The sequence below is a fragment of the Balaenoptera ricei genome, chromosome 4 (assembly GCF_028023285.1).
Source record: "Balaenoptera ricei isolate mBalRic1 chromosome 4, mBalRic1.hap2, whole genome shotgun sequence".
Classification (NCBI taxonomy): Eukaryota; Metazoa; Chordata; class Mammalia; order Artiodactyla; family Balaenopteridae; genus Balaenoptera; species Balaenoptera ricei.
Window position 1 is genome coordinate 95,222,799 of NC_082642.1, and position 72,089 is coordinate 95,294,887.

The following is a 72,089-nucleotide window of genomic DNA, read 5'->3' on the forward strand; positions in this document are numbered from 1 at the left end:
TCTGGGGTCAGTGGGACAAGTGGAAAGATTCTTTGCCAAAAGTATATACTCTGACTAGGAATATGACTGTGATTGACAACAACTACTGATTTAGAGAATATCTCTCTGTGGTATATGTAGGAAAAAATTTTAAAGACATATCTAAAATAATAAAAAATATGAAAGGTAATATGCCAGATAGCAGCTACTAGAGCTACAGATAGTCAATAGATAGAGACTGTAGTCAAATGTCATAGAGATAAAAAGTTGTAGGAATATAAAATGCCTTTTCAACTCAATGAAATTTCATTATCTATTTCCAAGATTGAAAGTTTTGCATCATTATTAAAGACATAAATCCTAAAGCCTTCCCAATTCCCCCACCCCAGTGAGATATAATCTTCGCTCCTCCATAATTCCACCGTATTTTGTACTTTTATGCAGTACTCTCACACATTTAATAGAGCGTATTTTTTAATGATTCTAATAGTAACGCATATTGATTGTTTTAAAATGTTAGAAAAATGGAAAAGAATAAAGAAGAATATTACAACCACTTTTAAGTCCATCCAGACAACCACTGCTGCCATTTTGGTAGTATGTACACATACTCAGTATGTGTACTTTTTAAGAGAACTAAATTTGTATACAGTTTAGTGTCCAGTTTAATTTTCCTCTTGACAGTGTTTTGTGAGCATTTCTTCATCATTAAAAATATCCCTATAACGTGGTCTACTCTGTTTTATAGTTATGTGTGTGCATATCTTATCATGCCTACTAGACTGTAAGTTCCCTAAGGGCCTGCCTAGGTCCTCTTTGTCTTTCGTATGTCCATCATTGTGTTCCATATGTCATAGAGGTCCAATACGTGTTTATTGCATTAACTAAATTAAATTTAATTTGGTGTAACATTCTTACAAATTTTCACTCTATAACAGAAAAATGAAAAAAATAGAAGAAAGAAATTCATACGCTACTAAAGATGAGCATCAACTCTGCCAAAGCAGACAATTCCAGCAATTCCAGCAGTGCACCCCGGTATTGTCTCCAGGGCTTGTACCCTTTTCACCTCTCGTCTACAGAAAAACTATGAGAAGACTATGAACTAGTTTGATATAGAGGCATATGTGTAAAGGGACCACATACAGTTGGAGTAGATACCTAAATACTTGAGTCACATTATCCATCATTTGACTCTCCAGTTCACAATCAAGGCCAACACTTTCTCCCAAATAAATAGTCTATTTATTGAAAGAGCTTACCTGTATCACAGCTGGTCCCTCTGATCAGCCAGGTGAGAAGCAAGTGAGGTGGAGTCAGCATGTCTTTCAGAGGGATGGTTGTGTGGCAGTCCCCAGAGAGAAGGCTTGGTGATTCTGTTATTACCAAGCTGTTGCAGCAAAAGCTCAGCAAAGAACTTTGTGGGATTTAATATTTCTAATGGCTATATTTGTTGGCAAAAAAAGTGCTTGCAAGGCATTATGGCTGAAGAGTGGAACTAGTAGAACACCATAATGTCCAATATTGGAGAATCATGCTACATGCAGTTTTTAAAAATCACATTTTTGAAGAATAATAACACGGAAAATGCTCACTATACAATTTTTAGTGAAAAAAATCAAAATACAAAACTTAATATATGTTTATACACATGCATAATTTCAACTTTGTGGGGAAAAATATGTGCATATAGAAAAGGAAAGAAATACACCAAAATGTCAGCAGTGGCTACTTCTGAATGGTCAGATTATGTGTGATTTTAGTTGTTTTCATTACACACCTCTGAATCTTCTGTAATGACCTTTTACATTTACATTACAATAAATACTTTATAACTGGAAAAATAATGAAATGGACAGACAGAACTTACACACATAATGTGGTTCAGAGAGTGAGGGTACAGGAAGGAGAGCAAATGAGATTTATTCTCTATTCTCTTCCTCTTAGGGATGAGTACGGCTTGTGTCTCCTGTTTAAAGCCTTTCTGATTAACCTTTAAACTCAAGTTCAGTGGTGGCCAGCTCTTTATTAGGGTGCCTTTCCCTCTCCCATCACCACAGCAAATGAATTACTGGGTCTGGGTCTGAACTGGATTGCCCTAGTTCTTACACTCAGCATGCAACCCAGGTGAACTACAGACAAGGGTTTGAGGGAACACTTGGCAAGTAAGATAAAGACATAAACAGGAGGTCTCCTGCTGGGGATCAGTGCCAGAGGCATCTTTACCCCGGATCCCTGGCCTCTCCTGACTGCTAATGAAGCAGAAGCAGTTAGTTCCTCCCTTTGCATCTCCAGAACCTCTCAGTTCTAATCATCTTTAGTGGTTGAGTGAAGGCAACACCCATGAAATGTCAAAGCTACACCCACAAACATGAACTGTTGAAGAATGTCGTTTTTTTTTTTTTTTTTTGAAAGCTCCTACAACATCTAACATAGATTTTTTATGCAGTTGCTCAATAAAATAACTGTGGAATGGAACATAATGGAATGAAATAATTGTGATCAGTTCATATCACTTCTCTAATTCCTGTTATGGGGCTTGAGGCTTGGTCTATTGTGTTGGCCAAAAAGTGCCTTCGGTTTTTAAGTAAAAATAAAAGACACATTTTTCATTTTCACCAAGAACTTTATTGAACAACATATCCACCCTTTTGTTTCACTACCTTCTGCCATTTTTCAGGCAACTTCATAATTCCATCTTCCCAAAACTTTTTAGCTTTTTGAGCAAAGAACTGTCCCAGGTGCCTTTTACAGTCTTCCAGGGAATTGAAAATTTTCCGTTAACAAAATTTTGTAAAGACTGCAATAAATGGAAATCCGAAGGTGCAATGTCTGGTGAATACGGCGGATGAATCAGAACTTCCCAGCCAAGCTGTAACAGTTTTTGCCTGATCATCAAAGAAACATGCGGTCTTGTGTTATGCTGATGGAAGATCATGTGTTTTCTGTTGACTAATTCTGGATGCTTTTCGTTGAGTGCTGCTTTCAGTTGGTCTAATTGGGAGCAGTACTTGTTGGAATTAATCATTTGGTTTTCTGGAAGGAGCTCATAATAGAGGACTCCCTTCTAACCCCACCATTTACACAACATCACCTTCTTTGGATGAAGACTGGCCTTTGGTGTGGTTGGTAGTGGTTCATTTCGCTTGCCCCACGATCTCTTCCATTCCACATTACTGTACAGTATCCACGTTTCATTGCCCATCACACATTTGTTTTAAAAGTGGAACGTTTTCTTTACATTTCAGTAGAGAATCGCCCTAGGAAGTACAGTCAAGAAGGTTTTTTTCACTTAACGTATGTGGAACCCAAACATCAAAACGATTAACATAACCAAGCTGGTGCAAATGATTTTCAGCGCTTGATTTGGATAGGATATTTTGAGTATGTCAGCTATCTCCCACATGGTATAACATTGATTGTTCTCAATTAATGTCTTGATTTGATCACTATCAACTTCAACTGGTCTACCCTAAATCTCCAGCATGAAACTTCAAAAACCACTTTTGACACATTCGATCAGTCACAGCACCTTCTCCATACACTGCACAAATCTTTTTTTGCATTTTGGTTTCATTTTTACCTTTGTTGAAATAATAAAGCATAATACGCTGAAATTGTTGCTTTTTATCTTCCATTTTCAAAATGAAAATGGCTACACAAAAATTCACCAATTTTGATGTCTTTTTTTAAATGCACGCTGATATGACAGCTGTCACATACATCTAACAAAATTGTTTTGAATGAAGTTAAAGACAACTAAGTGCTACTAGAGTCATCGTACGGAAAAAAACGAACGAACTTTTCGGCCAACCCAATACATTTGATTTCCCCTCTGAGGCAGAGGAGAAACATCCTGATGTTACCACAGTCTTGAGAAATGGGGAAGAATACTTTGTCTTCATATATAAAGCTCTTTCTACAGGTGCCACACTCCATAGACTCCCCCAAGCCTGGGAGTTTTTCATGTATGTCTACACAAGCTAATAAGGAAATGGGATTTCGAGCTTCCAGTAAGGAAAGAATTAGAGATGCTCTCCTCACCTGGTATTCATACCTCTCCCACCATGATCTAGACCAGCTTATCATTTCAAGCGTTACCCTTCCTTTATACAAAATAATAACAGTACACCTTAGATTTGGGGGGCAAAGTTACAATTTAAAATATTTTCTCCCATTATTCTCCAAAAGTGCACCAATACCAGGCAATTGTAACCACCAGCACCAAGCACATCAGCTATCAGACCCTTCACCGTTTCCCAGACATAAGCTTTCCTTCTTGTTTTTGCCATTCTTTCTCAAGAAATACCTCCTTCGTTTCTTTCTCTCCAATCTCGTATGCCTCATCCCATCTCTACCAAAACCCCACCACCCAATGAAGACTTTCCTAACTGCAGGAGCCTGAAGTGGTCTCTTTCCTCTGAATTTTCATAGTATTTGTTTATGCCTCTATTCGACAGTTACCAAATGCTACTTAACATTTTAATTGCTTTGGGTTTATAACAGCTTTATTGAGATAAAATCCACATATCATACAATTCATCTAGTTAAAGTGTATAATTCAATGGTTTTGGTATATTTAGAGTTGTACGACCACCATCACAATCAACTTTAGAACATTTTTATCACCCCAGAAAGAAACTCTGTACCAGTCACTCCCCATTCCCCCCTCTCTCCAGCCCCTGACAACCATTAATCTATTTTTTGTTTCTATAGATTTGCCTATTTTGGACGTTTCATTTAAATGGAATCACATCATGTGGTCTTTTGTGACTGGTTTCTTCCAGTTATGTGTTCTCTCATAATGTTTTCAAGATTTACCCACGTTGTAATACATATCAGTACTTCATGTTTATTGCTAAATAATATTCTATTTTATGGATAAACACGTTTTTTAATCCATTCATCAGTTGATAGAAATTTGGGTTGTTTCCACTTTTTGGCTATGATGAATAATGCTGCTATGAACATTTGTGCACAAGTTTTTGTTGGATATATTTTTTCAGTTCTCTTGGATACATCCCTAAGAGTGGGATCGCTGGGTCATACAGTAATTCTATTTTTTTAACCTTTTGAGGAACTATCAGACTGTTTTCCAAAGTGGCTGCACCATTTTACATCCCCACCAGCAGTGTATGAGGGTTCCAATTTCTCCACATCCTCGTGAGCACTCATTATCTACCTTTTGGTTTTAGCCATCCTAATAGCTGTAAGTGGTATCTCTTTGTGGTTTTGAAACCATGCACCTCAGATTGGGACTTGAACCCATGTGCTGGGACTCAAACCCAGCCTAAACCCAGATTGGGACTTGAACCCATGCGGCCGGGACTTGAACCCGGCCAAAACCCACAGTCTTCCAACTGAGATCACACACCTGGTTTCAGGACTTAATGAAGCTCAGGTTCTTGATGTCCCATCGCAGAAAGAATTCGGTGAGAGACAAAGCGATAGGTAAGAAGTGGATTTATTTAGAGAGAAACACACTCCACAGAGTGTGGGCCACCTCAGAAGGTGAGAAAGGCACCGGGGTATGGGGTTGTCAGTTTTCATAGGGGTGGGTAATCTCATAGGCTAATGAGTGGGAAGAGTATTCCGGCTATTTTGGGAAGAGGCGGGCATTTCCAGGAATTGGGCCACCGCCCACTCTTTGATCAAGGTTGGTCTTGGAACTGTCATGGTGCCTGTGGGCGTGTCATTTAGTGTGCTGATGTGTTACAGTGAGGTATACTGAGGCTCAAGGTCTAGTGGAAGTTGATTTGTCTGCCATCTTGGACCCATTTGGTTCTAATCAGTTTATGTCATGTCCTTGGGCTATGTCATTCTTTCAATGCCCTGCCCCCTTACCTCCTGTTTCAGTTTTGATTTACATTTGCTAAAGATATTGAGCATCTTTTCATATATTTATTGACTATCCACAGATCTTCTTTGGAGAAATGTCTATAGAATTTTTGCCCAATTTTAAATTGGACTATTTGGGATTTTATGGGTTCATGTTTACTCTGTTACTATATTATAAATCCCTTGAAGGCAGTGATTGTATTTCAACAAAATCATAAACTTTGGAGTCATATTCTACTATGCTGGTATCCAGCCCCTTCATAACTGTGACGTGGCATGTTACTTAATTTTTCCACACTTCAGTTTTCTTGTCTGTAAAATGGGGATAATACCTTACAGAATGAGTACGAGAATTAAATAAAATAATGACTACAAAGCCCCTAGGATAGTGCCTGGCACTGAGAAAACACTCAAAAATGTTAGCCATTATTTTTGGTTATACATCTCAAATGTATAGTTCAGCTTCTTACACACGAGGTGCTCAATAAGTATTTACAGATGAATAAATTGGGGACTAGAAGTATTTTAGCTTGTTTATAGTTGTTGTTATGACTAGCTATCTATGAAAAGGTAAAACAACCCAATTATGGAATGTAGGCTGAACAAGTGGATAAAATTTAAAAGATGTATATACACTACCAAATGTAAAATAGCTAGCTAGTGGGAAGCAGCTGCATAGCACAGGGAGATCAGCTCGGTGCTTTCTGACCACCTAGAGGGGTGGGATAGGGAGGATGGGAGGGACACACAAGTGGGAGGAGATATGGCGATATATGTATATGTATAGCTGATTCACTTTGTTATATAGCAGAAACTAACACACCATTGTAAAGCAATTATACTCCAATAAAGATGTTAAAAATAAATAAATAAATAAAAGATGCATAGCCACTCAAATTCCCAAAACAATCACCAAGGAAAACACCTCAACTGGTGTGAGAAAACCCCTACATGAAGTGAATTCAATGGAAGTAGTCATGAGGATGCTTTTATATCTCTCACTGAAAGACACCCAGATCCAAAAATGTCATGTCATTATTTGAATCTTCAAAATAAAGAGAGCCCATACTTCAGTAAAGACTCATTTGGGGAAAGGTATTGAGGAAAGCTTAATCTACCAATTAATATTGATCTATCAATTCTACAGCAAGAATACACTGAGGCAGAGGAAAGAACCTGCTAATAACCAAATTGTAGACCTTAAATTACAAAACTGTCTGCAGATTCACTCTAGGCTCCTGTAAACACAGAGGCGGACTCCTCCTCATGATGGACTGAAAGACTACAGCTCCCTCTGCCTTCAATGCTGCCTGGAACAGAGAGTAACTGTTGTTTGATATTTGGACTACAGCTGGTAGGAAGATGGCAGAACTTTAAACCATCCCAGGCCGGACTGGATAAGCCACTCTGACAGTGACTCAGCAATGGAAATAATCCAAAACCCTGCATGCCAGGCTAAGCAATTGACCTTCACCTGATAATGAAGAGACATGGGGTTAGGAGAGGAAGGAGAGAGATAGCTTGAAATAATAAAAGCAGTGCTTCATCAGAGGTAGCTGGAATGGAGGTAGGAGTCCAGTTTAGGAGGGATGAGGTCTTGATATAACTTGGAGAAAGACAGGGTAATAGGCATAAATCTTGGGTGTCAAGACCAAGGGCAAGGAGAGTTCACACCAACCTCTCAAATTCTAATCCCCCAAACATTACGTGGCCCAGAACAGAAAACCACGGTTTATGCAGTAAATTGTGCCATCATAGTAAAGATTGTTCTCAACTTTGTTAATCTCTACCTTGATCATGATCTAAAAAGGGGGAGAGGGTAATAGTTATAACAATAACTGCTATTACTATTATTGCTAATAACAATAATTGTCACTACTTACGGATTATTTACTTCATGCTACATACATACTAAGCTAAACTCTTTAGATTTAACCCGTATAATGACCCCACAAAACAGACAATAATCAGATAATGAGATCAAGGCTTAAAGAGATTAAGTAACAAAATCAAGATTAAATAAGAGAAATTTGATTTCCAGAGGTGGGATTTGAAACCTATATCTGATAAAAGCCAAAGCCCACACTTTATATAATTAGTACATTGCCTTCTGGCTAGTATGGTTTATGAAAGGATTCTTCACTCAGCTTATTCTTGTTTCTTCTGCAGTCAATTGGGCAATAGTGGCCATCCTAGTCAGGTATACCAAAACCTATTCATGCATTTATTTCCTTCACTTACTATTTACTGAGTGCCTACTATGCCTCAGGGGTGGTGCCAAGGTAAATAGACACAGTTCCTGCCCTCAGGAAACCTGGACAGGGGGGCTGAAGGAGGACCTGCTCTTCATTTGGTCTCCCTTTTTTTCAGTAACATTCTAGTCAGGAGACTTATCCTGAAACAGTCAATTTGCCGCAAAAGTAACTCAATGGTGAAGTTTTGATAAGTGGGCAAGTATGCCATGTTTTTTCCCAACTCCCTGTCATCCATCTCCCTTTCCCTAGATAACTCATCATGTCTCCTTTTCCCTTCACACTTTCTGGTGCCCCAACTGCATCCATCACTGTGAAGGTTCACAAGCCACCAAAGCTCCTTCACCTCCAAAGGAGTTTTCAAAACTCTCCAAGCTCACTGGACAGTTTCAAGGCCCACTGTAGTGTTGAGGGATGCTGCTTTATTTAGACCCACCTGGCTTCAACAAAGAGATGCACCCATGGTAGCTGAGATAGAGAGGGTTCTTATAATGAGCAATGGGGTGGGGGGGGCGAGGGAATCCTCCCATTACTCTCAACATATTTTCAAAACTTTCTACCAGGTAGCTTCATTCTCTAATATTGAGACTATTTCTATCTCTTCCCCCTTAATTTCACCGATTTGTGACCTTAACTCTATTTCTGAATCATATTTGAATTATGTTTTCTCATTTTACATTACATTCCCGTCAGTTTATTTTTATCACAGACACATACACATTTTTAAAAGCATAAAACTGTATTACTTTACACATTTGCAATTTTCACATATTAGGTTCCTGCCAGAATGTAATCTTGATCCAAAATAAGGAAGGTCTCATTTTTAAAAGGGCCCTTTCAAAACAGGCTTCAAATTCAGGACACTCCAGCGGTTTTAAAAAGATTCCATCCCTGGTTTAAACTCACAATGTGTAACCTCCCACAGCTATAACTCAATCAGAAATTAAGGTGAAGTTTGGCGAGGGGGTAAGAAGCATAAAGTTTCTCACACTAATAACTGGCAAGAAAAAAGTTATTTATCCTCCTTTTTAGGAAGAAAGCAATTTAATGGCATCGGTTATACACAATCTTTTAACGTTTTTGTGCATGACTTTGTAAAAAATACGCTGAATATTTTCATTTCTAGTAATGACTTTTCAAAATTATAAAAAGTAATTTCAGAAAAGACTGAATTTAGGGCAAGGAAGAAAATGTTAATTAGAAGTACTGAGTTAAAGCCAGAGTGTGGATTTTCCCAGTTAAATTGTAGTTTTAACCTGAACTAAAATCTCAATGCTTTCTGCGTTTTTAAACTGATCAATTAATCTGAGCTATCTCAAATTAACGAAAACTTCTCCATGGCTCCCAAATTCATTTCTAGCCACTAAAACTTAAACCAAAAAACCACAGAAGTGCTTCTACAGCGAAAATGGCGAAACGTCCTTATTTGACACACTCCTTTTAAAACGCTTCTTTTAAAAAAAATGCTGTAGGGCAAGCAGGGCAAGGATTATCCATATTTTATGGATGGAGAAACTGAAATCAAATCCCACGTCCGAGGAAACAAGGCTATTTAACAGCTGAACCCGAGGTAAGATCCAAGAGTTCTGATTTCTAGTCCAGCTGCCTTCGCACTTCAAAGTCGGCTTGGTTAATCCCGGGACTTGAAATTCCTGGGTCTTGCTGTCATGGAGCTGAATCACCACTAAATTCCTGTGTTCTTGCTTAATCCCGCAGACCAAGGGCCCCACTCCTAAACTGGAAACCAAGAGGGCGGGGCACCGTGACACGCGAACCCTCAAAGCCAAATAACAAAACTGTCCTCGGGCTGTTTACCGAGGCGGTCCTGGACTCCGGGGACAGGTCACCAGACTCCAGGGACCATAAACCACGGCTACCCAAACCCAGCCGCGTTCAGAGAATAACTAAGGGCCGCCGGGTCTCCGCCCCCACCGGCACGCCCGGTCCGAGCAGCGGGCCGCGTGAGGCGGAGCCCGGCCCCCGAGCGGCGCAGCCCGGCCCCCGAGCGGCGCGCGCACCCCGCCGTCTCGCGTCGCGTGACTCGGCGGGGGCGCGCGGGGTTAGCGCGCGCGCGCCCGCCCGCCCACCCACGCCACTTCCGACGCAGCGCTTGGTTCAGGTTCCGGGGCGCCGCGGAGCTCCCGGCCTGTGGGTCGCGCGCGGCGCTCTGCGGCGGCCGGGATGGAGGAGGCCGGAGCGGTGGTGGTCACGGCCGGGGAGGCCGAACTGAACTTGTCCCGCCTCAGCGTGTCCCCCGAGACCCTGGAGTCGGAGCTGGAGGCGCGGGGCGAGGAGCGGCGCGGCGCGCGGGAGGCGCTGCTGCGGCTGCTGCTGCCGCACAACCGTCTGGTGTCGCTGCCGCGGGCGCTGGGCAGCGGCTTTCCGCACCTCCAGCTGTTGGACGTGAGCGGCAACGCGTTGACCGCGTTGGGGCCGGAGCTGCTGGCGCTGCGCGGCCTGCGCACGCTGCTGGCCAAGAACAACCGGCTCGGCGGGCCCGGCGCGCTGCCCAAGGGCCTGGCCCAGTCGCCGCTCTGCCGCAGCCTCCAGGTGCTCAACCTTAGCGGGAACTGCTTCCAAGAGGTTCCAGCCTCGCTGCTGGATCTGCGCGCGCTGCAGACCCTCAGCCTCGGCGGCAACCAGCTTCAGAACATCCCAGCCGAGATCGAGAACTTGAGGAGGTGAGCGGGTGCCTGCCTGAGAGTAGGGAGGCCCGGGGCGGTGTCCGGGAGCCCCGGGGCCCCGCCTCTGGTCTTGGGGCGCCGTTCGGTCGTCACGTACTTCTCTTAGTCTAGGCTCTTCTTCAACTCTTTGGCTGTGAGTATTGCCCTGCCAACTCAACGAGTTGTAGTGAAGATCTAATAAGATCGTGGTCGTGACAGCATTTGGTTTGTTGTGTTTGCTCTGTGCAGATCTTCGAGGCAGTTTTTCTGTCGTCTTTTGGGGTCTGATGGAGTGATCCGAACTGAATACATACTCAAACAAATGTAAATATGAGGTTGCTCCTTGCAACCTTGCTCCGACGGTTCCTTCCTTGCTCCGAAGTCTTGGGTGGTTTTCCATGCCTGTAGATCAAATTTATGTCTTGTAGCGTGACAGACAAGGTACTCCGATCTGATCCTTGCTTTCCACTACATTTCCTGCTCCATCTTCTCTGTAGCGATACCAGCAAAACTATTTGTGGAATTCACTGAGCTGTGCACTTTACCAGCACCTTGTAGGCACTGACTAAATATGTGTTGAATTGATACAATGCCTCTGTGTTGCTGTTCCCTTTGTCTGGAATGTCGCTTACTTCTGGCAAACTCGTGTTCATCCTTCAAAACCTGTTTTAAGGGTCATTTCTTTGTTTTCTTTCTTTACTGCTTTTTGGACAACAGTTAATTATTGCCTAAACTGTACTTCTTCTGTACCTCATTCACCCTGCCATTGCACTTATTGATTATAATTCCTGGCCTACAGATCTGCCTCATCTACTAGATTGTTCGGTAAATATATGTTGAATTAAATGGAAGAAGGAAGCAGAGAAGCAGGTTAACCAAAGTCCCCTAAAGGTGCCCTGCAGGGGAGTGAGAAATAAAGTAAGAGCAAGTGTATTGTCCAAAGTGAAAAAACAGAATCTTCCATCTGTAAAATATTTTCACATCCTTTACTGAATTTTCTGAGATAACAGAATATTAGAGCTGAAAGGGACCTCAGAGTTAAGTGTAGTGAAAAGAATATTGACCTGAGAATAAGAGCAAAGGAAACCATAAACAAAACGAAAAGACAACCCTCAGAATGGGAGAAAATATTTGCAAATGAAACAACTGATGAAGGATTAATCTCCAAAATTTACAAGCAGCTCATGCTATTCAATATCAAAAAAACAAACAACCCAATCCAAAAATGGGCAGAAGACCTAAATAGACATTTTTCCAAAGAAGGTATACAGATTGCCAACAAACACATGAAAGAATGCTCAACATCATTAATCATTAGAGAAATGCAAATCAAAACTACAATGAGATATCATCTCACACCAGTCAGAATGGCCATCATCAAAAAATCTAGAAACAATAAATGCTGGAGAGGGTGTGGAGAAAAGGGAACCCTCTTGCACTGTTGGTGGGAATGTAAATTGATACAGCCACTATGGAGAACAGTATGGAAGTTCCTTAAAAAACTAAAAATAGAACTACCATACGACCCAGCAATCCCACTACTGGGCATACACCCTGAGAAGACCATAATTCAAAAAGAGTCATGTACCAAAATGTTCATTGCAGCTCTGTTTACAATAGCCAGGACATGGAAGCAACCTAAGTGTCCATGAACATATGAATGGATAAAGAAGATGTGGCACATACATACAATGGAATATTACTCAGCCATAAAAAAAAAAACAAAATTGAGTTATTTGCAATGAGGTGGATGGACCTAGAGTTTGTCATACAGAGTGAAGTAAGTCAGAAAGAGAAAAACAAATACCGTATGCTAACATATATATGGAATCTTTAAAAAAAAAAGTCCTGAAGAACCTAAGGGCAAGACGGGAATAAAGACACAGACCTACTAGAGAATGGACTTGAGGATATGGGGAGGGGGAAGGGTAAGCTGTGACAAAGTGAGAGAGTGGCATGGACATATGTACACTACCAAACGTGAAATAGATAGCAAGTGGGAAGCAGCCGCATAGCACAGGGAGATCAGCTCGGTGCTTTGTGACCACCTAGAGGAGTGGGATAGGGAGGGTGGGAGGGAGGGAGACGCAAGAGGGAAGAGATATGGGAACATATGTATATGTATAACTGATTCACTTTGTTATAAAGCAGAAACTAACACACCATTGTAAAGCAATTATACTCCAATAAAGATGTTAAAAAAAAAAAGTAATGAGTCTAAACCTATGCTTGACATGTAATAAGCACTAAATAAATGTTTATTATTGTTAAAAAAAAAAAAGAACTCTTGGTGTCCCAGCCTTACGCAAGTCACTTTAACATATCCTGACTATAGCTTCCTAATCAGCTAAATGAGGCATTTGGACAAGATGTCCCTTTGTTTACTCACCAACAGATTTTTATTGAGTACCTACCCAGTGTTAGGCACTGTCCTAGGTGCTGGGGATACAGTGGTGAACGGGATCCTGCCCTCATGGAGCATTCTAACAGAGGAGACATTAAACACCTGTTAACTTCATTATTTAATTACAGTTGTTATAAGTTCTGTGAAGAAGTACGGAGTGCCTTGAAACGAAGTAACTTAGTTTGGTCTTTGAGCAAGTAACATTTGAATTGAGCTTTTAAAGGAAGAGTAAGAATTAACCAGGAGAGGGTGGGATTGGATCAGTCCAGATTGAAGGAACAGCGCACATGAAAACCCAGAGACAAGAAGGACTGAAGGCCAAAATTTTGAAAGGAGGACATTGTACTAGAGCATAGTGAGGAAGTGACCAAGAGGGAAAGTAGCAAATATAAACTTGGACCAGATCTCAGGCCATGTCATGTCTTGAAGGCCATGGTAAAGCTTGAATTTTATTCTAAGTACGCATGGAAGAGTTTTTAAAAAGCACATCTGTCTTGTTGCTGTGCAAGAATGTAGGGGGGAGCAGGTGGAGAGATGAGAAGACATTTTGAAGGCTGGATGGAAGGAGGCTATTCTAGTAGAATGAGAGATGATGGTAGCTTATACCAGGGTGATGCTAGGAGAGATAGAAGGAAATATTGATAGAAGGGTTGGAGAGAGATTTAGATGTAAAATTGTCAAGCCTTAGTTTCTTCTAATTTTGATGTTAATGCCAACATTCTCATTTGAATTTTTTTAATATACTAAGAAAAACTTAGAGCAGATACTACCATCACATGGGGAGAAAGGTAGGCAAAAATCCCATTTATTGAATCCTTACAATGCAGTAGGCCCTGTGGTAGATTCTCTAAATATGCTTTTTAATTTTCACAATGACTCTGTGACATGAGAAGAAGAAACTGAGGCCCTGAGAAGTAGTCTTAAGATCACAAAGCCAGTGAGTGGTAGAACTGGATTTGACCTTTGGATCAAACTGGATCTCTGACTTCAAACCCATGAATTTTCCACAGTGACAGAGTAAGGGCTAGAACCTAATTCTTCTGACTTCTGTTCTGTTGAATATGTGATCAGGAGGATTGGCTAAAGCCATTTTCCTGATTGACCTGATTTTCTGGGCTGTTTACTGTGGTTTTGGGTCATTGTACCTTTGTCTCCAATTGTATGTAGGCTCTTTTATGTCACTGTTTTCATTCTTCAGTTGTCTGCTCTATTTCTATTTACTGATAAGAATCAGTAAAGGTTTAGGATATATGCTCCAAATATAAACTCTAGTTGAATGTAGGCTGAAAGGGTCATGTAGAAATATACTCTTAGAAGTAGAGACAGCCTAGGCAATTGGCCTGAGTCACCCCCTTCTTTATACAGACGAAGAAACAGATTTAGTATCAGTGACTTGCTTGAGGCCAGATAGTGACAGGGAGATTCATGTGCTTCAACCCTCAAAGGCTGCTTAATACTTACTGCTTACTACTAAAATAATACATTAAAGCTTCAAAAATGTAGAGGTGGAGGTTCAGTTACTCAAACCCTAAGGTACCTGCCCAAGAACACCATCTTCTCTTAGAATATACGTGGAGTCCCTAGACCTCATTGGTAACATTGATGAATATTGTTTATTATGCCATGTTGCTTTTAAAACCAAGTGAGGTGTTTCTGAGCATTTGGAATCTATCTACCCTCTTTAACAGCAGTTTAAAAAATAATGCGGAGGGCTTCCCTGGTGGCGCAGTGGTTGGGAGTCTGCCTGCCAATGCAGGGGACATGGGTTCGAGCCCTGGTCTGGGAAGATCCCACATGCCGCAGAGCAGCTGGGCCCGTGAGCCACAATTACTGAGCCTGCGCGTCTGGAGCCTGTGCTCCGCGGCAAGAGAGGCCGCGATAGTGAGAGGCCCGCGCACTGCGATGAAGAGTGGCCCCCGCTTGCCACAACTGGAGAAAGCCCTCGCACAGAAACGAAGACCCAACACAGCCATAAATAAATAAATAAAATTTAAAAGAATAAGGCTTAAAAAAAAATAATAATAATAATGCGGAGTATATAATCCATATAGAGGTCCCCTTTCTCCTCACCCTCCATCCTTCCAGGAGGGAATAACAAATAAATACTCCTAGCTTAATTGGTGTATTTGATCCTCCAGATTTATCAGGGTATTTTCATGTATATTTTCTGTATTCTGTTGATCCTTTTCCCTGGTGGTAAAATTTTTGAAAAGTGGTTTTTGAAAGATGATTTTAAAGTATAACAAGTAGATGGTGAAAATCTTATTTTTATGATTAACTTCATTCCCCTTGAGTAAATTAGGCTCAGTGTGAGTCATGAGGTTGTGGATGTAGGTTCTTTCCATCAAAATATGAGGTTCTTCTTCAGCAAGTAGGTATAATAACTGTTTAGCTAGTAGATGGACAAACTTGGTTTTGTTCTTACAGTGTTGGAAAAGTAGGTGTAATTCATATTTTGACCTGTTTCTTTTTCTGAACTCTTAACTTTTATTCCTCTCAACTAGCTCAGACATTAACTGAGGAAGAGCTTAATAACTTATCACCCAACGGGTAATAGACTTTGTTAAAGAAAACAAAAGCTCGAGGATTTTTTGGCATCCAGGATGCTAGACGTGGGGAGAGTAGGTTTGAGCACAGGTGAGTTTCGTTGGTACCATTCCCCACAATCTTTTCTTCTCAAGTAAGAAAAGATTTCCTTCCTTTTTCTGTTCATGACCCCTCTTTCACTGTCTGCCTGATGTGGTTTTAGAAATTAAAGATATGAGAATTGTGATGGAAATAAAAGCTAAATATTAATGTCCTGGACTGTTTTGAAGCTAGTGTGCAATAGGTTGATATCTTACAAAAGAGACGACTCAACCAGATGATAAATAGAATGCAGCAGTAAAGTTTAAATAAAAACTCTTTTCCCCGTTTAGAGTCACATATTGAGTTTTTCTCTGGCTCTCAATTCTTCCTTCTGACTTCTTTCAATGCCTTAGGCTGGGGCAAGAACCAAGAGATGATTCCTTCATTTGTGCTTCTACTTTTGAATGTATAATGGACTTTAAAATCCTGTAGTGAGTATATTTGAAAATGATTTAGTATGGGGATGCTGCCTCAAGAAAACTACTTTATCCACAAATGTATGGTTCTTATCTTTCTGTGTTTCTCTTATTTTCTATTTTCTGCCTCTTTAGGTACAAACCTGTCTCACTTTTTTTTTTTTTTTTTTTTTTTTTTTTCACACACACACACACTGTATTTTATTTTTACAAGAGATAAATCGACTGACACCAAGCATTGTACATGGATGACCACAACAAAAGCAACAATGATTGCAATTACCAAACATGAAACACACTCATACTATGTCATAGTATTGACATTCAGTCCAGTAATCCTCCACTGTAACAGCTCCTTTACTTTGCAGTGAAAATTGATTTGTATATTCTTTGCCTCTGAGTCCTTGTGGAATTTTTTTTTTTTTTTTAAATTCAGACAGAAAGTCACAAAAATTATACTCATCCTCATCAGTTCACTCAGTCCCATGTAATTAATTTTTTTTTTTCATCTTGATCTTTTGTTAGCACTTTTATGAGTTCATCAGTTTTTCATTAGAGTTCTGAAAATGCTTATTCATTCAGTTCAGCAGTACAGTCCGTTACCAGAAACCTGTACTTGTCAGAGTCTTTTCCATGTATTTCTTGAAGATGAAACCCTTTTATAGGAACATATTTGCAAAATCATCAGAGTACACCCAGAACTGTCTGTAAATGACAAAAGACTTAAAAATGACCACGGTTAAAGATTTGATGACAGTTCATAATAATGCAGTTGACAAGAAAATTAGTTATTTCTGAGATATACATTTTAAAGTAATAACTAGGATTATTACTTATAACATTATACCAGAACATATAAGATTTTTAGAAATTTCATGTAATGTCTGAAACATTTATATTAACATATTTCCATACATATTTCCATACAAGTACAAATATAAGATTTTTAGAAATTTCATGTAATGTCTGAAACATTTATATTAACATATTTCCATACATATTTCCATACAAATACAAATATGATTTTTAGAAATTTCATGTAATGTCTGAAACATTTATATTAACATATTTCCATACATATTTCCATACAAATACAAATATAAGATTTTTAGAAATTTCATGTAATGTCTGAAACATTTATATTAACATGTTTCCATACAAATAACCCAATGAAAGTTTAGTATTAGTTGTTTTGTTTGTTTTTTTATACTGCAGGTTCTTATTAGGCATCAGTTTTATACACATCAGTGTATACATGTCAATCCCAATCGCCCAATTCAGCACACCACCATCCCCACCCCACCGCAGTTTTCCCCCCTTGGTGTCCATATGTCCATTCTCTACATCTGTGTCTCAACTTCTGCCCTGCAAACTGGCTCATCTGTACCATTTTTCTAGGTTCCGCATACATGCATTAATATACGATATTTGTTTTTCTCTTTCTGACTTACTTCACTCTGTATGACAGTCTCTAGATCCATCCACGTCTCAACAAATGACTCAATTTCGTTCCTTTTTATGGCTGAGTAATATTCCATTGTATATATGTACCGCATCTTCTTTATCCATTTGTCTGTTGATGGGCATTTAGGTTGCTTCCATGACCTGGCTATTGTAAATAGTGCTGCAATGAACATTCGGGTGCATGTGTCTTTTTGAATTACGGTTTTCTCTGGGTATATGCCCAGTAGTGGGATTGCTGGGTCATATGGTAATTCTATTTTTAGTTTTTTAAGGAACCTCCATATTGTTCTCCATAGTGGCTGTATCAATTTACATTCCCACCAACAGTGCAAGAGGGTTCCCTTTTCACCACACCCTCTCCAGCATTTGTTGTTTGTAGATTTTCTGATGATGCCCATTCTAACAGGAGTGAGGTGATACCTCATTGTAGTTTTGATTTGCATTTCTCTAATAATTAGTGATGTTGAGCATCTTTTCATGTGCTTCGTGGCCGTCTGTATGTCTTCTTTGGAGAAAAGTCTATTTAGGTCTTCTGCCCATTTTTGGATTGGGGTGTTTGTTTCTTTGATATTGAGCTGAATGAGCTGTTTATATATTTTGGAGATTAATCCTTTGTCCGTTGATTCATTTGCAAATATTTTCTCCCATTCTGAGGGTTGTCTTTTCGTCTTGTTTATGGTTTCCTTTGCTGTGCAAAAGCTTTGAAGTTTCATTAGGTCCCACTTGTTTATTTTTGTTTTTATTTCCATTACTCTAGGAGGTGGATCAAAAAAGATCTTGCTGTGATTTATGTCAAAGAGTGTTCTTCCTATGTTTTCCTCTAAGAGTTTTATAGTGTCCAGTCTTATATTTAGGTCTCTAATCCATTTTGAGTTTATTTTTGTGTATGGTGTTAGGGAGTATTCTAATTTCATTCTTTTACATGTAGCTGTCCAGTTTTCCCAGCACCACTTATTGAAGAGACTGTCTTTTCTCCATTGTATATCTTTGCCTCCTTTGTCATAGATTAGTTGACCATAGGTGCGTGGGTTAATCTCTGGGCTTTCTATCTTGTTCCATTGATCTATGTTTCTGTTTTTGTGCCAGTACCATATTGTCTTGATTACTGTAGCTTTGTAGTATAGTCTGAAGTCAGGGAGTCTGATTCCTCCAGCTCCATTTTTTTGCCTCAAGACTGCTTTGCCTATTCGGGGTCTTTTGTGTCTCCATACAAATTTTAAGATGATTTGTTCTAGCTCCGTAAAAAATGCCATTGGTAATTTGATAGGGATTGCATTGAATCTGTAGATTGCTTTGGGTAGTATACTCATTTTCACAATGTTGATTCTTCCAATCCAAGAACATGGTATATCTCTCCATCTGTTGGTATCATCTTTAATTTCTTTCATCAGTGTCTTATAGTTTTCTGCATACAGGTCTTTTGTCTCCCTAGGTAGGTTTATTCCTAGGTATTTTATTCTTTTTGTTGCAATGGTAAATGGGAGTGTTTCCATAATTTCTCTTTCAGATTTTTCATCATTAGTGTATAGGAATGCAAGAGATTTCTGTGCATTAATTTTGTATCCTGCAACTTTACCATATTCATTAATTAGCTCTAGCAGTTTTCTGGTGGCAGTTTTAGGATTCTCTATGTATAGTATCATGTCATCCGCAAACAGTGACAGTTTTACTTCTTCTTTTCCAATTTGTATTCCTTTTATTTCTTTTTCTTCTCTGATTGCCGTGGCTAGGACTTCCAAAACTATGTTGAATAATAGTGGTGAGAGTGGACATCCTTGTCTCGTTCCTGATCTTAGAGGAAATGCTTTCAGTTTTTCACCATTGAGAATGATGTTTGCTGTGGGTTTGTCATATATGGCCTTTATTATGTTGAGGTAGGTTCCCTCTATGCCCACTTTCTGGAGAGTTTTTATCAGAAATGGGTGTTGAATTTTGTCAAAAGCTTTTTCTGCATCTATTGAGATGATCATATGGTTTTTATTCTTCAATTTGTTAATATGGTGTATCACATTGATTGATTTGCGTATATTGAAGAATCCTTGCATCCCTGGGATAAATCCCACTTGATCGTGGTGTATGATCCTTTTAATGTGTTGTTGGATTCTGTTTGCTAGTATTTTGTTGAGGATTTTTGCATCTATATTCATCAGTGATATTGGTCTGTAATTTTCTTTTTTTGTAGTGTCTTTGTCTGGTTTTGGTATCAGGGTGATGGTGGCCTCATAGAATGAGTTTGGGAGTGTTCCTTCCTCTGCAATTTTTTGGAAGAGTTTGAGAAGGATGGGTGTTAGCTCTTCTCTAAATGTTTGATAGAATTCACCTGTGAAGCCATCTGGTCCTGGACTTTTGTTTGTTGGAAGATTTGTAATCACAGTTTCAATTTCATTACTTGTGATTGGTCTGTTCATATTTTCTATTTCTTCCTGGTTCAGTCTTGGAAGGTTATACCTTTCTAAGAATTTGTCCATTTCTTCCAGGTTGTCCATTTTATTGGCATAAAGTTGCTTGTAGTAGTCTCTTAGGATGCTTTGTATTTCTGCAGTGTCTGTTGTAACTTCTCCTTTTTCATTTCTGATTTTATTGATTTGAGTCCTCTCCCTCTTTTTCTTGATGAGTCTGGCTAATGGTTTATCAATTTTGTTTATCTTCTCAAAGAACCAACTTTTAGTTTTATTGATCTTTGCTATTGTTTTCTTTGTTTCTATTTCATTTATTTCTGCTCTGATCTTTATGATTTCTTTCCTTCTGCTAACTTTGGGTTTTGTTTGTTCTTCTTTCTCTAGTTTCTTTAAGTGTAAGGTTAGATTGTTTACTTGAGCTTTTTCTTGTTTCTTTAGGTAGGCTTGTATAGCTATAAGCTTCCCTCTTAGAACTGCTTTTGCTGCATCCCATAGGTTTTGGGTCGTCGTGTTTTCATTGTCATTTGTCTCTAGGTATTTTTTGATTTCCTCTTTGATTTCTTCAGTGATCTCTTGGTTATTTAGTAACGTATTGTTTAGCCTCCATGTGTTTGTCCTTTTTACGTTTTTTTCCCTGTAATTCATTTCTAATCTCATAGCGTTGTGGTCAGAAAAGATGCTTGATATGATTTCAATTTTCTTAAATTTACTGAGGCTTGATTTGTGACCCAAGATGTGATCTATCTTGGAGAATGTTCCGTGCGCACTTGAGAAGAACGTGTAATCTGCTGTTTTTGGATGGAATGTCCGATATATATCAATTAAATCTATCTGGTCTATTGTGTCATTTAAAGCTTCTGTTTCCTTATTTATTTTCATTTTGGATGATCTGTCCATTGGTGTAAGTGAGGTGTTAAAGTCCCCCACTATTATTGTGTTACTGTCGATTTCCTCTTTTATAGCTGTTAGCAGTTGCCTTATGTATTGAGGTGCTCCTATGTTGGGTGCATATATATTTATAATTGTTATATCTTCTTCTTGGATTGATCCCTGGATCATTATGTAGTGTCCTTCCTTGTCTCTTGTAACATTCTTTACTTTAAAGTCTATTTTATCTGATATGAGTATAGCTACTCCAGCTTTCTTTTGATTTCCATTTGCATGGAATATCTTTTTCCATCCCATCACTTTCAGTCTGTATGTGTCCCTAGGTCTAAAGTGGGTCTCTTGTAGACAGCATATATATGGGTCTTGTTTTTGTATCCATTCAGCCAGTCTATGTCTTTTGGTTGGGGCATTTAATCCATTCACGTTTAAGGTAATTATCGATATGTATGTTCCTATGACCATTTTCTTAATTGTTTTGTGTTTGTTTTTGTAGGTCCTTTTCTTCTCTTGTGTTTCCCATTTAGAGAAGTTCCTTTAGCATTTGTTGTAGAGCTGGTTTGGTGGTGCTGAATTCTCTTAGCTTTTGCTTGTCTGTAAAGCTTTTGATTTCTCCATCAAATCTAAATGAGATCCTTGCCGGGTAGAGTAATCTTGGTTGTAGGTTCTTCCCTTTCATCACTTTAAGTATATCATGCCACTCCCTTCTGGCTTGCAGAGTTTCTGCTGAGAAATCAGCTGTTAACCTTATGGGAGTTCCCTTGTATGTTATTTGTCGTTTTTCCCTTGCTGCTTTCAATAATTTTTCTTTGTCTTTAATTTTTGCCACTTTGATTACTATGTGTCTCGGCGTGTTTCTCCTTGGGTTTATCCTGTATGGGACTCTCTGCGCTTCCTGGACTTGGGTGGCTATTTCCTTTCCCATGTTAGGGAAGTTTTCGACTATAATCTCTTCAAATATTTTCTCTGGTCCTTTCTCTCTCTCTTCTCCTTCTGGGACCCCTATAATGCGAATGTTGTTGCGTTTAATGTTATCCCAGAGGTCTCTTAGGCTGTCTTCATTTCTTTTCATTCTTTTTTCTTTAGTCTGTTCCGCAGCAGTGAATTCCATCATTCTGTCTTCCAGGTCACTTATCCGTTCTTCTGCCTCAGTTATTCTGCTATTGATTCCTTCTAGTGTAGTTTTCATTTCAGTTATTGTATTGGTCATCTCTGTTTGTTTGTTCTTTAATTCTTCTAGGTCTTTGTTAATCATTTCTTGCATCTTCTCAATCTTTGCCTCCATTCTTATTCCAAGGTCCTGGATCATCTTCACTATCATTATTCTGAATTCTTTTTCTGGAAGGTTGCCTATCTCCACTTCATTTAGTTGTTTTTCTGGGGTTTTTTCTTGTTCCTTCATCTGGTACATAGCCCTCTGCCTTTTCATCTTCTCTATCTTTCTGTAACTGTGGTTTTTGGTCCACAGGCTGCAGGATTATAGTTTTTCTTGCTTCTGTTGTCTGCCCTCTGGTGGTTGAGGCTATCTAAGAGGCTTGATGGGAGGCTCTGGTGGTGGGTAGCCAAACCTGTCTCACTTTAATTCCATCTCCCTTTAACCAGCCATAACATGGGACTCATGTATATTTTTGTTATATTTAATGTTTGGGTGGAGAAGCAAAACATTTTTTGCTTACACCTGTGGTTAAGTTGATTGGCACTAAGTGGACCCTAATGTATTTTTCCAGTGGGTCACTGGCCCTTCCTATAGGAAAGGTACCCACTTCAGTATCCCTAAGGATTGGAGAGGTGAGATACTTTTCAGAAAACAAATTTAAGGTTGGTCTGTTAACCTTAAACAAAAAAGAAAGGAAGAATTCTTCTCTAAATTTTGTGAATGATTTTCATGTTTTTTGTATTTGTCAAACATCAAAAGAATAGAATTGTTTCAAGTCTGATTAACAGAGGTGCAATTTTGACAAATCCAAGAACTTTTAAACACTACAGTTTTGCTTTAAATTCAACACTAATTTCATTTCTCTTTATAGAAAAGCATGTTTGGAAACAGTAGAGTGTGTTTTAGAAATTTAATTCCCACAAATCATTGAAATGCTTTAAGTCCAAGAACTTTGGAAATTATTTGAGTTTCAAAGTGGTACATAAGCCTGAAAATGTAAATTTAATATGCTGGTTGTATACTCTAATTAGTGATACCCATCAGCTGCAGAAGAGATTTATATGGTTTTGAAGTCATGAACTTGGTTATATTTTAGAACATCAGATCTTTCTCTGCCAAAGTCATAGTAACAGCTAAGGTTTGGCATCCTTTCTGTCTGTTTACCTCCCCACCAACTCCAAATCACTGAGAGAAGACATTGAGTAGTGACTGACCACCAGACACTAGTTTCTCTTGGTTCCTGACTTAACCATATAGAAAGGGCAATATTTATATTTGCTCTCAGACTCACTCTTCCCTTTCATCACTTTCTTTTCTTTTCTCCCTCACTAGACTAAATTGCAAGTTGTTATGTAACTATTGAATCCTTTATAAAAGGACTTCCAAGTTTGCTAAAAATTTTTCCCAACGGTCTCATTAGAATTGTTTTTTTTTCCAGAGAAGTTTCTGTTTTGGACTCCAAATATTCTTTTCTACTCTACTCTATTCTATTCTATTCTATTCTAGTAGCTGTCATCATTGAAAAATAGAAATTTCTCAGTAACTGAGCAGTAACTTATACCATAATCTGTAAGATCAAAAAATCCTGCCTAGGAACCTTTTTCACCAGTGTTTAAACACTTATACATAGGGGAATTCAGTTTTGTATCCAGACCATTGATTTTTGCTACAAGGTAATCCTTTAAGGAGAAAAAAATAGTCTATCAGGATTAAGTGTTCTGCCTACTTCTACTGAGCATTGTAAGTCTAAAGAGAGAAATGCAGTCTTGAAAAGATTTACACAATAAGAAATAGAAAGGAGAGTATCAATATATTTTTAAAATGACAAAACTTCAGATTCATATTGGCTTTTTGAATCACCACACATCAAGGAAGGCTGAGATTATGAAATACAGATAAGAAAGTCAACAAATGGAAGTAATTGTATCTGAGAAAATATGTATAAAGGTCATCTATAAAGGACTTTAAAATAAGTTTGTTTCCTAACTTCAGAGAGATAAAGGAGGGAACTTCATCAGTGAAACAAGAATAAGAAGTTTTAAAACTGACAACTATGAAAACCCCAATTGGAATTTCTAGAAATAAAAATACACAATTAGGAACTCAGTGGGCTGAATGGTAGACTGGAGTCAGCTGATGCATAGTGAATCAGTAAGCTAAAAGATCTTACTGAGGCATTCTGGAATGCAGCACAAAAAAATCAAGAAATGGAACGTATGAGAGAAATGGAAAATAGACCCTGAAGTTCAAAGTGCTGTTTGCTAGGAATTTCAGAAAGAGAATAGAGAGAATGTAGGAAAGGCAATGCCAGAAGTAATAGTAGCTGAGAATTTCCCATGATTAAAGAAAGAGAGCACTCTGAACTGGTATCTTGACACATCATAATAAAACTGTAGAACAAGAAGGATAAAGAAAAAAGACCCTAAAAACTCCTAATAAGAAAAAAAGCAGATCACCTACAAAGGAATATGGGCTGTAATAAGAGAGTAGAACAGTATCTTCCTCCTGGTAAGGAAAAGTAACTGTCAACCTAGAATTTTATGCCCAGCCAAGCTATTATTCAGGTGTGAAGGGAAAAAATAAGAACGTCAGAGACAAAGGACTCAAAGATTAACAACTGTGAGTCCTTACTGAAAGAACTTCTACAGGATGTACTCCAAGAAAAATGAACTTTAAAAGAAATAGCAAGTGCCAAAAACAGTGGTGAACGGAAAAATTGGTAAAACATATTGATGACTCTGAGTAATTATTGATTGGGAATAAATAAATTTCAATTTATTTTCAAATCAAGGTAGAGCTAATCCTGGATGATGATATGAAGATGACAGAGAAGTGAGCATGGTTGTGTATTTGGGAGTGAGAGGGAGAGCAAAGGAAATTGAAGGGGTAACTACTAGCAAAATAGATGTAGCATGTGCAGTTCAAAATAATAGAGGGAGTGGGACAAAAGGAAACTTGATGAACACAACAGAAGGCAGACAGAAGAGAAAAAGATATTGAGATACAGCATGGTAAAGAAAACACAAGTGCAGATATATCAACAATCAAGTTGTGCACTGTTTACAAGAGTTACACTTAAAATAGAAATACCCCAATATGTTTAAAGTTAAGGGGTAGAAAAAGATGTACGAAGCAAATCTCTGTCATTTCATATCTGGACTCAACTGCCTTAGGCTCCAGTCTGGTCTTCCTGCTTCCACTCCTCCCATTGCACTCGCCTGTCCCTGCCACTTCTCCTGCTGTTTTCCAAACAGTAACCAAAGTGATCCTTCTAAAGTGTAAGTCAAGTTATACAACTGGCCTTTGTTCAAACCCCTTCTACCTAGGATAAATTCAGAATCCTTGCTAAGGCCTGAAGGGCCCTCTGTGATCTGGCTTTCCCAGGCTACCTTTCTAACTTCTCTGACCACCATTCTCCCCACCCCTGTCACCCTGATGTACCCACGCTGGCTGTGTTGCTCTTTCACAGCACACCAAGCTTTTTTCCACTGCAGGGATTTGTACTCAGTCATTTCTTCAGATCTCTGTTCAAGTGTCATCTCCTAAGAGAAACCTTTTCTGACCACCCTCTCTACAGTATCACTTCCATCAACATCTGATTACCTCCGTTTTTCTTTGTAGCACATAAAGCTATTTGGCATAATATATATACATTCATTGATTTACTGTCTCTCTCACTAAAATGTAGGCTTCTTAAGGTCAAGAACTTGGTCTTATTTACATTATATTCCCTGGAATAGTGCCTGGCACATGGTCGGTGCCTAGTTCATATTTATTGACTATATGATATATAGTAATGTTATTCAATTTTAAAGAAGAGGAAACTGGGGCATAATGAGATTTAGTAACGGGCCCAAGTTCTCATACTGGTAAATGGTGGAGCTAGGATTAAATAAATACTAACAAAAACAGGTAGGCAGTATTGATAATCAGAGGCAATAGATTTTACGGCAAAATGGATTAGAAGGAAGTATGAGAAATGCTTCATGTGAATTAAGGAACTATGCAACAAGAAGTTTTAACCATCATGAACCTGAATGTATCTTCAATATAGCTTCCATATTTTGAGGAGAAAGAGAGCAAAAATTGACAGAACTATAAAGGGAAAACCATGGTTCTGGTAGGAAACTAACCACCAGAGTAAGAAAGTGGAATAATGAGAGACTATAAAAAATTTGAATTGCACAGCTAACAAGCTGAATCCTAATAACTACACATTCTTTTTACACATATAAAATGTGAACAAAAATAGACCACACTTTAGACCACAGAGGAGTAAGGTTATGCAGAACATATGTTTAACAACAACAAAGCTCTCAGCAAACTAAGAGAAAGCCATATAACCCATGAGAAAAATGGGTAAAGGTTAGAAACGCAGTTCTCTAAAGATGTACGAATGGTCAAAACATAAAAAGATGCTAAACGTCACTAATAGAGATTACTAGTACAGAATGGTATCATTTTTCACACCAGCTAAATAGTGAAAAGTAGAATAAAAACGTTAAAGCAGGTGATGATATTAAGTGTTGGCAGGGCTGTAGGGTAAAGAGTGCTCTTAAATGTGAATTGTGGATTGTAGTTAGCTATAACTCTGCAGGGTAATTTGGCTTTTTCTTTTAACATTACAGCTTGTACCCTAAAATCTGCCACTTCTCAGACCCTTCCCCTGGAACTCTGATTTACTGGATCTGAGCAGGGCCTAGATTTTGTAGCTTTAGAAGTATCCCAGTTAATTCTTTTTTTTTTAAATTTTTATTTATTATTATTTATTTATTATTTATTTTTGGCTGTGTTGGGTCTTCGTTTCTGTGCGAGGGCTTTCTCTAGTTGTGGCAAGCCACTCTTCATCGCGGTGCGCGGACCTCTCACTATCGTGGCCTCTCTTGTTGCGGAGCACGGGCTCCAGACGCGCAGGCTCAGTAGCTGTGGCTCACGGGCCTAGTTGCTCCGCGGCATGTGGGATCTTCCCAGACCAGGGCTCGAACCAGTGTCCCCTGCATTGGCAGGCAGATTCTCAACCACTGCGCCACCAGGGAAGCCCTCCCAGTTAATTCTTATCCTGGAAGTTTGGGTAACAGTTTAGTAGGCTGTTTTTCCCTACATTTAAAGGTGTCTTAAAAGAATGATAATGTTTACTGAGCAGATTTAACAGGAAGACAAAAGTAACATAGGTATGGGAAAGATCTATATGTATACATTTCATTGATATTTATGTAGTAAGAACTGATTCTGCCATCCCCCCCATCACCTGAAAAAATCTTTTGGAGAGAGCCTTTCTACAGTCATCACCACAAGGAGTAGCAGTACATTTTGGTGCAATATATGCTATGTCTAAAATGTTGTTAACTTATTATTAGGAAACAGGATAATTATCTGGAACTTTAATTTCATAATAGTGGTCAGTTTTACATAATTTATTTAGTTAGCCTCTGAAGACTGCATTTGCCATAATAAGAGCAAAGAAGAAACAGACTTCAGCTGTGTTTTTCCACTCTTCAAAAAAAAAGCTAGTGGTTTTCCCCTTCCCATTGCCTAGTAACGCATTGAGTCCAAACCCACCAGCACGAATACAGGGCTCCTGTAATTTGGCCTTTATCCAGCTGTTATCTCTGGGTTTCCTCAACATGAATTCTCTTCTTATGTGTTAAAAGGTATACTCATTAGCCCATAAAAACCCTTCTTCTGACCTGAAGGTCCTCTTTCCTCCTATCCTAAATGGGCTAAATTCATAGTCCAGCTGAAGTCACAACACTTTTGGGAGCCTTTCCAATCAGAACTAATGTATTTTTTTTTATTTCTCTACTTTTTAAACTCATATCATTTATGGATTGCTCTGCTTATTTTGGTATTTTAATCATGTTATGCTTATTTGGGGCCTTGTTTTGCATTTAATTATAGTATTGTCTAACATTGGTGTGTCTTGTCTGCTTACCTGTCTGCTTACCTATAATATAAGCTCCCTGAAGATTGCATTATTCCTCCAGAGACTGTATAGCACATAGAAAGCCTGAGTAAAACATTTGCTGAATGAATAAATGATACGTGTTCATTGTAATAAAGATAATGGGGTACTTGTTCAAATTTTGTGTTTTTTTTGTTTTTTTCATTTATTTTTGCAGTTTAGAGTGTTTATATCTTGGAGGAAACTTCATCAAAGAAATCCCGCCAGAATTAGGAAATTTGCCTTCTCTAAATTACTTGGTATTATGTGACAACAAAATCCAAAGTGTGCCTCCTCAGCTTTCACAGTGAGTATTTTCAGACAGTTTATGTACACACAGAGATACATGCTTAGGAATTATCATCCTGCTTTCACCCACATGATTTGTATGTGGAAAAGAATTAAGTGTTCTCAAAGTAAATGATACATGAGAATGAAAGTTCTGAGGTGTGTTATGAATTGGGTGGCTTATTTTTGATTTTACTTTTAAATGCTCTTGATATATTCCTCATAATCGTTGAGCCTCTTTTCTTTTTTAAAATTTATTATTTTTTAAAAATTTTATTGACATATAGTTGATTTACAGTGTTGTATTTCTGCTGTAAAGTGATTCAGTTATACATATATATATTTTTTCCTCTTCTATTCTGTTATGGTTTATCACAGAATATTGAATATAGCTCCCTGTGCTATACAGTATGACTTTGTTGTTTATCCATCCTATATATAATAGTTTGCATTTGCTAATCCCAAACTCCCAATCCTTCCCTCCCTCACCCCATCCTTGTCCTTGGCAACCAGAAGTCTGTGCTCTGTGTCTGTGAGTCTGTTTCTGTTTTGTAGGTAGGTTCATTTGTGTCGTATTTTAGATTCCACATGTAAGTGTTATCATATGGTGTTTGTCTTTCTGTTTGTCTTACTTCACTTAGTATGATAATCTCCAGGTCCATCCATGTTTCTGCAAATGACATTATTTCATTCTTTTATAGGGCTGAGTAGTATTCCATTGTGTATTTATACCACATCTTCTTTATCCAGTCATCTGTCGATGGACATTTAGGTTGTTTCCATATCTTGGCTATTGCAAATAGTGCTGCTATGAACATAGGTGTGCATGTATCTTTTTGAATTATAGTTTTGTCTGAATATATGTTCAGGAGTGTGATTGTTGGATCATATGGCAACTCTATTTTTAGTTTTTTGAGGAACCGCCATACTGTTTTCCATAGTTGTTGAGCCTCTTTTCTGTAATCAAAAATAGAGTATTACTTTGGCATAGATTCCCCAAGGTTTTATGGGATTTTATTGATTTATATTTGATATGAAGCATTCCTATCCTAATGAGATAATGTGAAGGATCTTGATTCCTGTTGCATTTGAAATTTTTCCTTTTTTAGGTATCTGAATGATAAAACATGCCAAAAAAAAACCCTTTAAATCTAGCATTTATATCAGCTAACACATCAGAATACTCTCTAAGTATTTTAAGCTCTCTAAGATTCCATGGGCAAAGTCCTTCATGATATATACAAGTATGGGCTCTAATTTAGTTTCAGCACCTTTTAATTTTACTTCCATTGACCTTAATCTTAATTGCTCATTCTTACGGGGAAATTGAGTCCTTCCATTAACTTTCTGAGTAGTTTTCTTGCTTATGGCGGTTGATTCTTGTATTGCATTCATTCTAGGTTGCATTCACTTCGTTCCCTCAGTCTTCACAATAACTTGCTGACATACCTGCCTCGAGAGATCCTCAACCTTATTCATTTGGAAGAATTGAGTTTGCGAGGAAATCCATTGGTTGTTCGTTTTGTTAGAGATTTAACCTATGATCCTCCAACTCTCCTGGAGTTAGCTGCACGGACCATTAAAATTCGAAATATTTCCTATACTCCCTATGATCTTCCTGGGAATCTTCTTAGATACTTGAGTTTAGCCAGCAATTGCCCAAACCCAAAGTGTGGAGGTAAGTTAATTCAGTGTTCTTGTTTCCCATTCATTTAGTTACTTTTAAATTAATTATCTAAATGTTGTTTTAATTAGCTGGTTTCTTTCAGAGAAAGGCAGTTTGTCTCTGTTTCTGTTTGCCTTATTCTTTCACCCTTTTACCAGAAAGTAAGACATTTCACCCTCTCTGGGTTCCTTCCTTCCTTCCTTCCTTCCTTCCTTCCTCCTTCCTTCCCTCCCTCCTTTTCTTCTTTCTTTCCTTATTTCTTCTTTTCATGGTACTTCAGGATTCATACACAGGGAAAATACCCAGAAAGTCTCATCTTTCTTGGAACTGTCATAGGGTAAGGTAAATTGGTAACATGAGAGGAAACAGAAAGAAAGCATAAACAGTTCTAATTGCTTTAGAAGAGTCTCTAAAATGTTTGGCCACCTTTCATATTTATTTGAAGGACATTTTCTTAGACTCACCATTCTGAGTATCAGGTACCTTTATAGAGTACAATTCAAGGTGTATGAGAATAGGCTGAATGTGTGCCAGTTTCAGAATGTACCCTGGAATTTTATATTCTTTTAAATCCATGCTTCAAAATTTCTTGAGTTTAGAGCATTTAGAGAGAACTAAACAAATAATATAATGTAAGACAGTGTAAAGTAGGAATCCAAAATACTGTTGGAAATCAAAGGAGGAAGAGAGCACATTTATTAGATCTGGAAAAGATGAGACAATTCTTGAAGTATGAGTTGAATTTTGATATGGTTTGATTGAGGATAGAAAACTTTTCAGATGGAGAGAGTAAAATTGGAAACAAAACAATATGGGGCAGAATGTTGGATGAGTAATAATTTGGCTCAAATGTACAGTTAAGGGAGTAATGAAAGAAGAGTAAAAGATACATTGAGGCCAGATTATGAAGGGCCTGAAGTGCCAGAGTGTGTGGAGGGGAGTTGGTGAATGATAGCAGGTCATTTTATTTTGGCTCCCTCATAAAAGACTACTTTTTAAAAAATCCAATTTAATGGGGGTAGAGAAAGGTTTTTATTATTGTAGGATAATTGTAGGTGCCAGGGAAATGCTGCATAAATATGATCAGAGCCAGCTGAGGTTTTCCCCAGATGTCCCGTCAGGCCTTGAAAACTGTTATAACGTTAAACAGAGAGAAGGTGATTTAAGTTTCTCAAAGAATATTAAAAGGTAAAAAAGATACTACTAGTTTAAAAAAGAAAAATGACACTACTCTGGGCCATTTCTGACCATTTACTTTTAGAAGTAGAGACTGCCGTGCCAAGTTAGAAGTACTTAGATTTTCTCTGTGACTCTCCTTCTGAAGTTGGCTTTAACAGTGGCAAGAGACAACACTCACACCAGACCTTCAGGCTTCATAGTCTGTATCTAATCTCTTGGAACCTATCCTTTTCTAGAAATAGATCTCTACAAGAAGTCTCTTTTCTCTCTTAAATGGTTTCTTAATGAGTTCTTTAATATACTGCTGTGTAATTTTTCTTAGGAACAAAAATACTTTTTAAATTATTAGCTTAAAATTTTGAGATAATATCTGAAGTGAACCATTGACATTTTCCCCCTCAGATTCTCTAGTTATTGAACTCTGAGTTAAACAAAAGTAATTTTCTATTTTGTGAGATATTGCCTTTGTATAGTCTGAGATCTTACAGATGACAAGATAGTATTGTACTACTTTAGCTCTTGGTAACTATAATTATTTTATTACTTCCATTTGCTTCAGAAAGCGAACACATTTGGGGGGATTTATTGCTAATATTGATTGATCAGTTTACTGAATCTGTCTACTTTTCTGAATTGTTCAAAGTAACCTACCATGAATTTCCCTTTTTAAACTATGAATTATACTAACTTACTACAGGATCAAAAAATTAGAAAGTTAATGGAGAAGTAACAGAAAAAATAAATAAATAGGAGAAAAATTGTTTCTCCTTTGCTTGGACCACATCTTTTTATTTTGGTCCCTTATGTGATATACACAGAGTAGTTGGTGCCAGAGGAATCCTAGGTAGAGTATTAAGGTTGAGATTATTCTCCAGAGAGGTGATGGGATGCAGGGTTCTAGGGGTTCCGGTTATACTGCAACCATTGTGACAGCCTTCGTGGGTTAGAGATGTGCAATATTTAGTAGGAGGAGCAGCTAGAAGCCCACAAAACAGCAACCTCTGCTTTCCTGTCATCTCTAGCTGCATTTTTACTTAGCTGAAGGGCCACAGTTCAGGAGCACTAAATTAGGACTCAAAAGAGCTGAATACTAGTTTCAGTTTACTTAGCAATATATAATTGCATGAAAGTCAAGTGAGATCAGTAGTGAAACAGCTTTGAAGCTGTAGATTTAGACCCTGTGGAAATAGGATGGCATTTTGTTACTTTTAATTTTTCCTTCCCAATACATAAGGACAGGGGTACTAAAAGTCGTCTCCTTTCTGCAAATTTTGGGTATAACAACTAATTCTTTAAGATCATTATCAAAGGAGTTCTGTATTTTTTTTTAAGTTCTTGACTGTAGGGTAGTACCAAGGAGGGGCTTGGGGGATGGAGAAAGGGCACTTTAGGTATCCTGTAATCTCCATCAACCACTGTCCACCAAGTCACCCAGAGAAAACAAGTTAAGTAAATAGTGTCCTTTTAACGCCAGCTCCCTTTAAGATAGATCTCCTGGTCTTCTCTTTGTAGTCAAATTGCCATCCCTAAGACCTTCCAGTATTTCTATAAACAATTATGGGAGCAGCCACTACCTCTGCTTAAGATTCTCAAAAGAGAAGACTATAAGACATTTCTTCAGAATGCTGGAGATAGGGTTGAAAAAGAAAATGTGGGTCTTTGCTTTGTAATGATTACTTTGTCCTTATTCCTTCTTCTCTCCAGGAGTCTACTTTGATTGCTGCGTCAGACAAATTAAATTTGTGGACTTCTGTGGGAAATACCGTCTCCCCCTGATGCACTACCTGTGTTCACCGGAATGCTCTTCCCCTTGCAGCTCTGCCTCTCACAGCTCCACATCCCAGAGCGAATCTGACTCAGAAGATGAAGCCAGTGTGGCTGCACACAGAATGCAGAAAGTTCTTCTTGGCTGAAAAGGGAGCAGGGTGGTGTGAAACACTAAAAGACTCAGCAGAGGTGGTTAGAAAAGAGAATAGACTTGGAAGTTCACTAGAAACCGTACCTTCATCTTAAATGTCCATGACGGAGTTGGAGATGGTGTAAAAGATTTTGTGTTTCTAGCCATTCAGCAGGAATGAGTCCAGTTCCATGTTTGGATTCTTTTAATATAATTTCACTGTGAATGGCAGTTTCAGATTTAGCTGATTGTTTGCAGTTTTCACTCAAGTTTTGCATGAATCACACAGCAGAATGGAACATCCTGAAGGAGCAGTGCTATAATAAACCATGAGTGGTGTAACTTGTGACAGTTGATATGAAGATAGAAATGATCAAAGATGTAATTTTTACCAGAGTTGTCCTTGAGTTTAGGTTGAACACTATACCGTAACAGGATTAGCCCTCCATTCTTTTATTACCCATATGTCTAGATTACAGAGTTACTCAGACAAGCTCACAGATGGTTACATAGGACCTAAACCTTTCTCAGCTACTGACTGGTAAAGTAAGGGATATAACTTTCATGTGGGGTTTAAAAACTCTTCACTTCTGCTCCTTTGTTCTATATGATTGTTGTTACCCTTGTATAATCCAGCAATGACTGTAATAGTGCCTTAATCATAACAAGGATTTAGAAATTTATTCGAGAAACGATACCAGAGCAGCCTATAACCTGACATACTATGCAGAACACTTTAAAATATGCTTTAACAGAACTAGGCAAACAACTGTATATCTGACATCTGAGCTCATAGCCACCTTAACTTCATTTTTTGTTCAAACAAATCACTTTTATAGTTAATGGGAGGCCACGATCTTGATCAGTCTGTTCATCATAAGACAGAATAATAGTTTTTAATGGAAAAATCTGTCAGATTTCTTTTAACAGAAAAGAGATGTAAGATAGGAAACTTCTTTATGTCGTGCATTAAAGGAGTGGGAAAATGATTTTAAAGGTTTTAGCAGTCCAGTATGACTCCTTTGCCTGTGTGTACTGAACTGTAACTTCCTCTAATGTTAAAGAAAAACTAGAGAAACATTACAAGTGAAATAAAATTGGGCACAGCAGTCATTGTGTTTTTACACAATAGAACAGTTTCCAAAACAAGTTTAACCATGGAGTACTTTTTGAAAATAATATATTGATAAAATATTTTAAATGTATTAAATATATCCTTAAAGTACAGCAGAAAAATGGTTTCACAAGTTGCCAATAGAAATGACAAATTTTTATTAACTAGCATGCAGTAAAAATTGAGTAATAGTACAACTGTAAGTTGACATTGTAAAATGAAGTACATAGCACACATTAGCAATCGTTAGCTAACTAATCTGTAATAACGTAATGGTTTGTTGGTAAATACTACCTGTAGAGTAATACAAAGGTCAGAAACACATTGGAACATCAGATGATCTCCTTTCTGACTTCTGGCATTCATGACTGGGGCACACCATTTCCTAAAAGCAAGTTGTTGTATAATAGTGATATGTACATATGTTAGGTTTTTGTCACATATATTTTTTATTTTAGAAGAAAATATACTGTAGGATAGTTTGTTTATTATATGTTAATTCATGGAACATCATGAGAGTTTCATGACTGCAGTTGTGAAATGCTGCTATAGAGTGAATCCCTTCACTCTGTTGTAATAAGATTCTTTTTTCCTTTTGATCCAGAAATTTTCTATGTCTGTAGAAGTAATGTAGTATCTTTCTGCTGCCTAGCAAAGTAGTACATGTGTGATTATATCATAAAATAGAAGTAATAAAAAGTCTTTGTTTACTTCTCCATTTGAGCCACAGCAGGCTGCATATGACAAAATTATAAAAGATAAAAGATGATTTAGGCAGTGCCTAGGTGGCAAGCCGAAAGTGTTTTGTAAGTGATTTAGGTAAGATACATAAAATATTTTCACAGAAAATAATGTATTCATAGTAAAATACTCAAATTGATAGGACCAAATTTTTCTGGCTTAAATGCCTTGGTTTACTTCCTAATAATTACCAGTTTGATCTAAGTAACAGCTTGGGTAATCTTCTAAGAGTTAGTCTTTGTGAAATAAACAGGTAGGTATGTAAATAGATGCTTAACCTTGCTAGCTTCCAGGAAAGAAGACATACTGATTGATCTTTTACAGATGTAAATAGGTCCAACCAGAAACAGTTTCTAGTCTTTGCTGTGTAATGTAGATATATACATTGTATACAGCAAAATGTCTTTCAACAAAATGTTTGTTACGCTTCTCTATATGTACATTTGAAAATCTGTGATCAGTATGCAGCTCTCTTTCATGACTTTTACTGAAATCTACATTTTTAGCTGTTAGTTTTATCTTTTTTTTATCTTTGACCTAACCTTTTATAAGAGCTTCTAATAATTTCTAAACTTTTCCTGAGCTGCTAATAATTTCTAAGCTTTCCCCTGTTTCTTTTCTCTACCTTCCCTGTTTTCATAACTGATGACTGTAGAAATTAACCAGAAGTGAGTTACAGTTCCAGAGTCATATAGCTGACTGTGTATTTAAATTGAAAGTCTCTCTGGTTGCTGAGTCACTTGTTTGTGTGTAAGTTTTTAACACTGCTGTACTTGGACAATTTTAGTGACCAAAACTTCTGTGGATAAAACTGCTTAACCAAAGCATAAATGTGTTTAGAATGGAATTCTTCAGTGCTAATATTTGGAATTGAAATGGATACATTGAACATTCTTAGTAATCTTTATTCCTAGAATCCAATTCTCTCAGTGTCACCAAACTGAGTGGGTGAAATGGTCCTAGGATTTTAGGAAATAGGAAGATTAGCTACTATAACGTTTTGCTTCCATGGTGCCAGGGATTGGTTGACCTGAGGACAAGCCAGTCAGGGTTCTCAGCATTCTCTGTATTTGTGTAGTAGAGGTAGGTCTGAGGGTTACTGTTCATATTTTACTTCTAAATGCTTCCTGGGGGAGTCTCTTACTCTAAAATTCTTGATATTTGGAACTTCAAGTTAACAAATTTAAAAGTAACGACTTGTATTATAAACTGTACCTCAAACTTGAGAAATTTTTGTACTAATGTAAAGTTAAAAGCAGTCCACACTAGTGCAGGGTAATACTGCAGACCAGTTCTACCAAACATTGTAAATACCAATTTAAACAAAAGAAGACAAGGGAAAGGCTGATTGCTGGAGTGTTAAATGAAAGAAATCTTTAAAAACCACAAAAGGCAGGGAGAGAGAAGTCACCAGACACCCAAGGAGATCCCTGAGCCAAGAAAGTTTTTTAAAGTAATACTGAATTGTTTTGAAATTAAGTGGCCCACTAACTACCATCTGAAAGCCTGTTTATCACTAAATTTCTTCAGTTTCTGCTAGTGGGAGATTGTCCACATCCCTCCATAATGAAGGGCCAGCAAATAATAGGATTTTCTTACACCCAACCTTGCTCTTTCCAAAGGGAGAAAGTAATACCTCATTAACCTGGAATTTGTGGTACACCATTGGTTAATGTTTACCTTTTCACTATGTAAAAGAGAAAAAATACTAAGCAAATGATTACTGCAAATTAAGTTTGATCTTATAAAGCATTTTAGCAGTAGCTGTTTATAAAAAAAAGTTATTCTAAAGACCCTCTGTGGGCAGAACTTTCTATCAGTTATAATATGTATATATAGTATATAAAATTAGTTAAGCTGCATTTATTTAGAAATACCTAATTTTTACCTAAATGACTCCCTTTCTTCTCATCCAAAGTAGAGATTTTATGACAGTATAACTATCACTCCCCATTTAGTCCAAAATAGTCAGTTTTGAAGTTGTGTTGAGCATTTAACAGTAAAGGCTGCTGTATAGGTTTTAGGCAACGTGACCTGGAATTCATAGTTCTGATCCCCACTGTACAGAAGAGAAGTATTTGACCTTCACTGTTCCTGTATTAAGCACTATACTCTATAACATTAATCTGATGAATTTAATAGCATCCAATTTTGTATTTTTATTATAGTCATGATCTTTTTAAAGATAGCAGTGCCTTTAGTTGTGCTTTGAAAGTATGTGCCTTAAATCTTCCTCGCTGGAGCCAAAGTTTGGGGAACTATGTCATTTAATAAGTTGTGTGTGACAGCCTCATGACCCTTTGCTTTGAGTTGAAGGAGAATGACTGTGATCCTGAAGGACTCCTTCTACTAAAAGTAGACCTAATGTCTCTGAGTCTAGGGATTTTGGAGAAGGAATCCCAATCATGCATACTGTCATAAAAGGATTAGAGTCCCTGAAATAAAATCAGTGAAAAAGTATATTCTCTTTCATATAAAGAAAATATATCTGCTACCACTAAGGGATGACAAGTTCCTAACGAATTCATATTAATAGCATCTTATAAAGATATTATTGCCATGAGGCCTAGCATGTTTTGTGCTTTCTTTGTAATACCAGATTAAAAAGGGGGTATGGTTTAATATTTTTGCATGTAAATATCCCCATTCTTTTTATGTCTCTACTTGGTTCATATTTGCTAAGAATTGATGTAGAAAATACAGTTCACTAACAACAAACATGACATTATTGAACACTCACAGGGTAATATTGATTTGGGTGCTACTAGACTTTTACCTAGCACTTGCTTGTCAGTCTCAATTTATCGTAAGGGACAGTATTCAATCTAGTTAATATTAAAATTTGTTAGTATAAAGAAGGTTATTTATATACAATTATACTGGAAAGCCATGGTTGGAGAGACTATCTGCATTCAACAGAAGTTATTCTTGCTTTTGCTCTGACTAAATTGGATAAAACTTTTATTTTCAATTCCAGTTATGGGAAGAAACTGGGGATAAGCTTGACATCACTATTGCTGGTACTACAAAAGCATTACTAAATTGGTTAATTCTTCTGTCTACAACTGGTGTTTTAAGAGAATCCTTTCACTAACTTAAATGGTTGACGATGTGTTACTGAGAAGGATTATTAACCTCAACAATCACTTTACAACAATTACGGAGCAAACTGTGTGCCTGCAATTGGTGTCTGTTGCATTTCTGAGCCCACTTTGTCTTCATGAGAAACAAAAATATGGGAGAAATATTTTAAATAACCAGTATTTTAACTTTTTATAAAGCTTGGGACTTTAAAGTATCAACAAAGGATATCAAATATATATATACTTTTACTTTAGTCAGATTATTTTTTATTACCTGATTTCTTAATTTTCTGTATTTGCATTCTTGTGACTTAATATCTATATCTGTAGGTATATATATATTTAAAACAATGGTAACAATAAATGTAACTCAGCAATGTGACTCAATAATTACATTTTATTTTTGGAACAAGATATAGTTTATTGCATCAAATTTATGTATTACCTTGTAATGGTAAATGCTCTAAAAAGAGTATTTAAGCTACTTCAGTTCTATACTTCCTTTTTTCCCCCAGGACACACAAAAGAATGTGATCTAATATTAACCCTCTGTGTGAATTTTGCCTTATCAAACATTGTGCCTTATTTTATTAAAAGTGTTTTGTTGGAATCTAATTCTGTATTCTGGAAAAGCAAAAGTATTTTAGTTTTAATTGACAGGCATTTACTTAAAAAATCTAAAATCCTTATACTGTTGGTTTTTGCCTGATTACTTGCTATACCATTGCTCATCTATTCATTGAATTTTTTCAATACATGAATAATACATTAAGCGTGTATTAGTATTTATACTCTCTGTGCTAGATGCAAAGGATGAAAGATGAACTAGACCAGATCCTTTCTACCAGAGTTCCTTCTGCTTCCACAATCTTAGCAGACTTATGGATGCATACTCTAAAAAAAAAATTGGTGAGGTCATGTTGCTACTGAAGGTCAGTTACTTCTTGCATTTAGTCCAGAATCAAACAATCTTAATGCAAAATAGTATAGTATTAACTGAGCACATTGATATTGCAGTACTTATTTAGTGCCATTATTTTGGTGACCCTAGAACACCTGACATATTTCTAGATTCCAGAATTTGGAAGAATATCATGGTTGCTTATGAGTTGAGGTAAACAGAGTAGGTAGGAAAGACTCTGCAAAACAGCCGATGTTACAGAATTGCTGAAATGGAAAAAGCTCAGCACTTCCCTGGTTGGTATATAGGAAGTCCTCTTGGTGAAGATGGGCTCAGAAACTTGAGGGCACAAGAGAATAAACATTGGGTGTAACTGATCTTTCCTGAGGATAAAACTGCTCCCTAACCTGCCCTGTTGTGGATGTTCTCCTTAGAGCAAGTGTTGGAAGAAAATTTTCTTCTTTAATGGCTTGTCTAACTCTGTAGATACTACATGGGAAGCCAGAACATTTCAGGGGCTATGTAAGACTTGGACGTGTCCCATTCATAACATCAGTCATTGCCAGCTTCGTGAGCAGTTCCATCAGCATGCCCTAGAATGTTGGAGCTTAAGGCTACCTCAAAGGTCTGAAGGTGACTCATGTTTGAGAGATGAAAAAATTTAAGCCCAGAGAGATGTGTTCAAGACTTCACGTGGTGGACTAGAGGGGTGGGATAGGGAGGGTGGGAGGAAGATGTAAGAGGGAGGACATATGGGGGTATATGTATACGTATAACTGGTTCACTTTGTTATAGAGCAGAAACTTAACACACCATTGTAAAGCAATTATACTCCAATAAAGATGTTAAAAAGAAAAGACTTCACATGGTGGAATCTTGAATCCAAGCCTCTGGATTCCCAGGTCAGTGCTGTCTCCACTACAGTATGGTGCTTTCTTTAATACTCTTATTGTGTGACAGGAAATCAGTAACAGCATTGGTACTGCATTGTAATCTGCCAACGCGCATCAAAGTGATGCTGTCCGCACCGTCTCTTCAGAACTTTACATCTAGTGGGAAACCTTAGATAAGAGTAAATATCTGGGTAGCTCGTTATGTTTACAAAGCATACTCAAGAGTCTACCTTATTTAATCGTCATGACACTGTGAGGTAGGACTAGGTGAAATTTGTTGGTGTGGTTTTGTCACACCCTTTCCCCTCCTCTGAGTCTGAAATCAATTAAGAAATTGACATAGATTTGAGAAAGGGATATAAATATCAGCTTTATCAAATCCGAATTGAACTTCTATGTAAATTGAGTATAACCAACCAAAATCAGACTCCCTCTACTCCCAGATAGCATTTCACAAGACTGACCCTAACACACCACAGATCCAGAGGAGGTCAAGTCAAATCTTAAGCCCTGTAGTGCTGCCCAATTAGTATTTCTCCCACAGGGAGGAAAAAGATCTAAAAAGATTTCTTCTGGGCAGCTGTTCTCAACCCTGGTTGCACTTTAGAATCACTATGGGAGCTTTCAAAATATACAAAAGTATGGGCCCATCCCCAGACCAATTGAAACCTGATCTCTAGAGGTGGAGTCTGGGCATCAATAATCATTGATGCCCACTGAGCTCTTCTCTGTGACTCAGTTACCCAGCAAGGATGATGATTCTTTTGTGAAAATCCCTTCATGGTAACTTGAGGTCAGTGAAGTAGGATTTTTACAGATGAAGAAATGGGCCCAAAGTGATGAAGTGACTTGCCCAGGTTCTCTTAAGGTAAATCATGACAGAGCTGGAGCTAGAATCCATTCATCTATTTAAAAAAAAAAAATTTTTTTTTAATTGAATGCCTACTTCAGATCAGGCGCTGATTACTAATCCAATGTTCTTTACTTCTCCCTGTCAGTTACCTTTTCTTGAACTGAAATGTAAGATGGATGTACATTTGCTGGACATAAGATGGTATATTCAAGTGGAATACTGAATTGGCTGTATTGAAGCCAGCTTCAACTAAGTCGGAGTACCTGCCGAATCATGGAGCACAAAAGCAGCAAAACAGATCAACGTGACTAGAAACATTCATAAAAGGATGGCTTGGTCAGATATTTCAGGATAAAGCCACAAGGCAGGAGACAGCCTTCCCATGGGCGAGGAAAACCTCATCAAGTCACATACACTGCTTCTTTTGACCTCAGGTAAACAAATGGCTAACATCCTAAGCAGCGGTGATGAACAAGTTGACATTACCACGAAAGATAAAATGTAGACATCTGCCTAGAAGAAAACACTATAGTTCATCCATAAACATAGATTCTCTTGCTAAGAAACAGTAAGAAAAGTTCAACTCAACTGCACATTTTTATAAGCACTATGCATAATTTCTACCCCAGTTTCTTTTAGGTCTAGCTATAAGATTACATGATTATTTTATTGCTTAAATCTGAATAGTAATGCAATCTTAAGACCTCTGTAAATATATGGAAGACTTAAATGGAAAAGTAAACTTGCTCATGATGCCATGGAAACTCAAAGAAAAAATATTCTTAAAATGTTACTATGGGTATTTTCTTTCTATGAATAAAGACAGGATTTAATGTTGCTTTGGGGGTTTTTTAAGCTGAATTAAATAAAGATTTGTGAGATAAGTTTAACTTCTTGGAAATTAAGCTTATGTAACAGCTAGAAAGCTTCTACAATTTTAGAATTTTGTCATTATTTGTAATTTTAACCTGTTTGTAAACTCAAAAATGATCTCTGAGTTTTTTCCTTACTTTGAGTCTACAGTTATCTGTGTTCAAAACTCCTTTCCATTTTTGTAGCTCTCAAATATTTGTAAGTTCTTGCTTCACTCACCCCACCCTTTTTAATCACCTCTATTTGGGTCTTTTAATCTTTCCTCTTAAACCAGTGCACAAGCAGCCAGGGGCAGTGTTAGTGGAATAACGAGAACTTTGCCCCTGAATCTGCAATTAAAATTCTACCCTTTATATTACTTCCAAGGGTTTGTTGTAGTGGATAAGTCAATAGGCAGCTTTGAAACAAACTATCTGTTTTTTAATTTCTGCTGAGGGCAGCATCTCATAAAAGAAAGACGTGTGTAAATGACCAATGGATAAAAATGAATCAGATGATTGCTAGATCCCTATGACTTAAGCTTTGGCATGACTGTAATTACATTTTTAACCCTGGCTGAAATTGAACAGTACCGCCTGCAGAGGGAGAAGGAGTTCAAGGCCAAGGAAGCTGCAGCTCTGGGATCCCACAGCAGTTGCAGCACTCAAGTGGAGGACACCCAGGAGAAGATGACCATCCTTCAGACCTACTTCTGGCAGAGCAAGGATGAAGTCCTGGATAACCTCTTAGCCTTCGTCTGTGACATCCAGCCAGAAATCCATGAGAATTACCTCGTAAACGGATAGGGGAACAACAAAAGCGCTGTTCCGTGGATTGGCATTTTAGATGCCTTCATGGAATATGAGGCTTTAGTAAGGCTTGGGTTATATTCTTGTGAAAAGACATTGAATTATTTCTGTATATTATATAATAGGTCCCTTCACTTTTTGCAGAATAGCAAGCGTAGCTTCTTTGTACAAACTTAGAGCCTATCGAAAGATTTTATCTTTTTACCTCATATTTCTTAGAAACTTAATAGGTATATGTTGTCTGTTTTCCTATGCCTTTTCGCTCAAGTGGCATATTATGAACGCTGACTTTTTCTTTCTTAGACATAGTTTTTAAAAAACCAATTTTCTTAAGAAAGAAAGGGATTAAATTTTTTTTCCCCTAAATCTTTCTTGAAGGTCAGGGGCTTTATCTATGAAAAAGTAGCAAATAGTTATTTGTAACCTATGTGAACAGCCAGCCTTAAAATAGTCCTTTCCAGCTAAGAGTTAAAACAATGGGTACTAGTATTGGGCTGCTTTTGGTTTCTCTTATTCAAAATTACTAGATGATAGAATTTAAGAACTTGTTACATGTCACTACTTAGTATACTGATATTGTACTAATAGTCATTTAAAAATCAAAAATAAAAATATAAATAAATAAATAGAACATTTAGCACAGAAGAGCTTAAAATGTACTTAAAAACCTTGCATTGGAAAGACCCCAGGATTATGTGGGTTCATAGTTGAGCCTTAGTTGACCTTTAGTTAATTCTCGTGTTATTTTAAATGGTCAAAGCCTAGAGCAAAAAATGGGACTCTCTTCAGTTCATTTTAAGGCTTAATATCAAAGCTTGATATAGTTGACATATTTCATCTAATCTAAGATGCCGATGATGGCAAAATTCACATTATTTTATGTACTATGACAAAAATACATTCTTAGCACTTGGAATTTTTATTTTAAATTTACTCAGATTTAGACTTATTTTAAAAGATTGTCTTCTATCACTCTTGTGCATCATAAAAAAAGAAGGTCTTCATACTCAGAGTCAAGCTCTTCTGAATCACTTTTCAATCCAAAGCTGCTGATGTCTGTGTTTTTCCATAAAATATTGTTCTCCACACCACCAAAGCATTGGTAATACTGCCTTTCCCAAAAGAAGGGTCCATTGCTGTCTCTGGATTGTTTTGTTTTTTTTCTCAAACTGCTGACGTTGGCCAGTTTTGATGCCACATCTTTCTTACTCTTGCTGCGAGTGTCAATGGAAGGTTTCAGACAAGTTCACACAGGCACCAGCAACCACAGCTATGTCACAACTTAGGCCTGGCCTATGGCAATTGTCAGTGGCCCTTGATTTCAGAGATACTAAAGCATGAAACAATATGCATCACAAAACTGGTGAAAAATAATAGTGCAAAACCATAATCTCACATATGGAATACAGGTGCAAACATTCTAGGGTATCAGGCAACCAGAATCCTGCAATGCATCAAAGGAATAATGACCAAACACCAGACCTTCAAATCTGAGGAGCATTGGGCAATTAACAGGAAGAGAAATTGAGTGAAGACAGTCAAGCCATGACTAGAACAGTGCTGGTATCACTTTTTTAGAAAAACAGTACTTGACCAGGGGTCCAGAGACCCAAGTTATAATCTTAGTTCAGTCACTGAGCTTCTGTGTGACTTGGACCAGGACATATCACTCCCTGGTCTTAGTAGCCTCAAGTAAAAGAAGGGTCTACCCGAGGCCCTTTCCAGCTCTGATATTCTGGGACCCCATGAGTCTAGGCCAGTGTCTCATCCATGAAGAATCCAGCCCAGGTTTTGTACAGGACTTTGTGTAAGTCAAACCCTTGGTTACTCAGGTAGAAAACTGGTCACGCTGCCCAGTAAATCCTCCTGCTCTTTAATTTCACACAACAGTGCAGAGTGTAACCACAACTCCAGTGAAAATAAAAAATTACCAGGTTCCCCTCCCCAACTTATTCCAGACAAATATTCATGTCCTGACTCCTTTCTGAACCACCCCCATAAAAGCCCCAGGAGGCCTCCTGGGCAATAGCCTTCAATGAGAGTCCAAGACAAGGCATTGAACTTGTTTTTATTGCCACCTCAGAGCTTTCTTACATACTCACTCTCTCTTCCTGCAGCTCCTTATTCTCTGCTTGATACTTCTTTTATTTAAAATGAGTTTACACATATTTATTTACATTTTTATTGTGGAAAAATAGACATAACATAAAACTTACCATTTTAACCATTTTAAGTGTGCGGTTCATTAGCATTAAGTACATTCACATTGTTGTACAACCTGTTTATTTAATTTTTACATTAAAAAAACCCACATGTCCTTAGTAATAACTTCAAATAGCACCTGAAGGTATCAAATGAAAAATTAAAGTCTCTTAATCGTTTGTTCCAAAAGAAATCATTCTTACGTTTCTTGTGGATACTTCCAGAATTATTTTTTATTTTTTTTTTTAAAGCACTTTTCTTTTTTTTTTTATAGCTACTTTATTTATTTTATTTTATTTTTGGCTGTGTTGGGTCTTCGGTTCATGCGAGGGCTTTCTCTAGTTGAGGCAAGTGGGGGCCACTCTTCATCGCGGTGCAGGGACCGCTCTTCATCGAGGTGCGCGGGCCTTTCACTATCGCGGCCCCTCCCGTCGCGGGGCACAGGCTCCAGACGCGCAGGCTCAGTAGTTGTGGCTCACGGGCCCAGCTGCTCCGTGGCATGTGGGATCTTCCCAGACCAGGGCTCGAACCCGTGTCCCCTGCATTAGCAGGCAGATTCTCAACCACTGCGCCACCAGGGAAGCCCCAGAATTATTTTTAATTTATATATCAGTATATACAGTATGTACAGTACCTATTTTTAAAATATTTATATAAGCAGGTTTTTAAAATTTTTAAACATTTATACACATTGTGCTGCCTTTGCTTTTTTATTTAACAAAATATCTTGGAGCTGTTTCTGTGTCAACACATACACCTCTACCTCAGTCCTTTTGTTGTTTTTAAATGTATGATTATAAGATAACTGATTTAACCAGTATCCTATTTTTTAAATTTTATTTAATTTATTTTTTTATACAGCAGGTTCTTATTAATCATCCATTTTAAACACATCAGTGTATACATGTCAATCCCAATCTCCCAATTCATCACACCACCACCCACACCCCCTGCCACTTTCCCCCTTGGTGTCCATACGTTTGTTATCTACATGTGTCTCTATTTCTACCCTGCAAGCCGGTTCATCTGTACCATCTTTCTAGGTTCCACATATATGCGTTAATATACAATATTTGTTTTTCTCTTTCTGACTTACTTCACTTTGTATGACAGTCTCTAGATCCATCCACATCTCTACAAATGACCCAATTTCGTTCCTTTTTATGGCTAATATTCCATTGTATATACGTACCTCATCTTCTTTATCCGTTCGTCTGTCGATGGGCATTTAGGTTGCTTCCATGACCTGGCTATTGCAAATAGTGCTGCAATGAACACTGGGGTGCACATGTCTTTTTGAATTATGGTTTTCTCTGGGTATATGCCCAGTAGTGGGATTGCTGGGCCATATGGTAGTTCTGTTTTTAGTTTTTAAGGAACCTCCATAGTGTTCTCCGTAGTGGCTCTATCCATTTACATTCCCACCACCAGTGTAAGAGGGTTCCCTTTTCTCCACACCCTCTCCAGCATTTGTTGTTTGTAGATTTTCTGATGATGCCCATTCTAACAGGAGTGAGGTGATACCTCATTGTAGTTTTGATTTGCATTTCTCTAATAAGTAGTGGTATTAAGCAGCTTTTCATGTGCTTCTTGGCCATCTGTATGTCCTCTTTGGAGAAATGTCTATTTAGGTCTTCTGCCCATTTTTGGATTGGGTTGTTTGTTTTTTTAATATTGAGCTGCATGAGCTGTTTATATATTTTGAGATTAATCCTTTGTCTGTTGATTCATTTGCAAATATTTTCTCCCATTCTGAGGGTTGTCTTTTCATCTTGTTTGTAGTTTCCTTTGCTTTGCAAAAGCTTTTAAGTTTCATTAGGTCCCACTTGTTTATTTTTGTTTTTATTTCCATTACTCTAGGAGGTGGATCAAAAAAGATCTTGCTGTGATTTATGTCAAAGAGTGTTCTTCCTATGTTTTCGTCTAAGAGTTTTATAGTGTCCGGTCATACATTTAGGTCTCTAATCCATTTTGAGTTTATTTTTGTGTATGGTGTTAGGGAGTGTTATAATTTCATTCTTTTACATGTAGCTGTCCAGTTTTCCCAGCACCACTTATTGAAGAGACTGTCTTTTCTCCATTGTATATCCTTGCATCCTTTGTCATAGATTAGTTGACCATAGGTGCATCGGTTTATCTCTGGGCTTTCTATCCTGTTCCATTGATCTATATTTCTGTTTCTGTGCCAGTAGCATATTGTCTTGATTACTGTAGCTTTGTAGTATAGTCTGAAGTCAGGGAGTCTGATTCCTTCACCTCCGTTTTTTTCCCTCAAGACTGCTTTGGCTATTCGGGGTCTTTTGTGTATCCATACAAATTTTAAGACTTTTTTGTTCTACTTCTGTAAAAAGTGCCATTGGTAATTGGATAGGGATTACATTGAATCTGTAGATTGCTTTGGGTAGTAGAGTCATTTTCACAGTATTGATTCTTCCAGTCCAGGAACATGGTATATCTCTCCATCTGTTGGTATCATCTTTAATTTGTTTCAACAGTGTCTTATAGTTTTCTGCATACAGGTCTTTTGTCTCCCTAGGTAGGTTTATTCCTAGGTATTTTATTCTTTTTGTTGCAATCGTAAATGGAAAGTTTCCTTAATTTCTCTTTCAGATTTTTCATCATTAGTGTATAGGAATGCAAGAGATTTCTGTGCATTAATTTTGTATCCTGTAACTTTACCAAATTCACTGACTAGCTCTAGTAGTTTTCTGGTGACATCTTTAGGATTCTCTATGTATAGTATCATGTCATCTGCAAACAGTGACAGTTTTACTTCTTCTTTTCCAATTTATATTCCATTTATTTCTTTTTCTTCTCTGATTGCCGTGGCTAGGACTTCCAAAACTATGTTTAATAATAGTGGTGAGAGTGGACATCCTTGTCTTGTTCCTGATCTTAGAGGAAATGCTTTCAGTTTTTCACCATTGAGAATGATGTTTGCTGTGGGTTTGTCATGTATGGCCTTTATTATGTTGAGGTAGGTTCCCTCTATGCCCACTTTCTGGAGAGTTTTTATCATAAACGGGTGTTGAATTTTGTCAAAAGCTTTTTCTGCATCTATTGAGATGATCATATGGTTTTTATTCTTCAATTTGTTAATATGGTGTATCACATTGATTGAATTGCATATATTGAAGAATCCTTGCATCCCTGGGATAAATCCCATTTGATCATGGTGTATGATCCTTTCAATGTGTTGTTGGATTCTGTTTGCTAGTATTTTGTTGAGGATTTTTGTATCTATATTCATCAGTGATATTGGTCTATAATTTTCTTTTTTTGTGATATATTTTTCAGGTTTTGGTATCAGGGTGATGGTGGCCTCATAGAATGAGTTTGGGAGTGTTCCTTCCTCTGCAATTTTTTGGAAGAGTTTGAGAAGCATGGGTGTTAGCTCTTCTCTAAATGTTTGATAGAATTCACCTGTGAAGCCATCTGGTCAGGGAGTTTTGTTTGCTGGAAGATTTTTAATCATAGTTTCAATTTCATTACTTGTGATTGATCTGTTCATATTTTCTATTTCTTCCTGGTTCAGTCTTGGAAGGTTATACCTTTCTAAGAATTTTTCCATTTCTTCCAAGTTGTCCATTTTATTGTCATAGAGTTGTTTGTAGTAGTCTCTTAGGATGCTTTGTATTTCTGCGGTGTCTGTTGTAACTTTCCTTTTTCAATTCTAATTTTATTGATTTGAGTCCTCTCCTTTTTATTGATCAGTCTGGCCAATGGTTTATCAATTTTGTTTATCTTCTCAAAGAACCAGATTTTGGTTTTATTGATCTTTGCTATTGTTTTCTTTCTTTCTATTTCATTTATTTCTGCTCTGATCTTTAAGATTTCTTTCCTTCTGCTAACTTTGGGTTTTGTTTTTTCTTCTTTCTCTAGTTCCTTTAGGTGTAAGGTTAGATTATTTATTTGAGATTTTTGTGTTTCTTGAGGTAAGCTTGTATAGCTATAAACTTGCCTCCTAGAACTGCTTTTGCTCCATCCCATAAGTTTTGGATCGTCGTGTTTTCATTGTCATTTGTCTCCAGGTATTTTTTGATTTCCTCTTTGATTTCTTCAGTGATCTCTTGGTTATTTAGTAACGCATTGTTTAGTCTTCATGTGTTTGTGTTTTTTAAGTTTTTTCCCCTGTAATTGATTTCTAATCTCATAGCGTTGTGGTCAGAAAAGATGCTTGATATGATTTCAGTTTTTTAAAATTTACTGAGGCTTGATTTTTGACCCAAGATGTGATCTATCCTGGAGAATGTTCTGTGTGCACTTGAGAAGAAAGTGTAATCTGCTGTTTTGGGATGGAATGTCCTATAAATATCAATTAAATCTATCTGATCTATTGTATCATTTAAAGCTTCTGTTTCCTTATTTATTTTCATTTTGGATGACTTGTCCATTGGTGTAAGTGACGTGTTAAAGTCCCCCACTATTATTGTGTTGCTGTCGATTTCCTCTTTTATAGCTGTTAGCAGTTGCCTTAGGTTTTGAGGTGCTCCTATGTTGGGTGCATAAATATTTATAATTGTTATATCTTCTTCTTGGATTGATCCCTTGATCATTATGGAGTGTCCTTCCTTGTCTCTTGTAACATTCTTTACTTTAAAGTCTATTTTATCTGATATGAGTATTGCTACTGCAGCTTTCTTTTGATTTCCATTTGCATGGAATATCTTTTTCCATTCCCTCACTTTCAGTCTGTATGTGTCCCTAGGTCTGAAGTGGGTCTCTTGTAGACAGCATATATATGGGTCTTGTTTTTGTATCCATTCAGCAAGCCTGTGTCTTTTCGTTGGAGCATTTAATCCATTCACGTTTAAGGTAATTATCGATATGTATGTTCCTATGACCATTTTCTTAATTGTTTTGGGTTTGTTTTGGTAGGTCCTTTTCTTCTCTTGTGTTTCACACTTAGAGAAGTTCCTTTAGCTTTTTTTTTTTTTTTAATTTTTATTTATTTATTTATTTTTTATTTATTTATGGCTGTGTTGGGTCTTCATTTCTGTACGAGGGCTTTCTCTAGTTGTGGCAAGTAGGGACCACTCTTCATCGCGGTGTGCAGGCCTCTCACTATCGCGGCCTCTCTTGTTGCGGAGCACAGGCTCCAGACGTGCAGGCTCAGTAATTGTGGCTCACGGGCCTAGTTGCTCTGCAGCATGTGGGATCTTCCCAGACCAGGGCTCGAACCCGTGTCCCCTGCATTGGCAGGCAGATTCTCAACCACTGCGCCACCAGGGAAGCCCTAGCATTTGCTTTAGAGGTGGTTTGGTGGTGCTGAATTCTCTTAGCTTTTGCTTGTCTCTAAAGCTTTTGATTTCTCTGTTGAATCTGAATGAGGTCCTTGCCGGGTAGAGTAATCTTGGTTGTAGGTTCTTCCCTTTCATCACTTTAAGTATATCATGCCACTCCCTTCTGGCTTGTAGAGTTTTTGCTGAGAAATCAGCTGTTAACCTTATGGGAGTTCCCTTGTATGTTATTTGTCGTTTTTCCCTTGCTGCTTTCAATAATTTTTCTTTGTCTTTAATTTTTGCAAGTTTGATTACTATGTGTCTAAGCGTGTTTCTCCTTGGGTTTATCCTGCCTGGGACTCTCTGCACTTCCTGGACTTGGGTGGCTATTTCCTTTCCCATGTTAGGGAAGTTTTTGACTATAATCTCTTCAAATATTTTCTCTGGTCCTTTCTCTCTCTCTTCTCCTTCTGGGACCCCTATAATGCGAATGTTGTTGCGTTTAATGTTGTCCCAGAGGTCTCTTAGGCTGTCTTCATTTCTTTTCATTCTTTTTTCTTTATTCCATTCTGCAGCAGTGAATTCCACCATTCTGTCTTCCAGGTCACTTATCCGTTCTTCTGCCTCAGTTATTCTGCTATTGATTCCTTCTAGTGTAGTTTTCATTTCAGTTATTGTGTTGTTCATCTCTGTTTGTTTGTTCTTTAATTCTTCTAGATCTTCGTTAAACATTTCTTGCAACTTCTCGACCTTTGCCTCCATTTTTTTTCCAAGGTCCTGGATCATCTTCACTATCATTATTCTGAATTCTTTTTCCTGAAGGTTGCCTATCTCCACTTCATTTAGTTGTTTTTCTGGGGTTTTATCTTGTTCCTTCATCTGGTACATAGCCCTCTGCCTTTTCATCTTGTCTATCGTTCTGTGAATGTGGTTTTTGTTCCACAGGCTGCAGGATTGTAGTTCTTCTTGCTTCTGCTGTCTGTCCTCTGGTGAATGAGGCTATCTAAGAGGTTTGTGCAAGTTTCCTGATGGGAGGGACTGTTGGTGGGTAGAGCTGGCTGTTGCTTTGGTGGGCAGAGCTCAGTAAAACTTTAATCTGCTTGTCTGCTGATGGGTGGGGCTGGGTTCCCTCTCTGTTGGTTGTTTGGCCTGAGGCAACCCAAGACTGGAGCTTACCCAGGCTCCCTGGTGGGGCCAATGGCGGACTCTGGGAGGGCCCACACCAAGGAGTACCTCCCAGAACCTCTGCTGCCAGTGTCCTCGTCCCCACAGTGAGACACAGCCACCCCCCACCTCAGCAGGAGACTCTCCAACACCAGCAGGTAGGTCTGGTTCCGTCTCCTATGGGGTCACTGCTCCTTCCCCTGGGTCCTGATGCATACTCTACTTTGTGTGTCCCCTCCAAGAATGGAGTCTCTGTTTCCCCCAGTCCTGTCGAAGTCCTGCAGTCAAATCCCACTAGCCTTCAAATTCTGATTCTCTAGGAATTCCTCCTCCCACTACCGGACCCCCAGATTGGGAAGCCTGACGTGTGACTCAGAACATTCACTCCAGTGGGTGGACTTCTGTGGTATAAATGTTCTCCAGTTTGTGAGTCACCCACCCAGCAGTTATGGGATTTGATTTTATTGTGATTGCACCCTTCCTACCATCTCATTGTGGCTTCTCCTTTGTCTTTGGATGTGGGGTATCTTTTTTGGTGAGTTCCAATGTCTTCCTGTCGAGGATTGTTCAGCAGTTAGTTGTGATTCTGGTGTTCTCACAAGAGGGAGTGAGAGCATGTCCTTCTACTTCGCAATCTTGAACCAATCTTGGTAGGGTTTTTTTCACAAATTTGTTATTTTAATGTGTGGATGTCAGAACACCAGACCAGGTTGGCAGGGCTGGAGTCTCCAGGGGAGAGTCCATTCCCTTGCCTTTTCCCACTTCTAGAGGCTGCCTGCATTCCTTGCCTAGTGATGCCACATCACTCTGACCTCTCCTTTCATCGTCACATTTTCTTCTCTCACCAGTATCCAATTGATAGCATCATATTTTTTCTAGTTTTTTGCTGCTATTGTTTTTTTTCTTTTTGTTACTGTTGTCTTTGCTATTGCAAATAATGCTGCAGTAACCATCCTTGTATATATAATGTGTCATACATTAGCTACTATATCTTTAGTCTCAATTCCTAACTGTGGAATTCCAGGATCAAAGAACATATGCATGTAACTGGCTTATTTAAAAGACTCTCTTCTTTGTAGAGTCTAAATGTGAAATGGTTTTGTTTCTCAAACCATCATTTTCAACTGTGTTATTTTGAATGCCCTTCAGACTTTTAAGGGCATCTTGAGCAGATTCCATAACTTTCCAGTCCATTTAAAACTTCAAAGCTGATTCAAAGCTCTCCGTTTCCCTTGAGATACTTGGAAGGGCTCCTTCAATGATAGGAACAGAGGAGGAATGGTGGTGGGAAAAAAGCAAACATTTCTTGACTTTAATTGTATCTTGTTGGCTGTGCTGTTTCTCTGGCTCACCAGGCAGATAGTTGATGTTATTTGTATGGCAGGCATCAAGATTTTTTATCTTTGGAGGTGTCTTGTGAGACCTCCTTCTCTGTTGCACAGTCCCCAGTGTGGGCGACATGGCTCTAGCTCAGCTTCTTCCTGAGCTCCCACCACTGGACCACTAGGGTCCACTTCAGAGCTGTTGCTCCCTGAATGGGTAACTTTCTTGGATGGAGTACTGGTAAGATAATTCAAGCCCAGAAACCTTCTGTAGGGTCCTCTCCTCTCAATCCATAGAACAATAAAGTCCCCTTGCCACCCTTGGGGTCCACATTCATTTGGATTGAGGGAGGGGAGAACATCCCTCCTTTCCTCTCACAAAGAAGGGAAAAGACTCTCAAGGTGATTATGGTAGTCTTTTATCACAAGACCACCACTCATCATTCATCCCACTCTTTTCCAGTCTTCTTGATTCAGCATGGTTGTTGAGGTGTGTTGATGATAGTATTTCCAGTTTTGCTTCCTTCCAGAAGACCTAGGGAGGTATTTGACCCCATCTTAAGGTGATCAGTTGATGGCTGTCTTGAAAATGTATATATATCTAGCTTTTCTTACCTAGTGTCTAATAGTGAAAGCTTTCGGTTTTAAATGCAATTTAGGAAGAGAAAAAGTCCCTCTCAATTTCTTGTTACATGCATTTAGCTACTTACAAATTACTCTCCAAAAAGGTTATATTGATGTACACTACCGTCAACAGCAAATGGGAATGCCTGTTTACCAAACCCTCCCTAATACTCCTTTCAACATCTTTGAAGACCAATGCTCCTGGTAGAACCAAACTTCTCAGTTTACTTTGTCTTCTACAGGAGCAGGAAGAAAAAGAAATCAGAGTGGGAATACAGATCCCCAATTCCCCTGCTATCATATGAGTATTTGCTGTGTAGATGTTGAACTATTTTATGTGGATATACTTGACCTCTAATAATTAGCTACAGAGTAATGTCTTGCCTCTGTCAGCCCTGAGAACAGGTACTACCAGAAGGCAGTGGATCTGTTGTGAATACTGAGCCTGGAGGGTAGAGGAGAAGCTAGCACCCTTTGAGGCTAATGTTTAGGTGCCTAGGGAGAGACCCCAAGGGGATTGTATTATAAAAAACTTAACTGGCCTTTTTCCCCAGGTCCTGGGAATCCACCTCCAAATCCTTGAAATTTTCAGAGTGATAAAAGTGTCTTTGTTATTTGTGGTTGGCCCCCCAGATCATACCTGATAGTTTATGCTAATGAACACCAACTTGCAGCTGGTGTTTGTAGTAAAGACAGTCTTATGGAGGACTGTGCCCTTAACCCGTGAAGTTTGCGCTAACTCTAGGTAGTTGGTGTCAGAACTCCTTACACCGAGGGAGAATCTCTGGGCAAAACTAGAACTGTGAGGTCTAATAACAGTCACCCTTGTGGAGAATCTACTTCCATGACAAAAAGAGTTAAGAAAATTAATTTCTATTTATGTTCATTACTAAAGAGTCAAACAGCCCTGTGGCCTAGCAAAGAGATTATCCACCTAGAATGTCTTCTTTTATCTCTACTCTAAACACTTGGCCCAGGGGGCTACTTCTGCAGGCCAAGCAAAGAGAATAGTAGGTTCATCAGGGATCATAAGTTATTCAACTATGTGTCCCTCTCTGAGAACCTACAATGGTGCTTCCCTATGATAGATGCTTAAAATAATAATAGTGTTGGTAGTAATCACGATAATAATTTAGTGAAACAGGAAGGTCCACCTCTGGTAGCCAAAAGGCTTGAGAATCATCCATCTAATGGGTTAAAAAGAAATAGACCAGGGACTTCCCTGGTGGTCCACTGGCTAGACTCCACACTTGCACTGCAGGTGGCACGGGTTCGATCCCTGGTCGGGGAACTAAGATCCCACATGCCACACAGCTTGGCCAAAATATAAAAAATAAATTAAAAAAAAAAAAAAAGGAATAGACCAGTCCAAAACAATGAAGACTGAAAAGAGATGTGATAAAATGTTTATGAAATCATGAATGGTGTGGATGAGATAACCAGACAATGCTTACTCTCCATTACATTTCAAAGTATTTAAATCTTGAAGCAGAAAAATTGAAAACATGCAGTATACACAGTGGGAAATGGAATGAGAGAATCCATTACTCAGTGAAATAGTGCAAGCTAAAAATATCTATAAGGTTTAGAGGAAACTCAAGAGGGAAAAACCAAAATAGATTATTTCTTTTATTTTTTATTTTTTAACTTAATTTTTATTTTATATTGGGGTATAGTTGATTTACAATGCTGTGTTAGTTTCAGGTGTACAGCAAAGTGATTCAGTTATACATATACATATATCCATTCTTTTTCAGATTCTTTTCCCATATAGGTTATTACAGAATACTGAGTAGAGTTCCTCCCTATGCTATACAGTAGATCCTTGTTCATTATCTATTTTATTTTTTAAATTTTTTTAAAACATCTTTATTGGAGTATAATTGTTTTACTATGGTGTGTTAGTTTCTGCTTTATAACAAAGTGAATCAGCTATACATATACATATATCCCCATATCTCCTCCCTCTTGCATCTCCCTCCAACCCTCCCTATCCCACCCCTCTAGGTGGTCACAAAGCATCGAGCTGATCTCCCTGTGCTATGCGGCTGCTTCCCACTAGCTATCTGTTTTACATTTGGTAGTGTATATATGTCCGTGCCACTCTCTCACTTCGTCCCAGCTTACCCTACCCCCTCCCCATGTCCTGAAGTCCATTCTCTACATCTGCGTCTTTATTCCTGTCCCTACGTTCTTCTTAAGAAAAAATAAAAATTTAGGAGATTTATCATAACTTTCTGAGGTCACGGAGCAGAGCCAAGCATTCACACAACATGTGCTTAGAATTTACTCCAAAAGTAGAGCCCTCGGCTGAGTGGACAATGGAGATGACTCAGTCTCATCTCCCAAAAGGAGGGGACCCATTACATCAGATCCTGGTTCAGCCTGCTTAGGATTCTTGGGCTCATTCCATTGCCCAGTCGTGCTGGAACTCTTTGTCCTGCCCTCAGATGTCAGTTTATACACCCCAAAAGAAATCATTTCAGTCTTCTCTACTGGGTCCCTGACAAACTACCATTTCTACTGGCACTCTCGCATACTCTGGTGGGAAGGGATATTGGACAAGTTTCGGCAGTTTGTCATTATTTACTGAAGAGTCCAGCTCCAGGCCAAAATCGTATGTGTGATATTTTAGAACTGATCATTGAAAATTACAGGGCTTTGCCTGGCAGGCCTCATGGGGAGAAGCTGCCCTCCCCACACCAGACTTGATGCACTGCCAATCCATTGCAATTTTCTGGAGGGGTTGCAGTCAAGGACTCAGCCTTCCTTCGCCCTAATCCAACCAGCCATGCTCATACACATATCTATATTCCTAACCCAGATGTCTCCATTCAGAGTCCTCCTTGGTGAGGGCCTTGGCTGAAGCACTTTTCTCTACTTTGAGTCAGTACCTTTGCACTACTAGCCCTTCTCTCTCTCTCCTTCCCCCTGGCCCACAGATCCACAAAAAGGCAGGAACCTTTTGTTCGGGGCTTCTTGACAGTGAGATGACTGCCCCTGTATGTACTGCATTCACCTGAAAAGTTTTCAAAATATGCACATTAAGAACCTAAATGCCCAGCAATAAGGACTGTTCAAATACATTTTGGCACATTTATAAGCTAGAACACTGTGCAGATGTTAAAAGTGATAATGGAGATAAATGAAAGCATGCTTATCATAGGTAGTTCAAAGCAGCATATACTCTCTATTTGCATTTGTGTAAAGAAAACGTATGCAGACAAAATAGTTACCAATGGTTACCTCCACATCATTACCAATGGTTACCTCTGGGTGATGAGGTTATGCATGTTTGATTTTCTTGCCTATCTATATTTTTCTAATCTAGAATGACTATGTATTATTTCTGTAATGTACATACTCCTGGAATGAGCAATTCTATATCTAGGAATTCATCTTAAGAGTATAATTTTAAGCTGCATGCCAAGATTTAGCTAAAGTAATGTTTAAAGCAAAGTTTTTTTAATCAAACAATCTAGTGAAGATCTAGAAATAACTCAATTTCTAATGTTAGGAGATTGGAAAAATAAAATTTAATATATCCGTAAATTATATTAGGCAGCTAAATTAAATATTTAATGACCTGAAAAGGGGATCATAATATATTAATAGGTTTTTTTTAAAAAAGCAGGTTACACAACACTGTATTTCCATAACCTTTGACTCAGAAATCCCACTTCCAGGAAACACTAGCACAAAGAAACAGTGTAAATATCTTGATTGTGTCATTTCAGTGAAAAAGTAGAAGCTACACAAATTTTATCAATGGAGAATGCTAAAACAAATAATGGCACATTCATATAATGGACTACAGTACTAAGCAACTGTTAAAAACAATGAAATAAATTCTTGGGAGCTAACATGAAAAATGTCATGATATATTCTTAAGTGAAGCTATATCTGTATGGAGGAATTATGAAATACATTCTAAATTTTATATTTCCATCCTGTTTCAGTAACCTTACCACAAGCAACTATCATCATTCTACTTCCGTCTCTATGAATTTGACTATTCTAGATCCTGCATATAAGTAAAATCATACAATATTTGTCATTTTGTAACTGGCTTATTTCACTTAGCATAATATTTTCATCCATGTTGTAGCATGTATCAGACTTTTATTCTTTTATAAGGCTGAATAATATTCTGTTGTATGTATATACAATATTTTGTTTATCCATTCATCTGCTGATGGACATTTAGGTTGCTTCCACCTTTTGCCTCATATGAATAATGCTACTATGAACATGAATATACAAATATCTGTTCGAGTTCCTGCTTTCAATTCATTTGGGCAAATACACAGAATTGCAATTGCTGGATCATATAGTAATTCTACATTTCATTCTCATCATCTAGGTTTTCTTTCTGAGGTAATAAAATCATTCTAAAATTGACTATGATGATGGTTGTACGTATTTGTGGATATACTAAAAACTACTGAACAGTAAAGTTTAAATGGGTAAATTGTATGTTATGTGAATTAATAAATTTGTTTTTTAAAAAAGCAAAAAAGGCATTTGCCTAAGAGCACTAAAGATGATCCCTTCTCAACTTCTATCCCCAAGAAGTGCTGGACAACCAGAAAGCTCCTCAACCTCAAAGGACTGGCAGCTTGCGTCAACTGTGTTGGTTTCTGGACATCTAGTTTCAAGGAGTCTCATGCTCATTAAAACTCTCCCTCTGGCTATGTGGGGCCACAGTGCAGTAAACATTTGGTGACAAAAGTAGTTTGCAGAATGTCCATTTTATTAATTTAATTATTCTTAATATAGTGTTTACTTCTGTTTCCCACAGGTGTTCCTCTCTGTATCTTGTTCCTGCCTGTTCCACAGAACTGACTGTCTGACAAGTAAGGCCTAGGAGACAGGTTCCCTGCTAAGACTCATAATGGCAACCCTTTCCAATGGCCTCCCATCATCCCAGCAAGCACCAACAAAAGATGTCTATTACCTTTTAAAGGCTTACTGGAGATTGAAAAGTTAACCTAAGAGTCATTTAGGGGCATGACTATAACATGAAAAAAAAAAACAACTAAAAATAATCTACTAATTACTGTGACTCAGTCCCTCTGGTTCACACAAGACCAGTATCCACAAATGAAAGGACCAGAAATCTTCCCACTTGTTTTATAGGAAATTATTCAAGTTGTGTTCCTGAAACAGTTCTTACCTGTTGTGTTATTGGAATTCTGGAGAGCATCTGCCCTTCTTTTTCAATAATGATGCTGTTGCTGCTTTTATTTCTTGGGATAGATTTCTCACAGCATCATCTTTAAGTTTTTTAGGTATGAATATTTACTTCATCTCTCTGAGCTTCTTTATTCATTTTAAAAATGAGAATGTTGAACTAGCATATTTCTAAAGTCATTGCCAGTTTTGATATTCTATAACTGTGTACTGAGTAAATTGTAGAGGAAAGTATTTATTTGGGGGACATCTTCCTCCTCTTAAGATATTTAGCCTCTATTGGGAGCCTTTTTTTCTACCCGGAGCCACTGACACTTAACCATTAGGCTCTAATGCCTCTGATTAGGCCAGAAATCAAGAAACCACACAATCTAGTTCCAATTACCTGTCTAGTTATCTTCCATTGCTTTCCTCAAAGAGCCCTCCAGTTCTAACAAAAATGGACGGCTTGCCTTGATTCCTGCCTCTGAGTTCGTGCTCATGTTATTTCCTCTACCTGGAATATCTTCTCCCATCTCTGCCCTTTGAAATCTTATCCTTCTTAAATGAGGTCAAGTTCCCTTTTCTCTGTGAAGATTGCTCTGTTTGGTCTCTGAAAGCAGAAACCATAACATATCTGTATCCTTAGTACCTATCACAAAACCTTAAACCAGAAAATGATTCCAAAATATTTTATGATGATATTCTCATTTGAATTGTTATTATTTGTTTATGTCTTAGATCTACAGTACTACAAAACTACAAATTTCTTAAAGGGCAGGGACCATGTACATAATCCTTTGAATTCCTCATAGCTCCTAGCAATATATTGTACAAAATGAACACCAATAATTGGAGTGCTAGAAGGATAATCATATCCCTTTTGCCTCTGAGTTCTGAAAAATAGAAATATAAATCCAGGAATCAGACTATAATCCAAATATCAGCTTTTTCTCTTTTTTTTTTTGGCTGTGCTGTGCAGCTTGTGGGATCTTAGTTTCTCAGAGATCAAACCCAGGCCCTTGGCAGTGAACGTGTGGAGCCCTAACCACTGGACTGCCAGGAAATTCCCCAAATATCAGCTTTTTATGGTAATGTTAGATTGGAGAACACAGCCTGGATTAGATGTCAAAATGTGTTTCACACTCCTTCCTCCCAAACTGAACTGAACCACCCAAGTACAGGCAGAACTTGTACAAACACAGGCCATCTAAAGAAGCAGGGTCTGTTCTAGCTAGTCTACCATATGAAGAAGAACGTATACCTCCTGTGAGCAGGATCATTCCACAGAAAGTCAAGGAAGGACTTGGCTATGTAAATGCAATGATCCTTTTTCTAAAATAACAATCACACAAATCATTGTATGTCCCGTAAGAAACAAGTGGGAGGTGAAAGAACAAAGGATTGACACTTTCTCCTTAACACTTCTGAGAAAGCAGAACTATGTTTTGGACCAAGGCAAGAAATTATGGAAAGGGAGAGGCTGTTATCTCCTACACTTGATAGGTAGTTGTTGAAAAAATAATAACAAAAGTATGCATGCCATTCTGATAATAGTCCATTTTTAGAATGTACCATTCACAAACCAGCCACAGCCCTCTACATGGTAGTGCAAATTGGAGCCAACCCTTGGAGGTCAATTTGAGGTCAGGCAGGGAGCATCTTAGGGAACTGAGCTGGATGCTGAGTCTTAATTCTTGATGCTACTAGCTGGTTAAAGTGTGGGAAGCCTGGAAATTCTGGTGGCTTTCAAATCAATTTCAAGGTAAAAATTCTGGGACCTTATTTTAAATTTCTTGTGGAACAAAATTAAAAGGGAGTCAAGATGAGGAGCCAAGAGGGTGAAGTATGGAGGGTATCTTTTTCTTAAGAAGGATTAGCATGAATGACAGGAAGGGGGACCTTTAGGGGCTTAACTTGGTCAGAGTTCCAGTGCTAACTTTAATCCATTTTGGATTTACTAGACAAAGTTTTTAAGTCAGCTATTATAAATATGTTCAAAGAATTAAAAGAAATCACACATAAAGATTTTAAAAAAAGAATGAGGATGATGTCTCACAAAATCTAGAATATCAATAAGGAGACAGAAGTTATTAAAATAAAAGAACCAAGTTGAAATTCTGAAGTTGAAAATTACCACTGAAATAACAAATTAGAGAGGCTCAACAGCAGATTTAATAGGTAGAAGAAAAAGTCAGCACACTTGAAGATAAGTCACTTGAGATAATGCAATCTGAAGAACAGAAAGAAGAAAAGAGAAAAATGAAGAAAGCCTCAAAGACTTGTGCGACACCATCAAGTGTACCAACATAAGCACAGTAGTAGGAGTCCCAGAAGGAGAGGAGAGGGAGAAAAAGGGCAAAAACAATATTTGAAGAAATGATGGCTTAAAACTTCCCAAATTTGATGAAAAGAATTAACCTACACATCCAAGAGGATCAACACACTGTAAGTACGATAAACACAAAGAGATCCATACCTGGACACATCATAGTCAAACTTTAGAAAACCAAAGATAGGATCTTTAAAGCAGAAAGAGAAAAATGGCTCTTCACATCCAAGGGATCCTCAATAAAATTAAGAGCTGACTTTTCATCAGAAACTATGGAGACCAGAAGGAAGTGGGATAACATATTCAAAGTAATAAAAGGAAAAAACTGTCAACCAAAAATTCTATATCCAGCAAAACTGTCCTTAAAAGTGAAGGAGAAATTCAATCATTCCAAGAAAACAAAAACTGAAAGAATTTGTGGTTATCAGACCTGCCCTCAACAAATGCTAAAGGAAGTCCTTCAAGCTATAATAAAAGGACACTAGACAGTAGCTCAAATCCACATGGAGTAATAAAGAGCACTGGTAAACATACTACACAAATAAATACAAAAGATGGTATAAATATATTTTTGTTTGTAACTCTCTTTTCCTATTTGAGTTTTAAATAAACTGCATGAAAAAGTAATTAATTTTAAAACTGTGTTGATGAGCTTATAGTACAAAAAGGATACAAATATTTGTGTGAAAATAATATCACAAAAGTGGGAAGGGAGCTATACTGGAGCAAAACTTTGTATGCTATTGAAATTAAGTTGGTCTTACTCCAAATTAGATTATTTTAAGTACAGATGTTAACTGCAATGCCAGGGCACCCACTAAGAAAACAACTGAATACATACAATCGAAAGAAACAAGGCAGATCTGAGGATTTTAGTGGCTGGGATTAAGGACAGTCATTTTAAGAGAGTGTCAATCTAAAATTCAAGATTCAAATTCCTGGGACATAGAGTCTATCTGTTCTAGTGTGGGTCATGCCCACTATTATGTTCAAAAGAGTGGGGTTGCAAGATTGGCAGACCTCTAGAATTACATGGGAGGCATTTTCCCAAATAAGTAGGTTTGGACAAAAATAAATAAATAAGTGATGACCACTAAATGAGTTAACATTTTGTTGACCAGAATTTTAATGAATCAAAATGGTCTATTTAATGTGACTCTGCCAGATAATAATATATAGCAAATTTATATTATACTATAAACAGAAGTATATTTGTGAATGGGGCAATGTGATTAATAGTGACTGAGTATGGGATTACAGAGTAGGATGGTATGTCAAATTTTTAAAATACTGAAATAGAAGATTGGTTTCCCAAGGAAGTTTGAAACTGCAAAATCTATTTTAGTTTCCTAACTGCTATGTTGACTCATTATAAGGCATGTGATATTAACTTGACACCAACTGGAATTAGTTGTAGTTGGTTTTTAAATTCCAAACAAAGTTAAAAGATAAATGAGAGATTGGGGAAAGTACAATACTTGCAAAACATACAACATATTAACATACAACATATATAGGATTACTATCTATAATATACAAGAAATTTTTACACTCTGAAAAGAAAAAGACCAGTAACTCAAAAAGAAAAATGAACTAAGTATATGATTAAGCAATTTACAGAACAGAAAATCCAAAAGGGGAAAGAAAGAGAAAACATGAACAGCTTCACTAGTAGTCTGTGAAATAAAAATTAAAGGAACAACAAATTATGACTATTCACTTACCAGAATGGCTAAATTATGCAAAGTACATTGTTACAGTCTTTAAGAAGGCAATCTATTAACATTTTAAATAGACCAATCTCATACCTGGGAATCAGTCCCTCAGAAATTAAAGTACCAGGGCATTTGGATATACACATAAGGATGTTTATTGAAATGTTGGTGGCAGTGACAATTTTTTTTTTAAAGAATTTGAATGTCATGAATAGGGAAACTTGAATAAATTTTGGTACATCCATACTGTGGAACATTATGCAGCCTCTAAAATAAAAGAACGGGGCTTCCCTGGTGGCGCAGTGGTTGAGAATCTGCCTGCCAATGCAGGGCACACGGGTTCGAGCCCTGGTCTGGGAAGATCCCACATGCCGCGGAGCAACTAGGCCCGTGAGCCACAACTACTGAGCCTGCGCGTCTGGAGCCTGTGCTCCGCAACAAGAGAGGCCGCGACAGTGAGAGGCCCGCGCACCGTGATGAAGAATGGCCCCCGCTTGCCGCAACTAGAGAAAGCCCTCACACAGAAACGAAGACCCAACACAGCCAAAAATAAATAAATAAATAAATAAATAAATAAAAATTAAAAAAATAAAATAAAATAAAATAAAAGAACGAATCAGAGCTATACCAGTTGAACTGGAAGGATTTTTATAACATTGTTTAATGATAAAAGCAAGAAGCAGAGAAATGTTTACACTATAATTACTCACTTTGTAAAATACATATATAGATAGATATCAATATATATGGTTATATTAGCATGCTTAACTTTTTTAAAAAATTAATTAATTAATTAATTAATTTATTTTTGGCTGTGTTGGGTCTTCGTTTCTGTGCGAGGGCTTTCTCTAGTTGCGGCAAGCGGGGGCCACTCTTCATCGCGGTGCGCGGACCTCTCACCATCGCGGCCTCTCTTGTTGCGGGGCACAGGCTCCAGACGCGCAGGCTCAGTAGTTGTGGCTCACGGGCCTAGTTGCTCCACGGCATGTGGGATCTTCCCAGACCAGGCCTCGAACCCGTGTCCCCTGCATTAGCAGGCAGATTCTCAACCACTGCGCCACCAGGGAAGCCCAGCATGCTTAACATTTTAAATAGTTGAGAATGAGGGAGAGTAGTGAGGGGAGAGTCAGGTAAGAAAGGAGAAAACTAAAACAGAGGGTGTCCTAAACATAGCATACATGAAATCATTCCATTTGTGCATATGTGGTGGAGGGACATGTGCATAAAGATATTCATGAAAATAGGATCATCAAAACATTAACAGTGGTTACTTCAGTGTGTTGGGGGTTAATTTCCTTCCTTATACATTTAAGTATTTGAATTTTTACAATAAGCACAGTTTATATACAACCAAAGAATGGTTATTTATTTTAAAACGTGTGTGGCCAGTCGCCATGGGGGATGAAGTTGAGCCAGAAACACCTTCTGCCTTGCAAGCTCTGACAGTGGGGAGACAAGAAGACACAGCCAGCTGTAACATACAGACCAACTTAGTGAGTGCTGTAACAGAAGCACAGAGTGCTAGGAAAGGGACACTATTTGATCTCCCAGATCTGACTGGGAAGATCTGGAAGAACTTCGTTAAAGGAGAAGGCAGTTGGATCTTGAAGGCTTGGGAGCAATTCAACAGGTAAAGAAGGGGATACAGAGAAATCCAGGATAAGGGAACAGAGTGACCAAAACACACAGGGGCATTAAACAACCAGGGTATATTCAAAGAATGGCAATTGGTGCAACTCAGTATAACTGGAACACAGGTGCTGAGTGGACCGAAGGTTGGAAAGGTAAGCTGGTTTCCAATTGTGAAAGTAGTTTGGACTGTATTCCAATTGCAGAGGGGGTTTACTGCAGGTCTGTGGCAGGGGAGGGGAGGTATGTTTTGCTTATTTTGTCAGGAGAGCAACATTCTTAGTTCTGTTTTGGGAGTGGGGAGAGGCAGGAGGCAAGGAAACTTAAAATGATTCGGGCCAAGGTAATCAAAATCTAACAAGAGCAGCAATATGGGAATGCAGAGGAGGGGAAAGGTTCCAGAAACTTTTCCGAGGTAAATAGGGCAGGCCTTGGTGGAAGATGGAAAACCTTCTGTGCATGGCCAACTGAGGGCTTGGGGATACTTCAATTTGAGAAAAAGAACACTGGGATTGAAGGTGGGAACCACGTTGGGAGAAAAATTCCAATATCTTGCAGAATATGGTGAGAATAATGGGCTAAAAGCAAGGAGAAATTCTGAGGAAAAATAAAAGCCCCACAGAGATGGGAAGGACAAATCCTCAATCTGAACCACTGAAGTGAAGCCCTGCTTCTGGTCTCTTAAGTCAGCTGTCCTAAGGAGAAGATAAACCCATGTGCCTTCTTAACTAAAGCAGCCTCCAAGGAGGAGGATCAAATTGGTTACGCTCACTGTCCGCATGTTCCAAATGAAAGGGCCTGGCTGTATCGAATGAGAGATCTGGGAAGAGTCCTGGATAAAATCTCGGACATAATTCCTGCTCCTGGGAAACAGAGCCTGAGCGTCCTCCTCCCCGCTCCGCCGCGGAGTCCCGGGGGGAAGCCCAGCTCACGCGGAGCGGGGCGCGGCGCACGGGTCCGCGTGGCCCCGAGTCGTACGGGGCCGTACGGGGCCGACCCCCCTCCCGGGCAGAGCGCCGGGTCCGGCACGGCGCGCGGGGGCGGTGCCAGGGGAGGGGCAGGAGGCCCGGCCCCGCCCCAGCCGGCCAGGGGCTGCCCCGAAGGCACATCGCGCCCTGTGCAGATCTCAGAGCCTCGCGCCGCCGTCCCGCCGCCTCCGCGCCCGCCTCCCGGCTCCTGGCTCGGAGATGGGCGCGGCGCCCTGCGGTGCTGCCCCCGCCCCTCCCCGTCCCTTCCGGCCCCGCGAACCCGCGAGATACCCGGGCACCGCGGGCGTCCCGCAGCCGGCCGCGGGCTTGGCGCTCCTCGGCGGTCCGGGACCTGGTGAGGTGAGCAGCGCGCCCTGGAGGAACCCAAATTCGGGAGTTTGCAGGACCTCTCTGTGGACACGATATATCCACAAAACATCAAACACTTAAATTCTAAAGTAAAAAGGGGAAAGGGGGGAAGGGCGTTCTCTCCTCTCCAGAATCTGGGCAGCTTCTTTGGAAACGGTAATGAAACTATCTTAGAAATTGGAGGCCAGCCGGGGTCACTGACCAGGGATGCCCGTGGCAGCTTCCTGAGAAGAGGAGGGTTACTGGTATTTGTCGGGAAGAGGGGCTGCGGCTGTTCCGTTTTGTTATACGAGCGATGGTCTGCTGAAACGGAGGGATCCGGGAACAGCGTGTAGACCTCCCAGAGCCTCCTCACCGAGCTTGTCCCCAAACCTGCCTGGTGGCGGAGGGGGTGGGGGTGGGGGCACGTGCACCCCAGGGTGCCGGGTGGCGGATAGGGTGGACTCCCTCCCGGGCACTGTGAGGTCCTGAACAGAGAAAGTTTTATTGCACTGCGGTTAGTCGAACTGCCTTGTTCTGGGCAGAGGAGAGTCGCCCGGGAGCTGCAGCATCCTTGTAGCTCTCTCCGAAACTAGAGGCCACTTGTTAGAACTTGAGTGGTGTATGTCTAGTTATACGTGCTACGCTGCGGAATATGAACCGTGAGGGTTTTCTTTAGAATTGAGTTGTTAACATTTTCGAATAGGAATCTGTGGGGGAGAGACGTCATTGCTTGCTCTCTTACTCTTCCCTTTGTTGGTTTCCTAGGTACATGCCTGCATGAGTAATAGGCAAATTATGTCCTAGCCTATAATGAAATGTCTTTGCTGGTGTAGTCCTTTAACCAGGATATGGAGGGCAACATTAAGTTATTGCACCCCCAAGTGAAAGATTTTCAGGTGGGGATTAAAAGCTGGAAAATTTGTTGATATAATTGTATGAGGCAGCAAAGCCTGCAAAGGAAAACTAATTTTTCTCCACCAATGGCTAAATGCAGCATAGAAGGCCTCCCTGCAGGCTGGGTAGCAGCCAGGCTTGCAAAACAGTAGCTTCTTCCCCTGCTGCAGTTGGAGCAAATGCGTAAATGGCAAAATAAATGGAGATAAAGGCTGAGGAAGTGGTTGTACATAGTGTAAGGCAGTTTGAGTCTGGAGAAGAAAATGCCTTGGCAGGCTTTGCTTGAGTTAGGGATCTCTTGGGAGGGGACTGGTGGCTCTCTGGTCCCCATTTTGCCAACCTAATTCCACTTCAGGGCCACCACTGTCTCTGGAGTGCTCCCTGTATTTCCCTTTCTCTTCCGCCTCCAGCTTTTAGCTTTTCCCTGTTCCCCAGTAAAGGCTAGCATTGAGCTTGGCAGAGGCAGAGTTATGGTGCCCTGGGGATAGAGAACTTCCAAGTCTAGTGAAAGCAGAGTTGTGGCCTAGGGGAGACTCAGGGTGGGTGGGGTGAAGCAACTGCCAGCCTAGACTTCCAGCCTAGAAGGCTCTCAAAAGAGTGGGAGGGTAATGATGGAGGGAAAGAGATTCTCTGGGGAGGACAATAGGTGCTTAACAGTTTGTTTCCTGCTGAGGGTTTTACTATTTCCTTTTTTGTTGTTTGACCATAAGGGCATTTCCAGATGGAGTTGGGGGAGTATAGAACTTCTCTGAAAGTCCCTCCTTTTCCCAAATTTGTATTTCTTTCAACTCCCTTGTAGGTTTTCAGAGAGTAAGTGAGGGCAGGGGGAGAGAGAAGAAAGAAGCACTGAGGCTCTGCCTTTCCACAGAGACAATGGAACGTGGACTGACTTGGGCCCAGAAGGTGGATTTGAAAGTTGAAAAGAATGTTCCACATTTAGTTAAAAATCAGAGCCTTTATTTTGCAGAAGGGCATTGAGAACCATAACACTTACCTTTAGTTACTGATGAGTTTTGCCTGATAAAGGATCCAAGTTCCTACCTCTCTTTTTTTTCTCCAGCATTTTATTGTGAAAAATTTCAGACGTACAGAACTCGAATCAGAAGGTGGTTAAGAAATAGATGAGTGAAAGATATTGACATTTCGGGGTGGGGGGAGGATCTTATTCTTCTGACTCTTCGCTAAGAATCCTAGGCACATCTCTTCATTGCTTCCTTTTTCCCATTCTTAAAACATCAGTTGGATGATCTCACTCCCCTGCTTAACACCCTCCAATGGAATAAAATCCCTCACACTTGGAATAAAATCCAACTCTCTACCAGGACTTAGCAAAGCCCTATGTGATCTGGCCTCTTTGCCCTTATATTCTGTCACACTCCCCTCACTTTACTGTCTTCCTTGCTTTTCTTTGCCTGAACACTCTTCCCTCAAATACTTGCAGTGCTTCTTTCCTCAGTTCATTCAGGGCTCTTTTCAAATGTGACCTCCTCCATCAGGTCTTCCTTGACCACCTGATCCAAAACCGCACTTTGTCACTGCCTGTCCTCTGACCCTGCTTTAGCTTTCTTCACTGTACTTACCATTACCCAGCATTAAATAGTATATCTGTTTCTTTATTAATCATCCATATATCCCCCACTCAAATGTAAGCTTCAGTAAGGACAAGATATTTTTTGTTTTATTCATGGCTATGTTCCTGTTTGGCATATTGTAGGCAATTAATAAATAATTGTTGAATTAATTAGATAATTAGATGACACAGGCAAGACATTGCCTCCCATAAGGGTTACAAAATCCTTGGTAAAATATTAGAAGTCCTTGTAAGTAATTCAGGTTAATCAATATTTTATAGGTAAATGGTGATCCTGGAGATCAGTGGCCACTCTTATCTCCACAGTGCTTTGAAGCTGAATCCTGTGTTAGAAGCTGGGCTAGTTTTGACAAACCCTTATCCCAAACAAGATATAAAAAATTTCAATCCTAGAAATTTCCCCCTTGCCCCTTTCTAGTTACTCCCACCCCCCAGAAGCAACTTTTGTTATGATTTCTGTTACCATAGATTAGTCTTGCTGGTTCCTGAACATATAAATGCATTCACACAGTATGTACTTTTGTGTCTGGCTTCTTTTTGCTTGGCACAATGTCCGTGAGATTCAGCCATGTGGTTGAGTATAAAAGTTGTTTATTTCTTTTTATTTCAAGATAGTATTCCACAATATGAATATCTACCTTCTATTTATCCATTCTCTTATTGATGGACACTTGGGTTGTTTCCAGTTTGGAGCTATTTTGGATAAAGCTGCCATGAACATTCTTATAGAGTCTGCCTCATTTTGGCTTCTGTGTACTTCTTTGAAAACCTTTGTGCCACTAGTGCTGAGAGAAGTATGGCAAGGTTATGGTGGCTATGACCGATGTGGCAGCCGGCCTGCAGCCCAACAGTGCCCTTCCTAGACAGCCCCACTGGGCGCTGACTTCCACTGCAGAGGGAAAGCACTTGGAAAAGGAGTGCGCAGGCAAACTGGGGAGCCCTCGGGTGCACTTTCAGCGTTTCTAGATCCTTAAAAGAGACTGTAGAATGCCTGCCGCCATTGCTGTTGTATTCACCTCCTCCTCTCAGCTCCCCATCCCAGTACAAGTTGACTCTAATTAGCCATCGAGCATTCTGTTCTCGAGGGGTTTAAATATTTATGAGTAAGAGTCTTGTTCAGAGCCTGATAAAATATTTATGTGTTTCCATGGGGCATTGGTTTCCATCTAGACTTCTCAAGGTGTTCTTTTGGAGACACTTGTCATAATCATGAGCTACTCGGACAGAGATAGATGATATGACCAGAGAACATTGGTAATACTGAACCCACCCTGCTTTCTAGGGATGGGGGAAAATGAGCCTTCAGAAGAATGAGCATTAATAGTATCTGGATCGGGAGAAAGACTGACAACAATGACTTGGGAAAAGCAGGGCCTGTTAATGGAGTGCCCCTGAGGGTGTGAGTCCAGAGGGGATGGTGGAAAAGAGCTTGTCAGCGTGAGGAGGGATTAATTAAGATGGAATGCATTCGTTCCAAATAGAAGAATAAAGAAATCAGCCTTTAAAGGACACAGTTCCTTTGACAGCAGTGTAGACAAGGCCTGTATAAGACAGCTGTGCTGAGTGCTATAATTATCACACCTGCTATGAAAATATGGGAGAAGGAGTGGAGGCTAGCCAGCGTTTCCAGGGGTGGGAGTGCCGGGGGAGAGAACTAGCTATTTCAGGAGGAATTGTTATTTTCATCCAAGGAAGAAGTGCCTTTTGAGTCAAGTTTTGAAGGAGGTGTGGCTCTCTGACTGGCAGCTGTGGTGTGGAAGGGCATTTCCAGACAGACAGAGTAACTTAAGCAGACATTTGAGTCAGGGCCAAAGTGCTGGTGTGGCTTTGAGTGAGGTGAAGACGGGGGTCAGGGAGGGTCAGGGCAGGTTTGCAGTAAGAGGTGAAGCAGGAGAGCTAAAGGCCAATTGTAAAGGACACAAGAGCCTGGACTTTAGTCTGTTTGTTGTAAGGAGCCATGTAACTCTTGATTGGGTCAGATTTTGAGCAATTCTTGGGCAGTGCCTCCAGCCCAAGCAAGGCTTTGAGGTCTGTTTATGTCCAAGGCACTTCCAGAATATTCTCCTGTGTCCAATCCAGTCTAGAGACTTTGTACAATCAACTCTAAGGGATGTAAACAAGAGGAGGTCAGATTCATTCAATATACTCCTGGGATTAACCAGAAACAGATCTCACCCATCACACAAAATACTCAGCATGCTCCAAGTCAAACTGAATTCATAGGCTGTATGCTGCATCCTCTGATCTCTTTCATGGCCACTTTGCCTCAGTGGGAGGGAATTGAGAGGGTCTAAGTACCCCTTTATCACCTGAACCTAAATCTGGGTGAGTATACTTCAGGCTGGGTTGCCAAGCAACAGAGGACCAAGCGATGAGGCCGGCAGACCATCTCTGCAAGATTCAGGCCTGCTTCAACCCGGTTCCTGGGCTGTGACTAGAGAGGCAACTGGCAATAGAGGGTTGAGGCCATGCAGATTGACAAGCTATAGACAGGACTGCTCGGTCACCTTCCACATGTGTTCTCCCGTCAGATCACAGATTCCTATTCAAAAGTGCCTCAGGATGTTTATTTTTAATCCATAATAAAAATAAGGAGGTTAGGAGGGGTGTGAAACCTCTCGGTCATCTCCACTTTATGATGTTTGTGATAAGGAAGAGATAATTGTAGACGTGATGGTCTGGGGATAGTCAGTCTTCAGTGCTGTGGTGAGGAACTTTGCATATGTGTAGATTAGCCGGAGAGCTCTGGAGTTCTGATGGGGAGAAGCGATTTCTTGGTGTGAGGACAGAAAAAGGCATGGGAGGACCTCTTAGAGAAACTTCATGATTCTGCCCAGGGCCTTGCTATTTGGAACTGCTCTCTTGCTGCTGTGGGTACCTGTTCTAGAGTGACATTGGGAACACCCAAGAAAGAATTCTCTGGGCCTTCCCATTGCTGTCTACCTATGCTGCAATGTCAGACTATCAATCAGCACTGTCACCTCACCATCCTGATTTTCCAAGGGTAACTGGGGAGACCTTGGGAGAGGAGGCAGAAGCGAAAGTCTTAACTAGGGAAATGGCAAGACTCCGGACCAACAATGTCCTTCTTGGTTCTAATTTAAGAAATTCCTGATTTTTGCATGAAGTGGAATCTTGCAAGGGCCACATTAGCTGTAGTATTTCCTCTGAACAGGTGAAAAGGGTGCATCCTTAATTGAGTGCCTTTTCCAAATGGACATTTCAGTGATTCTGTGTTGTGCCCTGGCTGGTGATGGTTGCCTGCTTTTGGATGCTGTTTAGATAAACCCAGGAGATTGGAGTGAAGAGGAAGCAGAAAAGATGATGGCAGGAGACAGGAAAGGGAAGAGAGTAGTGACCTGCTGGGATCCTAGGTACCCAGTTATTTGCAAATGAAAGACTGGATGAAAGAACATCAAATAACCACCCATGGGAATCTTTATGTGCAAATATTGCTGACTTCCAAGGCAGCTGTGAGGAGAAAAGAAGGGCGGAGACATGAGGCTGCTGTCAGTCAGTTTGAGGAATATTAATACAGGCTTGACACACCAGAACACATAGCCACACCACCACCCTGCAGATCCCAGCAGTAATACACTGTCCAAACCCCCTTCGCACTTCCATCACATTCTCTCATATTCATGCATAATATTAGTTATGTATGTGAGACATTTCAGCTGTACTTGCAAAGATACACAAATGCAGACTGACTTTATAAAGTAAGTATAAAGATAAGAAGAAACTATTCTAAAATATTACCAGCAGTGGGATTATAAATGATTACTTTTCTTTTTTTTAAACTTATCCCTATTTTCCGTGATTGCTATTATAAGTATGGATTTCTATGATAATCAGCAAAACATTAAGTAAAAAAATCTTTTAAGGGGCTTAGTAGGGAGAAAGAAGAAGAGGCATAGATGGAGGACAGTAGAATTGTACAAGAATAGAAAAAAAAATGTTGGAAGATGAATGAACAAAAAAGTTAATTCTTTTCAGGCTGCTAGCTTCTGCATTTTTTTTTTGTTCATTATTGAATATCATATATCTCCTGCCTCCCACCCCAAGGATCTGGAAGCTTCTATTAGCATGAAACCAAATTGCAAACACTAAGCCAAGTGTCACACCTCCAAGGCCTTAATGCAATCCTGTGGGTGACAATTGGAAGTCCCACAACTGGCTTACAGATGTCCACCAAGGTGCTAACACAGAACACTTCAAACCTGGGCGGCAGCATCTTTCCCACAGAGTTTAATATTTATTCCTGCAGCGGCCAGGCCAGCCTTGTGCATCTCATCTCTGAAATATGGAACAGGGACCAACAAAAGGTGTCTGTAGTTGGAGTAGTGGGATTTTCCCAGACAAAAGCCTGTTCTATTCTCATCCACGCCTCTGCCTGCTGCTCACTGGCTCGGGCAACCCCTTGGGAAGCTCTGCGGCTGAGCCTTTGGAGAGGTAGATGTAGTTTTCATTTCACAACCACTGGCCTTTTCCAGAGGCACTGTCGAGTCTGTGCTTTAATTGGCTTCTACTGAGGGACACGTGGTGAGGCCTGTCTCCGGGAGCAGAAGTTGCTGTCTACCTTTACCCACCAGGATCAATTTA

At 39.0% G+C, this 72,089-nt stretch overlaps 2 protein-coding genes across 3 annotated transcripts in view; both read left to right on the forward strand.

The window, feature by feature from the left end:
- The first annotated feature begins 10,177 nt into the window (after positions 1-10,177).
- On the forward strand, positions 10,178-38,603 carry LRRC58 (leucine rich repeat containing 58). Its single transcript, XM_059921031.1, has 4 exons — positions 10,178-10,750; positions 28,204-28,332; positions 29,714-29,991; positions 32,863-38,603. The coding sequence occupies exons 1-4, from the start codon at positions 10,251-10,253 to the stop codon at positions 33,069-33,071; spliced, it is 1,116 nt and encodes a 371-aa protein (XP_059777014.1). The 5' UTR covers positions 10,178-10,250; the 3' UTR covers positions 33,072-38,603.
- A 26,193-nt stretch (positions 38,604-64,796) lies between these two features.
- The window catches only part of GPR156 (G protein-coupled receptor 156), an 89,547-nt gene continuing 82,254 nt past the window's right edge, over positions 64,797-72,089 (forward strand). For both annotated transcript variants that reach the window (XM_059922147.1, XM_059922146.1), the window contains exon 1: positions 64,797-65,011. The gene's annotated coding sequence lies outside the window, so the exon portion shown is untranslated. The remainder of the gene's footprint in view (positions 65,012-72,089) is intronic.

Excerpts from the sequence above, each read along its gene's own strand:
- LRRC58 (XM_059921031.1), top strand. The coding sequence starts at position 10,251 with ATGGAGGAGGCCGGAGCGGTGGTGGTCACGGCCGGGGAGGCCGAACTG. Across the intron at positions 10,751-28,203 it reads GAGATCGAGAACTTGAGGAG|TTTAGAGTGTTTATATCTTG; the intron begins GTGAGCGGGTGC and ends TTATTTTTGCAG. Across the intron at positions 28,333-29,713 it reads GTGCCTCCTCAGCTTTCACA|GTTGCATTCACTTCGTTCCC; the intron begins GTGAGTATTTTC and ends CATTCATTCTAG.